Source organism: Carassius auratus, chromosome 27 (assembly GCF_003368295.1).
Source record: "Carassius auratus strain Wakin chromosome 27, ASM336829v1, whole genome shotgun sequence".
Taxonomy (NCBI): domain Eukaryota; kingdom Metazoa; phylum Chordata; class Actinopteri; order Cypriniformes; family Cyprinidae; genus Carassius; species Carassius auratus.
Genome location: NC_039269.1, coordinates 6,829,064 through 6,901,152, shown reverse-complemented (window position 1 = coordinate 6,901,152; position 72,089 = coordinate 6,829,064). Strand labels below are relative to the sequence as shown.

Genomic DNA, 72,089 nt, shown 5'->3' with positions numbered 1-72,089 from the left:
AGCGCACAAGCCTGGAGGTGATGAAGGGTCACCTAGAGAGACAGGAGGAGATGAACAGTCAAGGTGAAGGAGGACAGAAGTCATGACACAACCTCCTCCAGGCCATGTGTTCTCCTCAGACTGACCAATAGCCCGCTTGACCTTTCACCTCAGGTTCACACTGTCTATTTCACCACAAAATCATTCCATCAGAATGACGAGGGATCAACATTCTAGAGTGGATACATTCCATTTCCTGAAGGTGTGATGTTGCCGGGCAACCGGCGTTACAGTGTATAACAAACACAGACTGGATGTGAGATGATGTCACATGACTACATCACTACTGAGCGGTGAGGAGTGGGAGTGGCCAATCGGATCAGCAGTTACGTCAGACGGATTAAAACCAGTTTTGTAATAATAATAATAATAATAATAATAATAATAATGATGTATATAATCATAATTATGCAATGTTTTCATTTAAAAATATGATGTGATATCAAGAACATATATAAATAAAGCGGGATAGACAGAATATGCAATGCATTCATATTCAAATATGACAGAACGAAAATGATAGAATGATGGATGGATGGATGGATGGATGGGACGATAAAATGATGGACGGATGAACGATAGAAAGAATGATAGCTGGATGGATGGAACCATAGATAGAATGATGGATAAATGGATGGATGGATGGATGATGGATGGAAGGATAGATAGAATGATGGATAAATGGATGGATCGATGGATGGAAGGATGGAACGATAGATAGAATGATGGATGGATGATGGATGAATGGTTGATAGATGGATGGAACGATAGATAGAATGATGGATGTATGGATGGATGGATGGATGGATGAATGGAACGATAGATAGAATGATGGATGGATGATGGATGAATGGTTGATAGATGGATGGAACGATAGATAGAATGATGGATGTATGGATGGATGGATGGATGGATGAATGGAACGATAGATAGAATGATGGATGGATGATGGATGAATGGTTGATAGATGAATGGAACGATAGATAGAATGATGGATTGATGGATGGATGGATGACGGATGGATGGAACGATAGATAGAATGATGGATGGATGGATAGATAGATAGAATGATGGATGGATGGATGGATGGATGATGGATGAATGGATGATGTATGGATGGAACGATAGATAGAATGATGGATGGATGGATGGATGATGGATGGATGGATGACGGATGGATGGAACGATAGATAGAATTATGGATGGATGGATAGATAGATAGAATGATGGATGGATGGATGGATGATGGATGAATGGATGATGTATGGATGGAACGATAGATAGAATGATGGATGGATGGATGGATGGATGATGGATGGATGGATGACGGATGGATGGAACGATAGATAGAATGATGGATGGATGGATGGATGATGGATGATGTATGGATGGAACGATAGATAGAATGATGGATGGAACGATAGATAGAATGATGGATGGATGATGGATGAATGGATGATGTATGGATGGAACGATAGATAGATAGATAGATAGATAGATAGATAGATAGATAGATAGATAGATAGATAGATAGATAGATAGATAGATAGATAGATAGATAGATCAGTGTGAACTCTATTAAGTCTTGTGAGTCACAGTGGATCTATTGTAATATTTTCCTGAGTGAACCCAGCCGATCAACACAAGTCAGGTCAAGCAGGTCTAAGCCCAGAGCAGCTGCTGCTCGATCCACGTTCAGACTGAACCCACACATTAATGCACTGTGACAGAGTCGAGTCCCAAACTATGCAACTCCTGTACTGTTTCAAGATGCACTTGAAATACTAAACGTCTTAAATGACCTGCTTGTGAGCCTTTGGGTGTCTTTCAAATGCCGTCACGTCTCTCTCCTTCGGTTATGCTTAACGGCTATTATAGTCAGACTCTGAGAAAAAAAACAGTTCAGAAAATACCACGAGGCAATTATAGCATTACCCAAAAGCTCATGAAACATGTCAGAAATGTGTGTTTGGACAGGCTTTGAAGTCAGCCCATGTTTTCTTTTCTTCTGGTTCAAAATAGCTGACTGTACCTAAATCAATCTATTCCCAAACTGGAACTCTTCATAATCACAAAATGCAAAAAAAGAGAAAACACCCACGTGCCTTTAGCTGTTGTATGTTTTATTTCTTTTTTTGACAGTTGCACACGATAACCACCCAAATGCCCTCCTATGTGCTTCCCTACATGGCAAGATGATTCATAGTTTCTATCTATGAAAACAATCGCTCAGAACGGCCTTATGTTTAAAATCCTCTCACCATGAGTACCTTAAAAGGGAAAGCCGACAAGCTTAAAACATTTTAATTGGTGCAGAGGTTTGCTTTACATTATGTACACACCTTTCAGATGGTTTTGGTGAATTAAAAACAGAAAAATGCATTGCAATCTACACCAAACACCAGGTTAAGCCCACTATTAACCCTAAAAGAAGCAGCTCTTCAAATGCATTGACTCATTTATTTTGGTGAACTGATGAAGTGTTCATTGAAATGATCTGACTATGTGACTATGAGTTGCTCGCATTGTGAAAAGCAAGGCCCGAAAGCAGCTTCTCTGACGCTAATGTTGTGACTACACGCTTTTTATTTGTTTTTTTTTCTGGACTGCATGAACAGTGACTTCATCGAAATCTACATTTCCACTTTGTTCTGGGTAGTCATTGAGTTAAATCATGAGCCGCTTGCACACTGAGAAGCAAAGGCCCGAAAACAGCTTCCCCGAGACTGACGTTGCGACCGCATTCGGAAACACGTTTTCTATTTCTGACCGCATAAACAGTGATTTAATCGAATCGGCTCTGTGCTTAAACTTCAGCAGTAGTTAAGACGTTAATACAGCTCGTGTTGGATTATTCAGCACAGGGTGTGTCCTCTGAACCACAACCTGCACCAGCTTCCTGTTGTGTGAACCCAAAGCAATGCTTTCAATCGTTACTCGCACCAATCACGAAAGTGAAAATCTACATCAAGAGCAGCAATCGCAAACCACACGACCACAGCAGCTCGGCGCCTGACCATTGAAACACACAGCTTTGCTGGAAGCGCTCGCATCGGCGCGTGTCGAGAGCCGATATCGCGTGCACACACCTAAACGTGCATTTTCAGATCTCTGTTCAATTCAGCGACTTGTGGCCATCGTTACAGCCAAGCCCAAACTTTGGAATTAGTCAGTGGGGGTTACACCCTAAAATCAGGTTCACAAATTTACTCATGACTGTTGAACTGTTTAACAGCTGACCTGACAAGCGCCCAAGAAGAATCTGGATGGATGAGGAGCGCTAGTACAGGCCTGTAGCTGTGAATCACACAATCATCAATGTGTGAGGGTCATTTGGCCTGACAACTCTGTGTGAACTCCCAAAGCTAGTGGATTTAACTGCATTCAGGGCGGATTGGTGCACTTTCCCATGAGTCCTGCATCTTAACTGAGTTCGGTTAATGGGAAAAGTTGAGATGAGTCACAGGACCTAAAAGTCAGATGAGGTATAGCTCATGTCATCTGCCAAATCTTCACTAACTTGTTGAAAATGTAGTTACTCTCATGTCTTTTTGAAGTATTAATCAAAACCGAGCCAAATGAGTCATTCAGTAAGAGAGTGTCAAGTTACAAGATGATAACACCGTACGAAAACGTCTCTTATCTTACATTGACTAATATTTTAAAGCATTTATTAAATCTGTGTTAATGTTTGTTAATAAAGAACAATTTGTTGTTCGGGTTAGTTCATAATGCATTAACTAACATAAAAACAAGTAAATGAATGAATAAATGCACGACTATTTTTTCATCTTTGAAATAATGTGCATCAAAGAATCATACCGAACAAACGCAGGAACATGCATAAATTAAGTAAGAAGGTTTACCTTTACTTTTACCCATTTTACTTCATTTGAGTAACTTTTCCAAGAAAATCTAAATATTAAATGTAAAAAAATATATACATGTATTTAAATTTATACTGTGAAAATTAACTGGATTTAAAATAAATAAATAAAAAATAAAAACAAGTTATTATTTTATGATGAAACACTAAAAATAAAATTTAAAATAAAATTTAAAACAAATAAATATAAAATAGATTTAAAATAAATTAATTTTAAATAAATTTAAAACAAATGAACAATAAATTACACAAATTTTAAAACAGGTGCATTTACAAGAAATGTGAAATAAATGTAAAATATAAAAAAAAAAATAGGTTTAAATAAATAAACAGGCATTTCTTCTTCAAAATAATGTGCAACAATGATTCACTACCGAAGAAGAGCACGAACGTGCATGAAAAACAAAAATAGTTTCAATGCCGATATCTCATTTAATTTAAGAGCAGTCATGATGATGAAAAGGGAAAAATGGCATTTAATTTACTTGATATTGTCCTACAGTGTCTGGACTCTGTAGTGAACGCACACTAACAAATGAGTTCAGACAGTTTGATGAGAAACGTTTGCGTTCATATAGAGATGATTGCAGAATTTGGTATCGTGAACAAATCAGTTTCATGAGAACTCATGCGATGCTCGTTTGATCAGGAGAGACATCTGAAAAGCCGCTAACTAACCAGCAAGAACCATTCAGTCTGGGATCTCGAACCGGCACGCACATTCCTGGTCATTTCCAGTATCCTGCATCCGGTATAACACACGAAACATCCTTCAAATGACACACGACTGCGCTGGAAGAGTCACATGGAACTGGCTGGAGCCGGTTCACCTCTATCAGCATTTTGATTTAGATGCAACATAGTTTTCCAGTCAGTAGCTCTTGACCAGTGTGACCTTAATGACGGCATCACCGTGTGCTCAGGAAAACAGCCCGAAGCGTAAAAGGCCCCCGAGAGGCTTTATGACGAGTGATAAGAGCGGCTCGATCCTGCTGCGCTTCCTCTGCAAACCCAGAACAAACACCACTGAGAAATCAGGCAGGGGTTTGACCTTTGACCTCTCTGTGAGCAACCACAGATCTTCTCGTGTAACTCAAACGGGTGGAAAGTACTGTAACGGACACCTGGATCATCTGAACACGTTTCTGTAGAATGTGGTCGGAAAATATTCCTGGACTGTGGTGTGTTTGAATCACGGGAACAAATGATTATGTGTCATTTCCGAAAGAAACAGAAGAAGAGTCATGGCGGGTTGCTTAAGAGCATGATATAACGTGAAGTGTGAGAGCTTCGGCAGTGCTTGCAAAGGTCAAAAGGTCATGAGAAGATTTCAACACATGAGCCCAGTGTTATTTTACTAGCATTAACATATATTATAGTGTTTATTAATACCCCCCTACCATTTTTTTTTCAATTATGTTAGGATTTTAGTAATTTTTAATGTAAAATATTACTTAATATTAAAAATAGTTCTTTTTTTGTTGTTGATAATAAATATGATCATTTTTTAAATATTTTGCTTTTTTATTTATTTTATATTTTCATTCAATTCTATACATATCAATGGTGAACAGAACACTGCGATAATAAATTAATATTATTTTAGTTTCATTAATATATATTAATTGTATCAATATTTTTGTCTCAAGTTAAAAGTTTTAGAAATTGTGTCATTTTATTAACCTTGTTTTTATACAATTATACCTTTATATGAATAAAATAAATAAAAAAAACAGTTTTTTAGCATCATTATTATGTCATTATATTTTTATTAATATTTTGAAGTATTTATTTTTATATTTTCTGTTTTAATTTCATTAATTTTAGATTAAGTTATTAGTGGGGGTTTTTTTTCCGTCTTTTTTATTAAATATTTTAATTCATTTCAGTAAATGTTTATTTTATTTGAAATAATGATCATGTTCTGAATGGTATTTTCAGTTATTATTCGTTTCAGTTAAGGATAATAACCATGCACAAACCTGGATAATATTTCTAAACAAATTAAACAAAACATTTCTTTGCATAAACAAGATAAACAGATTGTTTTTGTTATATTCCACTGCTAACTGCCTCCAGTGCCACAGTATATCAACATCAAACCTCCAACCGTAATTATAATCAATAGTAAAACTGATGCATGAATGAAACACATGATATTGTAATAAGATCCATATGTGCACGGATTGGTTAAAGCACGTGTTTACACAGTCACTGGGGTGTGTGTGTGTGTGTGTAGATCCTGATGGAGTGTGTAGATGTCTGTGCTGAAGGATGTAGTGCGAGTGTTTGAATGAAAAGACTGTCCGGGTTTGTTCTGTTTAAGTGTGTGATGTTTTCTCAGCTGCTACAGTTTTCTGCTGGAATGTCCAAATGCACTTGTTTCTGTATCTGAGGTAGAAGAGAAGAAACACAGACACAATCACATCGCACGGTCATACGGTTGCAATTAAACAATAAGACTTATTACGTTTGCGAGGCATGAACAACATGTAACTGATTTCAATGCAACAAGAAACTATTAGTTAGTTTTACTTCATTTCACCCATTTTAGTTTAGTTTTCAAGACAAACCAGATATATAAAATAATAATAATAAAAAAAAATTATATCGAAGTTTCCACCGAGATTTAATTGTATTACAGAAAATATTACTTCATGATACAAAAATTAAAATAAAAAATTTAATAATTAATTAAATAAATGTATTCAATGATAAATAATGTTTAAATTAATTAAAAACATTATTAAAAAAAAAAAAAACTGTCAGTGCAAGTTGTTAAAGCATAAAAAATAAAATAAAAAATAATTTTTAAAAAATACATTTATAATAAATTTTTAATTAACTAAAATAAAAATACAAAACAGAAAAAGAGTCACAGAGGAAGTTCATAAATCACAAAAATAAATATATAATAAATTCATAATAAATAAATGTAAAATTAATTGAAAATTAATACATTAAAAATAATGAATACATTAAAAAATAAAACACTTAAAATATATTTAAAATTATTGAAAAAAAGAGTGGCAGAGAAAATAATTACTTCAGGATTAAACATTAAAAATATACACATAAAATCAATTAAAATATTTTTAACCAGGGACGTGCATTAAGAAAGTAAAAGGGTTCAATAATGTTATCTTAATAGCAATTATTATAATGCAATAAATTAATTGGACACTCTTCGATCTGGAATCTGCATGTTAGGTTTAAAAATATCATAAAATATGATTAAAATTTTTGTTATTAATCAAATATGTAATAAAGCAACATAAAAGGATTGAACTCTATGGACGCATACTCAATGCTAGCCTGCGAATCAGCTGCGATTTTAATCGTTATACACTAAATTTCCCATTTTGTTGCCTGTGAACCATTAGCACTCATAAAAACTAACATCTGGCAGAAAGAATGAGCGAGCGATGAAAAGACCAGCATCGAGTTACGAGGACTGAACCGATGTCTCTCTGCGTTACTGTTGACACAAGCCACAGTCACAACGCTAACTGTCCCACAACTACAGCGTTTGCTTCCGCTAATCAAACAGAAAACACTTTCACGATGAAAACACTGGAGGAGGCTCGGACACAGCCGTGATTAGGTGCTAACAGCTAATAAATGAGAACCACACACACTGCTCCTGGTCCTACGAGATCCTTATGGACTCAACACGACGAGCCGAGGCATAACAGAGTTCACAATCACTCGTGGAAAGGTGTTAGTGCAATGCAATCTGGGTAATGTGATGCTCTGCTTGGAACAAATGCCTTACAGTTGTGTGTGCCATTGCTTTCGTTTGAATAGAAAGCACTGCAGGTGTTGATGCTATATGCATTATCTGAAGTCTGTAATTAATGTAACTTACTAACACATAAACTCTGAAAATAAAAGCAAACTTAAGCCTATTTTATTTCAGCTTGCTGTCAATGCAACATTTCTATTTTAATAAAATACACGAAAAAGTCAACTAACATAGAAACTATAGAGGCATTCAAAAACCAATAGAAATGACAAATGCACACAGCAAAAATAAAACTTTATCTAGAAGTAAAACTGAAATTCTAAAAATAAAACATTAGGCAAAATATTTACGGAGAACTAGCGAATGAAACAAAACCCAACAAAATTGCTAAAACATTAACTAAAATTACAATATAAAACCTAAAATATTGACAAAACCTCATAAGCCAAAAAAAAAAAAAAAAAAAAAAAAAACTTAACTACATAAAAAAATACTCAAAATATTTACAAAAAGAAAAACTAATAACAAATCATAATATAATAATATTTAAAAAATAAAATATAGAACCTATAAAATATTGGCAAAAAATTACACAACACAAAACAAAATTATTCAAAGGTAAACATTTTATTGAAAATTAGAATAAGAAAAAAATTATAAAATATTGCCAAAAAAGAAAAGCTAATTTTAAAAATGACAAAATAATAATACAATTGTAAAAATAAAATGAAAACAAAAAATCATTAAAGAATAAAAAAATACTCAAAATATTTACAAAAACTTATATAAAATGATAATATAATAATATTTAAAAATAAAAAATAGAACCTATAAAATATTTCCAAAAAATGACACAACACAAAATTATTCAAATTGAAAAATTAATTTAAAATTGGAATTGAAAAAATAATAAAATATTGCCAAAAAAGAATAAAGCTAATAACAAAGACAAAATAATAAAATTGTACAAATTTGATGCAAATGAAAACTAAAAATCATAAAAGAAGAATTAAAAAATACTGACAAAAATATTAGCACATCAATGTTGCTTGTGTAACACTGGCTCTGATCAAACAGAGGAATCTTAATCTTGTCTCACGACTATGACATCACAACACACTGATGGCTTGCTCTTCCTCGTGTTTTGTGAGGAGACACGCACTTCCTACAAACAAGTGTTATGTAATTAGTAACACGACATCAAGACCAGGTCATTTGATTCTATAAGAGTCTTATGTAACACTGAGTAAATCCAAACCGTCTTGTTTAATATTGCAATCATCAGATATGTTTGTGTTTGTGACGTTTCATCTCAATGTGTGGATGTGAATGGAGCGGCTCTCAGGTGCACCGAGTTTCTTCTTCCAGAGAAATTAGAGCTGGAGTCCTTCCAGGCTTCTGGATTCCAGTCGAGCTCGTCACACGTGCCAGACCAACTCTGGGTTTAATTTTTCACCCTTCTTGTGTTTTCCTTACAGAGGCCGCGCTTCTCAATGCAATCATTCTTTGGTTCCTGGCGAATCTGTCGGCGTGTGTGCAGGAAACGGGGCCAAAGCGGCTTCCTGAGCGGCTCAGGAGGAAACACGGAAATAAGAAAGGGGTGTGTGTTTAAAAATAACTGGGGTATAAAAGGTCCAGACAGGATCCCACTCACTCTCAGACTCGCCGTGCACACTAGACAGGATCCTTCAGGCACACAGCCCTATCAAGAGTAACACTACTGTGAGGACTTTTGCATGAGCATCACCGGAAAAAACGCAAAAAAAAAAAAGTTTCATTGCATGAAATAAAATAGAAGATAAATAAACTTATATCGTTTTATTTCACCACTCTAAAACTAAAAATTTATAAAAATTATATAAACATAAAAAATTTAAACAGTGTGAAAAGAGAAACAGAAATGTTTAAAATAAAATCTAAATCATTTAGTTTAACTTCAAGTACTAAACTATATTAAATTAATACATTTAACAAAAACTATACTGGTATATATTTTTAAAAATGATAAAAAAACATAAAATAAAAATTTGAACAACTTTAACTGAAATTATAATGAACACAGAAAATCTAAACAAGTATGAAATACTAAGAAATGTTTTAAAAATAATAAAATTACAAAAACAAAAGTCATCTTTAACTCAAATAAAGTGAAAACAGAAAAAAAAAAATATTAGTTTAACCTGAAGTAATAAGATTACTAAAACCATACAAAAATAAACAAACAAACAAATAAATAAATAAATAAAAATGACAACCATTTTCACTTGAATTATGGTAAAAAAAATAAAATAAAAAAAAAGACGGAAAATATAAAATATAAAATAAGACTCAGACTATTAGCAAAAACTAAAATATAATACTAGATTAACACTGCATCACACACATCTTAAAAGACTCACATACTTAAAAAAAAAAAAAAAAAAAGTATAAAAATATATAAACTATTTACAATGATGAACTAGGTACAATGATGGTGTCTGATTAAACTACAGTAAAAAAACATGTACTTTCATGATACATGTCTAATAAATGTAGTAATAGCATGCAAGACTAGATGCACCAGTCTATTTTAAAGGCCTCAAATGAAGAAAAGGAAAACAAAACACTTCTGGTAGAGACTGTCTACAGTTTAGACACATCGTTTAGCCCGTAAATCATTATCACAAAGCCAAAAATGTAAAAAGGGTGTTCACACACAAATCAAGGGAAACGTGACATGAGATTGACGTGAGAATGATCTGTACTGTAAGCAACGATAAAAGAAACCGCTGTTTGTAAAATTCCTGCTTGGGTGTTGTTGTGTAACGTTTATGTCGCATGCATAAAATATCTATATGCACAGTAAGTCACGTCAGGTGAACACAGCATCTGTTATAACACACAACGTTCCCTATGAAAGATCACAAATCCAGCACATTTTCACGACTGATTTCTGGATGGTCGTGTTTTGCAACTTTCACGTGTGTTACCCAATCATTTGTGCAATACATACTGTGCAAAAAAAGAATGAGAAGTTATGCATTTCAATGCTAATATAAGAACACAAGCATATGGTGACTAACTCAATGCTTCGAGGTAAAAACACAATCACTATATATATATATATATATATACCAGGAGACATAGACATACAGACATGCACTCACATGCATGCTGGGATGGAAATAGCAATTCATACAACAGGACGGCATGAACATACTTGCACACTGACACACCATTTAAAAATGATGCATGTAATGCGGGCTGGGAGCGTGCTGGATCTCTGCCATGACAGTCTGAACACACGTCAAACTCCTGTATGCACATGACGTCTGTAATTGCTTTCATTGAGTGCAATGGAAAAAATGAGCTGAAAGAATATGTAACGTTCGTTTGGCTGCATAAACACAGCGACTGTTACCACAAACATATGCCGTTATGTGTCGTCTACATGCAAGGGATGACATAAGGTGACATGAGAGAACCAGCGCTGGGTTTGGATCGACAAGGGCTGTGCACATCCACACGGCACATTAGAGGCAATTTGAGGTGACATTATGCAAATGATTGCCAGTGATGCAAGCTCAATGTAAAGCCCAAAACATACTTTAAACAAATGCATGCAACCACGCAAATGCAATTTTGTGTGTTAATGGTCTGAAATACATCAGAATGCAATTCAACATGCCACTGTCTATTAGTTTTCGGTTTTAGGCCAAAAACTGGCACACACACACACACACATATATATATATATATATATATATGCAATAATAACTTTGAAACTTTGGAATAACAAAAAAAAAAAAATGCAAGATTTTTTCCCCGCTAATGCTGCATTTATTTATAACAAAAACAGCTAAAACATAAAAAAAGTTAAATATAAAAAAAATATTATTAGGCTAGAACTAAAAATAATTGTAAACTGTTTTTCCATTTTAATATGTAATTTATACCTTTATTTATTCAAAGGTTTGTAAAAGAAAAATATTTAAAACAAATAATAATAAAAAGATTTATTCAGCAACTTGATCAAAATTTTACAAAATAATTCTGTTTCAAATAAATGCTGTTCTTTTGAACTTTCTATTAAACAAAGAATACAGAAAAACAACTGATAATAATCAGAAATGTTTTCTTGAGCAGCATATCATACGAATGAAGACTTGAGTAATGATGCTAAAAAAATAATCTTTGATCACAGCAATAAATTACATTTTAATATATATTCACATAGTAAACAGCTATTTTAAATTGTAATAATATATCACAATTCTTACTGTATTTTTGATTAAATAAATGCAGCATTGGTGAGCAGAATCGTAATTAATTCATATGGTCAGTGGATCTATATTGAATGTATTGCATCATAAAGCGTATTTTAGTTTGGGGGAAGCAGTCAACACACACACACACACACACACAAACTTAATGTGTCACACAGAATGAATTCATACAGATGTGAGTGAAGAGTCACCTAAACTCATGCGGCAGGAAGTGATTTCAGTTTTAATCAAAAGGCATTTAATCTAATGTGGCTTTCAATGGAAACTATTGACATTCATGAATGAGCAATTACATCTAGCAGATGCTTTTATCCAAAGTGTCTTACAGTGCATTCAGGCTTTTTTTGTAACCAGTATGTGTACTTAATTCTTAATTAATCGTTTTATTAACCACAAATCAAACTAGAAGCACAAGAAACTCTAGTTTGCATAATAGATTACGTGAAACCCATGAGCCGCCTCCATTTCCATTGAAGATTCATGACAAAAGATATGAGAAACATCCCAAACTCATTCTTACTCAACACAAAAGCACTGCATCAGACTCATGACTATTGTGAGCTATTTCAGGTTTCATGTTTAATCAAAAAGCTTTTTGAGCATTTTGGGAAACTTACTATGAAAATACCATGGTACTCTTTTAAGTGCTGGTATTTCATTGCCTTAGTGTAGAAATGCATATATTAGTACAAAATATCACAACACTTTTTCAACACAATATCATGGTAAAACTGTGGTTTTTAATATTGTTAACTCAGTAACATCATGCATTTTTTATATTTATCATAATAATATTATGGTGTATGGATACAGAAATCATACTATGTTTGATAATGGTTTTGGACACAGCATGTCAATATAGCAGCCTATGTTTTGTATATGACCATAGTATAATGTTATAGTTGTAAACAAGTACCATGTATCACAGGATATAAATATTCAGTCATCCAGTACCATGGTAAATATCAGTGCACTATGGTAGCACAAGGGAAACCAAAGTGCAAAGTTCATGCACCAATTGTGTATTTTTCAGACCTAAACTAATTAACCTGTCCAGTTTTTCTCTTCCCGTCAGTGTCTTTATTGATCATTAACGACACTAATGGCTGCTAAAGCAAAGCCAATAATTCCCAGCAACCATCAGCATTCCAGCCATTTAATCCCCTCCATTTACACCTGAATGAGGAGAAAGGTAAGGCGAAGATCTGAGAGCTCAGGTGAGACTGGCGCCTGCTGTCCCGCTGCGCGCGCGATCATCACGAGAGCGCGCCTCTGAGCGCGCGCGCAGTGAATCACGCTTTACGTGCGTGCATCACAGCACATGTCTCAATGCAAACCTCTTGCTACAGTAAACACGGTAAAACGCCACCTGTCATGATGAGTCAGACGCAATACCGGAGTAAAAAAACGGAGGGGGGAAATGCTAAATCAATTAATGAATGTATATATATATATTATCTACAAAATATTGTCCATGCATGTCTCTCTTTTTCACATACACACGCATATGTACATGTATATGTATGCGTGCTATTCCATTTGAACAAATGTGCATTATGATATGTAAAAAATTTACAGCCATGTTTTTTATGCTTTTCTTGTCACGTGACTAGTTGTTTGCATGTTAGGCATTGATTGACTGACAGATGTTTTCAAAGTGTTAATCTGCACTCCACCTTTGGCTTTAAAGCCCCACAACATTATCAGCCAGGCATTATCTGAGGTCAAGGCGGACTAATCTTTGCTCAGTGTGTTTTGGTGGTTTTTAGTAGAAGCATGAAGTCAAGTTCACAGAACCACAGGTGGAGAGAATCGCATTAACTGTCACCACCATCCACTAACCACAAACAAACACAATACTGGCTTCAGTCTTCAGTTTTACAACCACACACGCTTCTTTACATCAAAGGTTTTGCTTGAAACGGCTTTCTTTGCAATAAATGTGTAATCGAGTGCACCTCATTTACCTTTTATAGTGTCCCACCTAAGTCTATGTTTACGTAATGACAGGGACAAGTAGTGACTTTTGGATCACCCACTAATCTATTCTACAGAAAACTGCCAGATCAGCATGCACAAACAACTTTATTTGACTTGTCTAAATGTAACCTCATTGTGCAGTCACTTGCTTTCATTGGAAAGCGCATATATTTGGAGACTAAATTACGCATGGGTGAATGTAGGCTGTTTGGAGACTGGAATTACACTTGGATCAATTTGAGCTTTTGTTGAAACGCCTTGGTAACAGTTTTGTGTGTGTGTGTACTACACAGATGATTGTAGTGACCGCCTCCTCTCGGCCGCGCCCCCGCGAGGGCAAGGGAGGGAGCGCGCGTCATCACGCGCTTAAAAGCGCCGGAGCGCGCTGTCCGGCACAGAGAGACTGGAGACCTGTAGAGCGAGCGCACGGTGCCTTATATACAGACTGTGTTTAGGAACGCTGAGCGCAGTTTCCCCCGCACACACAATTGGTCCAGGAGAATTTATTTATTAGGTAGGAGTCGCTCCTGCCAGACACACTTTGTTCATGACTTTGGGAGTTCACTCGAGGGAAAAGCGCAGCGCAGTTTGACATCTGTCCACGAGCAAGTGCAACAGTACAGAAGATAAATACAACGCAGCACGCATCTTGGAAATGGCTTTACCGTGCCTTTTGCCTTCGATTTCGACGTTTGCAAACCAGAAGGAGAAACTCTGGGAGGATGTAAGTATTTGACATTTTTTTTAGCACTCGTAAAATGGTGAAACGAGGGTGAATTTGGGTAATGCGGGACACCAAACCTCAAAAGTGGTTACAACAGATCGCGTAAACACTGCGCGAGAGTGAGAAAAACAATCTAACTAAACGAATACATTTGTTTGCCACTTGTTTGCACTAGATAAAATACAAATTGAAGATGCACATCGGAAAGCGAGTAAGAACATCATAAATGCATTTTTTTCTATCTAGTTTCGTATATATATATATATATATATATATATATATATATATATATATACACACTACATATAACATATAACACTACAAAAAAAATTCTAAGCGAAAATTATTTTGTGTATATGAAACAAGATACAGATGTATTTATATATATATATATATATATTTCTTAAAAAGATAAAAAAAACATTTTTTTGCATGTTTTCTTGTAATTGAAACTCTCCCTTACTCTCACTTGTTGGTTTGAAGTCTTGGGGGACAGTCGCAGTAAACTTAAGATGTCAAAATCTATTGAAACTTCTTAAATGAAGTCATGAAATGCTCTGAAAATGAGTCACGCAGAAGCATCTGACAGTGTTTTAACTCTGAGCGCCTTTTGATTGTGTTGCAGAGGTGGAAGTGTGTGGAGGACAAACCTCTGAGCGCCGGCTGTCCTCCGCTCAACGTGGCACAGCACATGGACTCTTGTCGTAGCCGCAAGGATGAGGAGGATCTGAGTAATTATTTGGACCTGGAGTTTATCCTGGCCAACACAACGGGACCCCTAGAGGTGGGAGCCGAGTTCGTCTCGCACGCGGAGCCCTGCGGCATGTACTCGACGGGAGCGTATGTTCCTCCGGAGCAATGCAGCGCTCCTCCTCCGCCGTACTCCAACAGCCTCATGGCCGAGCTTCTGAGATCCGACATGGACAGCTCCTACGACGGCGCCATTCAGGGAAGATTCATCGTCAACTCGTTCCCTCGACAGGACTTTATTGATATCAAAGTGGAGCCACCAATGGACGGTTACGGGCCGGTGATGGGCATGGTGCCGCAGAGCTGCCAAAAAATCAAACAAGAAGGCAACGTTTCATGCATGATGTCTTTCGAGCAACCCCGACTGGCAGTTTCTCCGCAGGCCATGGGGAATATGACGCCTCCGTTGAGTCCGGATGACTCCCATCTGCACCCATCTGCATTTCCGCAGGCTTTCCATCACTCGCCTGCAGCTTACGCTCAAATGCAGATCCCGTACACGACACGGCACCAGTTCGGCATGTTCGAGGACACCATGGGCATGCAACCCAACATGCAAAGAGCTCTTCTGACTCCTCCGTCCTCTCCGCTGGATCTAATGGAGTCCAAACCCAAGCGGGGACGACGCACCTGGCCGAGGAAGCGCACGGCGACACACACCTGCACCTACGCCGGCTGCGGCAAGACGTACACCAAGAGCTCGCATTTGAAGGCGCATCACCGAACCCACACCGGTAAGAACACGTTTGAATTCGTCTGTACCATGCATTCATGTTTTGCAACCAATAAAACTAATCCCATGGCTTTGCATCATCAGGTGAGAAGCCGTACCACTGCAACTGGGAGGGATGCGGATGGAAATTCGCCCGCTCCGACGAGCTGACGCGTCATTTCCGCAAACACACGGGGATCCGGCCGTTCCAGTGCCACCTGTGTGAACGTGCATTCTCCCGCTCCGACCACCTGGCACTGCACATGAAGAGACACCTGTGAAGCCTGGATCCACAACCACACAACTGCCTTATTTAAAGACTTATATCATCATGCACTCTTAAAAATAAAGCTTCAGAAATAACCATTTTAGTTCACAAAGAAGCATTCGGTGAAATAACTTTTCGAAGAACGTATAAAGGTTCGACTGATGTTGAAAGTTCTTTATTTTTAAGAGTGTAGATTTGTAACAAGTAGCTGGTACTACATAGATCGAGCTCTTTTTAAAAGCCTTTTATGGGTGATTTGTGTCCTGAAGGGCTGGTCCTACGAATCTGTGTTTGATCGGTTTAACGGTGCCTTTTTGAAGCCACGAAGAGTGCGAAGCCTGACGACTAGCAAACCTCCAGTTTTCTGATGTAAAAGTGTAAAATGACAATGTTTTGCTCTTGAAACTGCCTTGCTACTATGCAACAAAAACTATGTGTTTGCAGTTCTTTCCAAACGTCTTGATGCACATTGAGTGGTCAGTCTCGCCGTATGCACTAGGGCTTGAGGTCCTGGGTTTTTATATGCATTTTATATTGTAAGTACTGTATTTATTGTAAATATTAAACTAAATTTGAATATATATATATATATATGCATCGGGTCTCTTGTCATTGCCTGTCATGCTGGGTTTGAACTATTGGATGTGGGTTGCTAGTCTCTTATTACGGGCTCTTCTGAAGTTACTGGAAAATGCAGAGGTTTATGGCGAGCGAGGGACGTTGCACGAGTGCTATTCTTGAACCCCCACTCACGCTCATAGAGTCAGGTATTATAGTTTAGACCAAGATGCTTTCCAGCTGCGTCAGGTCGAGGCCAGCAGCCTGTGGCTTCTGCCTATAAATACAAACACTACATTTACATAATTACAGAGAGAGAATTTAGATCCGTCTGGACGGAGGGGCGCTCGGCTCTCAGCTGAAGATCCCAGACTCCAGAGACGCAGAGAAGACACGGACATCAAAGAGACTCCAGCGGCGCTTTGATGTGCAACATGAAAGATAAAAGGCAACATTTGCATATTTTATTAAAATATTTCTTAAGCATCTGCTCATTTTGCCTTGGGCCAGAAGGACTAGAAAAACATTCTGAGATTAAAATAAAAATACAAATTAAAACATAAAGCACTATTTCGACACCTAAAAATGGTTTTCTTTGTATATTTAATAATTTTATAAATACGGAAATTTTTATAAATGTTTTAGATATGCCCCGGTGCATCATTCTAAAAATAATAAACAAATAAAAAATTTCAAACATTGAAAAATTCTCTATATAAAAATATGATTTATATGCATGCAATTATATGTGCATGCAAACTATATTGAATTCCTATTGAGTGTCAAAACGTCTCTAAATAAAGCATTCTTTACTGCTTTTGTTTTCCAAGAGTTGAACTTGTTCTGCATTGGTGAATAATGTGTGAAAACAGCACTAGAGTTCCCTTTCATGCAAATTCGAGACAAAAAGAAGAAATGTGATCCTGACTATTATTAGCGACTCAGTGAAGTGAAGCAGAGATCTCATTTCACTTTTGTGTGCTGATGATAGTAACTTTACTACCAATCTGACATAAACAGAAAAAAACAAGCTTCTCTTGTTCCTCTTCAAAGCAAAGCAAATATAAAGAACTGTTTACTGTAATTAATGCAATTCAACAGCTTCCAAAGAAGAAATAAAGATCCCCGTCTATACAGTCAAGAACTTGTCTATTAGAGAGGAGAAATACTGACAATTGCTCTTAAAACAACTATATTATAAAGTAATAAATGCAAATTTAAATAAAAGGTCAATTGTGAGATATAAACTCAGAATTCATATATATAATTGAGATAATCATTAAAAAGAAGATAAAAAGTGTCAATTATTCCATGGTGGAAATGGCTTCCATACGAAAGATATATAAAGATGGAAATGAAAGGTCAAGTATTCATACTCCACATGGCTCTAGGAGTAAATATATTATAATTTAGAGCCTGTGCTGGTCAGTAATTCCTGACCCCATGATTTAAGCACTCAGCACTAAAACCACAACTAAATCCAAAGACTAGACAAGAATGTCTGGCAAGGCCTCTAAACGAAGCGCACGTGTGGACGGTTAAGTAGGTGAGCGATCGAGTGCAAGAAAAACACAAACGAGGAAAGAGCCAGAGCCTCGTGTTTCTGTCACCTGAGCCCGTCTCATTTGTCCATCTCAAAATCAGCTCTTTCAGCGAACTCCTGGAGGAATTTCCTGTTATTCCAAATGGGGGTAATTAACATACCGAAGCTAAAATTCATGCAGCTGTTAAATTATTTTCACACTTAGATCTCAATCTTTCAGCAATTTGCTGAAGCCCTTCACAGAGCATTTGCAGAAGACAAATGTCTGATAGAAGCTCGTCCATCATTAACATTAACAACACATGCTAGGTATTGCATGCACAGAAAGGGTTAAGCTCCGAGTAGATATGCTAGATATTGCATGCACAGAAAGGGTTAAGCTCCGAGTAGATATGCTAGATATTGCATGCATAGAAAGGGTTAAGCTCCGAGTAGATATGCTAGATATTGCATGCACAGAAAGGGTTAAGCTCCGAGTAGATATGCTAGATATTGCATGCATAGAAAGGGTTAAGCTCCGAGTAGATATGCTAGATATTGCATGCATAGAAAGAGTTAAGCTACGAGTAGATATGCTAGATATTGCATGCATAGAAAGGGTTAAGCTCCGAGTAGATATGCTAGATATTGCATGCACAGAAAGGGTTAAGCTCCGAGTAGATATGCTAGATATTGCATGCACAGAAAGGGTTAAGCTCCGAGTAGATATGCTAGATATTGCATGCACAGAAAGGGTTAAGCTCCGAGTAGATATGCTAGATATTGCATGCATAGAAAGGGTTAAGCTCTGAGTAGATATGCTAGATATTGCATGCATAGAAAGGGTTAAGCTCCGAGTAGATATGCTAGATATTGCATGCATAGAAAGGGTTAATTTCAAAGTAGATATGCTAGATATTGCATGCATAGAAAGGGTTAAGCTCCGAGTACAGATGCTGCTAACAATAACACAAGCAGATATGAAGTTGTGATCTGAATGCAGCTCAAACCCTGATTGTTTTGGCAACTGATTTTGAAAACTGCAGCTTCTTTTTTTCATATTTGTCTTTCAATTGAAAGTTGCATGAATGCATTTCATATCATGTAGATCTTGCAACATCAAGGTCATGGGTTCAATTTCCAGTTGATGCATAAACTGATAAACGGTAAACTGTCAATGCAATACTTTTTTTTTTTTTCCTCTTTGACAAATCTGCTGAATGCATATCTAATGTTTATTTAAATATGAATGAATAAATATAATTATTTGAAATATTGTAGCTTTTAAATATAATTAATAAAAAAATAAATACACAATTTCCTTTGACTTTGGGAGGAAATGGCTGCAATATGTTCTTCATTTAAAGAAAAAAAGAACAATTTATAGTGGATTCAGATAAATATGTTTGACATTTATTAAAAAGTGGAAAAGCAGCACATTGTAAAATCATTTTTCCACCAAAACACATAAAAGAGAAACCCATACACACTCACCAGAGTTTACTTCTCTAGCATAAAAACAACCCATAACCTGCGGATTTTAGTGTTAATTATCACAGATGCAATATATATATCGATACATAATAAGAACAAGTTCAATATAAAGTATAAGGCTTCACGTCAAGGCAAAATGTGCTTCAAGAAAGGGTTAAAAACAGATGAAATGGGCAGAGCTGGTTGGTGTGATCTGGGTTCATCTAAAGGATCTGATCAAGTTTTAAAGGGTTAAACACAAAATACAGAGTCATTGCTACATCATCTCACTCTCAAACGAACAGTGCAAAACTCAGGCTCCTACAGAAACTAAAGAATATGCTTCATTTGATCTTCATGCATCTAATGAAAGCGTATCAGGAGGGAAAATGAGATTCAGGATTTGTTCATCACTATCACGTAATGCATTGATAATGCAGGTTTATATATATATATAAAAACAGACATCATATATAATCATAAAGTGGACCAACGGTGGAAAATGACATGCATTTAGTTACTCAGCCCTCTTATTAAACCAAACGTCTGGTTGAGATTTGAAGTTGATCGTAGTCAAACTAAGACACTTTGCAAAACCGACACTGGCCATAGAAATGGGTTGATATTTATTATGAGACTTCTGTGCATTAAAAATGATTTAAGATCTCACTTAAGATCTTCAGCTACAGTATTTGGTGAAGCTGTATATAACGTTTTAAAGCATAATAGTGTGGTTGAGCGTTTCGTGCAGTGACTCTGTAACTTTGACCTTTGGTTTTGTTGTACTTCATTGGTTCAGTGATCGCGACAGCAAACCTGAGAGAGAGAGAGATCTTCAGGGAGAGCGTGTGATTGGGGGAAAAGCTTAGGTGAGTCTCGCTGATGGATTGAAGCATCACGTTCTTGGCTTTTCAGCTCGACTGAGAGTCAGAGCCAGTTCCTGCTGCTCTTGTAGGCGGAGCCTCTGGATTAGCTCCGCCTCCTCTCTCTGACTCTCATGCTTCGTCCACTCCAGCTGCTGCGTCTCACTTCTGAGCGGAAGCAGAAAACAATCATTAGATCATTACAGAAGCTACTGTTCATCACACACAGCAGAATGCATCACTGTAGGCCTGCCTGATTGCTTATATATCAAAAAATATACATTGGCATCTCTCTGCCTTATTGATCTCGATGTGTATGCATTTGCTCTGAAATGTTTTAAAAACAGACATAACCTTGTATTTTTAATATGTTTAATTAAACTAATATATATATATTGCTGTCAAATTATTAATTGCATCCAAAATAAAAGTTTTTGTTTACATAGTATATGTGTGTGTACTGTATATGTTGATTATGTATATATAAATACAAACACATGCATGTATATAAGAAAAATAATCTGTTTATATATTAAATATATGTATAATTTAACATAATATAAATATGCACATTTATATATTATTTTAAAATAAATACTGTACGTGTGTATTTATATATACATAACAAATAAACAGTGCACATACATACAGTATGTAAACAAAAATTTATTTTGGATGCAATTAATCATTTGAAAATTTGTTACAAATATATATATAATATAATATAATATATATATATATATATATATATATATATATATATATATATATATATATATATATATATATTAGTAAAAACATAGGTAGAATAATCAAGAGATGTTTTCACAAACTTAATACTGTATGTATTGATAATGTCAATAATAATGATGATGATAATAATAGTTATTATTATTACTATTGTATTAGAGAAAATATTGCTAAATAAAAATATGAAATCCTTAAAAAAAATTAATTTAAAACCATAAAAAATAAAATGACTAAAAAAAAAAGTTACTATTGTAACATTTCACTGCAAGATAATGCAAAAAATTATATTAACAAACAACAATATAAAAAGTTACAAATATTACAAATGTCTTAATTTACTTTTCAAAATGTCAAACCCTCAAACTTTTATTTATTATGGAAATAATGCATTTCATTTCAATGAATCCTGCAGCCCTACTTAACATCCAAATAAAAAGCACATTTAAAACACCACAATATTCTTGATGCTTCTTAAATTTATACTACCAATACACCTAGAAGTAGTTGAACACTTAAATCACAAATAATGTATCTGAATGTGTTTGCATTAAATAATAGAGTATCATTTAAAGTAGGAGGAGGATGCAAAAACATGCTTTGTAACTAAACGTTACCAAATCATGACAAAAATTATACAAAATTATATATCACATTTGTGCTATTTTATTTTTACGTGCAATTTCAGTGTCCAATTACATACGCAATTTATTGACCGCTTCAAAGCCCTATGTGAACTGTATGTTGTATGTCTGCGGTTGGTCGGCTGGTCTTACATTAGTTTGAAAGCGCTTCAATACAGCGTCTGGTTTCTCTGAGTGATTTGTGTAGGGATTTGTGTGCATGCAGGGTGGAGTAGGTGTTTTATGGTTGAAACAAACACATGCATCTGCTCAGATGTGGTTGGCAGACCCGCATTTCACCCTACCTTCATTTCTTCTGCGCCTTGGGAGAAAGACAAATTATGCACAGCTCTGATGACACAAGAAGCACGACATACGCAACACAAAACCTCAAGCAACATGCAAACTGCATCTGCACAGCATGGCAAAGCACTGACGCCATGCATCAGCGGGTGCATTCAGGTCAGAGGAGCCACCTGTAGCCAAACAGACCTGGATTTGACCCAAATGACAGATGTTGAAGTTCATTTCTCACCGTTTGCTCCTGATATGATCTAATACAATCAATTAAGCATTGAAACTTGCACAGTTAATACAACTCTGTATCTAAAAACTCCATTGAGAGTGATTTCATATGTTGATTCAAAAAGCGTATTATTTTAAATAAACATAAATTGTAAAAACAGTGTAAAGTAACTGAAACTGTGGTGAAACCAGTTGCCACTTAGTGTCAGAAAACAGGAAGTACTTTGGTAAAAGCTTCGCACTTATCGAGACCATAGTGTCATTCTGAGTTCATAATGTCAAGATGAGTTTGTAAGGTCACTTTAGTGTACTCCAGTAAGGTGAAAAGCCATTTAAAACAATCCTAAAATATTATTCTTAGCATGAGAGTCATGATTATTCCAGCCGTTTTGCTGTTTTCTGAATTATGGAATCATTGAGACTCAAAGAAAATAATATTGCACAGGAAAGATGGTGTTAAACTTGTTGCAGAATGTTTTTTTGGTTTAACTCGTCCTTAAAACCGAATGCAACCCGTCCGGTTTTCAGAGAATGCATCTGGAATTGAACTTATTTTTGTGCATTATTTGCATATTGTAATATCTTGTTTAAAGCATAAATGTATTAATGGTTACAATAATAAACAGCTATAGGCGTAAGACATATAAATAAACAGATTTTTATCTTCAACCCTGTTATGGATGGAACCAGAAGTTATGATTATGAAGAAGGATGCTTGTTAAAACATCAAACAGCTTCCTATTGATTCTAATCAGATTACTGACTACTAAATATCAACTGTATGTGAATTATCAGAATCTGTGCATCATCATCATTTTTAATGAAACGTTTTCTCAACCATTTTGTTCCATAGACTTAAAAAGCTTAAGGCATTTGATAGCAAACACATTATAGTGCTCAAGTTGTATTGACTATTGCCTTGTACAATTTAGAACAACAAGAGCGTGAATCAATGATTAAATATCTCTTTAAAGGAGTAGTTTTACATTTGCTTAAAATGTGCTCGTCCTCGGGTTATCCAAGATGTGGATGAGTTTGTTTCTTCATCAGGTTTGGAGAAATGTGTCATTGCATCAGTGTCTCATCAATGGATGCTCTGCAGTGAATGGGTGCCGTCAGAATGCATCACAATAATCCACAGCACTCCAGTCCATCAGTTAATGCCTTGTGAAGACAAGGGGTATGTGTTTCTAAGAAACGAATATCCATCATTAAGACGTTTTTAACTTCAAACTTCACTTCTGTTCAAAAAACAGTCAAAAATTAAATTAAATTAATTTTGGACTGTTTTAGCTTGTAAACTGAGCAGATCTTTCTCCTGATTCAGACCACTTTTTCACAGAGGACTCATTTCTTACCAGGAAACAACAGAGTTAAAATGTCTTGATGATGGATTTGTTTCTTTTGTCTTCACAAGGCATTAACTGACGGACTGGAGTGCTTTTGGATGTTTTTATCAGCTCTCATTCTGACGGCACCCATTCACTGCAGAGCATCCGTTGATGAGACACTGATGCAATGCTACATTTCTCCAAACCTGATGAAGACACAAACTCATCCTGATCTTGGATGGCCGGAGGTTGAGCTCATTTTTAGCACATTTTCTTTTCGGGTGTAAAGCGGGGTACGATTCTTACATTAGCAAGAATAATAATAATATTTAGAATAGCATTTATTTTTTATTTAGCTCACTACAATGCATTCTGGGATTGTTTTCTTCACAAAGTATCCATGCGATGCTGCCTTACAATTTGGACTAAACGAGGCATCTTAGAAGTCACTATAATGTGGAGCAGACGTCTAATTAACTTGGATTAAACGAGTGCTTTAGATAGTCTAATGTAATAGATGCCATCCACTGCAGAACGAGGATGTAAAAAAAGGCCAATATTAACCAGCGGTGCAATAACACCACTGAAAAAGTTTAATTTCTTCAAACTATGAGCAGAATTGACAAACCTTCAAAGCCTGGCAACACCAACCACAACCCACTATAACAACCAGCAAGATCGACACGAGGTGCATCTCACTAAACCTGTCAAGAACAGGCAGAAAAAACATGCAATTAAATGCATTAGTGCAATGAAATATGTTTTAATATTAAAATTGAATCCTAATTGCACAATACACTTAAATGCAAAAATTAAATTGTGAATTGTGTTGTATAATTGTTAAATTGTAAAAATATCTATTGTAGATTTTTTTTAAAAATAGAAACATATTGTATTACTGTGATGATCTAATGATAATGACAATTAGGAAATATGCATTTAAACTGATTATTGTAATATTTTTCATTAAATTATTTTATTTGTAAAATTATATTTGTGAAATGAATTTAAATATAAAAAATAAATTTTGAATGCAAAATACCTGTTGTAATGTTTTTAAACTATTTCTTATTAAAACAATTACTGTGATGATCTAAAGTGTGTGTGTGTTCATATACACACACACACACACACACACACACACACACATATATATATATATATATATATAATATGTAGATAGAGAGAGAGTATAGATACTGTAGATATACATAGACATAAATATGATTATGTGTCAATTAAACTCATTAATGCAATTAAAACATTTAATTTTGTACTTAATTTAAAATAAAGTAGTATTGTGTTTTAAACACTTTACTAATTATTGTAATACAGTATAGTAAATGCTGAATTACATAAATGATGACTACTTTTGTGAATAATTGGCAAAAACAAAAAAAACAAAACACACACAAAAAATAAAATGTCAATAGTAAAAAAAAAAAAAAAAAAAAAAAAATTATATATGTAGGGGTAAAATGTGTTAAGTACTGTAGCTTAAATATCACAATGCAAATATCTTCCTAAATTTAGGAAGAATTAAAATGAACTTTAATATGACCTATTAATTTCTCCTGATACACCAGAAAAAGAAATGCATTAAAGCATTAAAGTGGCTTAATAAAGTAAGGACAGTAACATTCATACGTGAAATCTGCACCATCAGTATTCAGCAGAAGTGCTCAGCAATGCAAACACATAATAGAAGCCACAAAGGGTCACAGAGATCAGAAACGTACAGCGTTTACACCCGGCGAGTGTGAGAACCTGGCACAAACATATTTAGCCATCCGTGGGAACAGTGGTGCTCAGTTTAAGGGTGTGAACCACGAACTTTAAAGGAACTTACTTCTCTATATCTCTCTCACCACTACACAGGCCTCGTGTGCCATGAGAGGAAGAGCTGTTTTCTGTCTTAACTCAGAGATAGTAGTGAAACTACCAGCGCCCCACCCTTGCCCTTTCTGTGCCTGTTATAGGAATAAACACACCGCAAACAACTCTAAACAATCCCCTGCAGCAAACACAAGAGAGAATTAGTAGTGTAAACACCTCGCTGTGAAGGTTAGACGCCGGAAGAGTCCTAACGTAAAGCACACATCCGGGTCGAACAGGTGACTTCAGTGCATTCATGAGAAAAACTGATGGAGCTCGGTGTGCAAAACAAACCCTTGAGAGGATCTCACAATCCAGATATTAATCTGAAAGTGCATTGAGCCTGAAACATAATATGCACACAGACACTTCTCATAATTAACAAACACTAGAAGTACAGCGACTCTCGTAAAGTGCATGCTATATAGCAAAACACTTTATAGTTATAAACTATATTAATATATATATATATATATATATATATATATATATATATATATATATATATATATATATATATATATAGTCAGAAAATGTAAGCTGTTTAAAAATGAATATATGTATATGAACAGACAAATTCTAATAATTACCAAATTAATTATTAATAATGCATATTCACTCACATTACAAGATATATACATATATACATAGCAAATCTATTTATAATTGATAATTATATTTATTTTATTTACAATTCATCCATTTTAATTATATATACATATGATTAGCGTACTTATATATTATTATTATTATTTAATAAACAATTAATTATTTTTAAACAGATTTTTTAAATGTAAAAAAATGTTTTTATAACTATGATGATGTAATTATGGTGACGTTTAAGAAATATGCAATTTTCCTAATTACTCATTATTGTAATTACATTTTTCACTTTGCAGTATATGCATTTTAATAGTAAAATTAATTTAAATGTAAAAATGTAATTTCATTATACACATTCTTCATGCTCTTTGTTGATTTTTAATTAAATATTATGGATATAGCTATTGTAATGCAATTTTTTATTATGTATTAATTTATATATACACTTATTGTTAATATAAAATTATTAATACAATTTTATTATGTATACACACACACAATTTTTATAATTTTGCAATATATATATATATATATATATATATATATATATATATATATATATATATATATATATAAATCAAAAAACTCTATAAATAAACTACAATGTATAGTTAACAAAAATTTTAATAAAATTAGAAAATAGATGTTTACAACTAATGTTAACAGATGCAATGTTAAAACAGAACTAATGTTCACAAATGCAACCTTATTGTAAAGCATTTTACCCAAAAATCCCTATATTTTCCCGATCTGAAAAGTTGCAGAACTTGTAGGACGCATCACTTGAATTCGTCGTGTCTGAATAAAAGCATCAGCTACATGTAGAACTGGTCACAGAGTCATGGGAGAGGCTGGGTAACCTCTACAGCGCTGATAACGCCGCAGGAAACACTGATTCACAGCGTCGACCAAAACAGAGGATGACAACACTCTCTGATGATGTGATTCCGGATTCATTGTTCTATATGTGGATGCAGGTCATCAGGACCTCACACACACACACACACACACACACACACACAGTCATGTTGTGTACACACTTGCACATGTGAAAACACAAACAGACTTTCTCACGAATGCAAGTCTTGCAAATACACAAACAAAGCAATCTCTTCTAGGAAGAATACACCCTTATTTACTCTATTTTTACCCCAAAATTACATTTTGTCATTAATGTCATTCACAACCTGAATTTGTTTGGAAGTGTCACTCAATGCTGCATTTATGTGCTCAAAAATACAGTAAAATTTTACAATTTTGAAGCATTATTACAACTGATCCTTCAGAAATCAAGAACATCTCTGATTATTATCAATGTTGAAAATGCAGAAATCATGACCATTTAAATGTTTGGTGTGTGTGTGTGTGTGTGTGTGTGTGTAAAATAAAGCTTTTATTCAGCAAATATGCATTGAATTGATCAAAAGGGACAGTAAAGACATTTATAATCTTGCAAAACAATTATATTTCAAATGAATGCTGTTCTTTTGATGTTTCTGTTCATCATACAACCTTAAAAAAAAATTTTTAATTGATAATAATAAGAACCATTATTATTAACGCGCTAATATTAATTTATCAGCATATTTTCATGATTTCTGAAGATCATGTGACACTGGAGACTGGAGGAATGATGCTGAAAATGCAGCTGTGCATCACAGAAATAAATTACACTTTAACATATATTTAAATTGGAAATAGTTATTTTACATTTTAATAATATTTCACTATTTTTACTGTATTTTTTATCAAACAAATGAAGCCTTGGTGACCAGAAGAGACTTAATTTGAACTCAAATTTAGTGAAGTATGGAAAACACAGAGGAAGGCAAGTCACACATGTTCGAAACAACATGAGAATTAATTTTTGGGTGAACTATGGACAAATGAACCTGCAGTGGTCTGTTTTCTCTCTGAATATCTCTTATCTTTCCTGTCACAGCTGTCCTGCGATGAGCTCACAGCGCACTGATGCACTTCGATATCGTTAAAATGGGGAAGTGTTTGTCTTTCCATTATCAGACACACTCTGCATGATCTGTCATTTTATTGAGTTTGTTTGCATGTGGTGAAGTGTCTGATGTGTTTATACTTAAAACTTGATTACTTATACGAATGTTCATGTTAAAGATAAATCAGAGGATTACCACGTAAAATAATTCATCAGAACTTACAATAATGCACTTACAATGGAAGTCTATGGTGCAATGCACTAAACTAATAAGATTAAAAAATATTGCCGCTTATGGACTTATGTGACATAACTATTCAAAATAACAACCAGTGTTGTTGTTATTATATTATATATATTTTCTAACTAGTTATTGTAATTCTTTCATATAGTTTTTTATAATATTATATTATTATGTTTTATGGCTAAAACTATTAAACAACAATTTCAGTAAGTAAAATGAAATAAAATGCAATTATTAGATGAAAAAGTAATGAACAGAAAATTCTAAAGTGCTAAAATTATATAAAAATCTGATTGACATTGGAAAAATTGTATTATATATTTAAAAACTAATAAAAAAAGATAAAAGCCCGAAACAGAATTACTGTAAATCGCATTCAAAAAGAAGTTACTGTTTGCATAATATATATGTGTTTGTGTATATTTATATTACATAAAGTTTGTTTATATCCACAAAAATGTATATTATAAATAAATATATTTAATATATAAACAACATATTTTTCTGAAATATATACATGCATGTGTGTATTTATAAATACATAAATATAAAAGCATACATACATATATTACGCAACCAGAAACTTATTTTCGGTGCGATTAATCGCGATTATTCATTTGACAGCGCTAATATATATATATATATATATATATATATATATATATATATATATATATATATATATATATATATATATATTAAATTTTCTTTAAGATCATTTCATATTTCATGCATCACACCTGAAATGGAAGGTGAGGTCGGGGTTTATTGCATTGTGGGATACGGTGATCCATGCATTGTGTTTTGGTTGTATGATAGCGGATCAATCAGAATATTAACAGTTCAGTTCATAAACAGTATTATGTGCATAATGCATACTACAAAACAGGACAAGCAGCATGCTATTCGTTTAAAACGATTTGAGTAATCTCGACTTCATATGCATGTTGATTAGTGTAAATGAGTTGAGCTTGGATTGATCTGGATGAACTATAGGAGATTTCTCTTTTGAACATACCTTTGACATTTGAGAGAAATCAGCGAAACCACTTTTCCCTCCAAAAGAGTCGCTGCCGAAATGCGTCTGACGCAGCAAACGGGTCTGTTTATGAAAGAGGGAGAGCACAAGCAAATGATTAGATGGAAATATCTAGTAACACACTTCAATCCAGTGCAAAAGCTCAGTTCTGTGCGTTTGCTGAACAGCGCGGCACAAACACAGGTGCTATTTTGAGAGAGAAGGCTTGTATGTGGCCAGTGTTTCTCATTTTCCATGACTTCCAGCTCCTCAAAAGCACACGTTTTGTTTTCCATCTGCAGCTTTTTTTTGGTTTCCATCTGTGACGTATGTTTCTGATTAACTAATGACGACGTTATGAAAGAGTCAAACAGTAGAGCTCTATCTTAAGTTTTAATATAACTAATAATAATAAATAAATAAATAAATAAATCACAAAAATATTATAGTTTCACCGGGATATTATTAGATTTTATTATTTTAAATCAGTATTTATTTTTATATTTTCCTTTAAAATTTAAATTATTAAATTATTTTATTTTATTATTATTTTAAATAAGTTAGTTTAATTTTTTGTGTTATTTATGTTAACTATAATACCTCTGGGTGCAACTTCTATGAACGAAACGAATCTAAATTAATCCAAAAATAAAATAGAAAGAAATAGGAAAATATTTCTTCATTTTTTGCTTTCATGTTTATGAACTTCAAACTAAACATTTTCAAACTAAAACCTTTTCTCTTTTTATTTCCAGCCTGTATCCTGTTAATAATTACTTTATACTTATAAATCTAATAATATTCACTATTAAATATGGTCATTCAGATTTTTTAATGATTTTGAAAGAGTCTCTTCGGCTCATCAAGGCTGCATTTATTAGATCAAAAATACAATAAAAACAGTAAAATTATGAAACTTTTTTTACAATTTAAAATAGCTCTTTTTATATAAATACCAGTTAAACTGTAATTTATTTTTGTGATCAAATCTGTATTTTAGGCATGATGATAGTGTCACATGATCTTCAGAAATCATTCTAATATGATGATTTGCTGCTCAAGAAATTCTGATCATTATCAATGTTTGAAACAGTTGTGCTGCTTCATATTTTTGTGGAAACCATGCTATATTTTACATTTATATTATATATTTATTTGATGAACAGAAAGTTCAAAAGAACAGCATTTATGTGAAACAGCAACATGATAAATGCCTTTACTGTCGAGCGAAATGCTTCTTAAAAGACAAGGTTTACATCAAGAATGACCCAATTATGAACACAGCACAGGAAAGGAGTGGGTATGTTTGCTGAGAGAAAGCTGAGCTAGTAAAACGCGTGCGAGTTTCCTTAACGCATCTGTAAGTGTGAGACCACTAACAGCTCCGAACACACTCTCTAGTGTTCCCGTCAAAAGAGTTATTTCAGGAGCACGTCAGTCTGCATGCTTCCCATAAATTAACCCCGCTTCCTCGGACGGGATGCGCAGAAAGAGTTTACCTGTTCAGCGAGAGCAGGGCACAAACACAGAGAGAGAGAAGACAGCTGTGTGGATTCCTGACGCTTTTCCGTTAGACTTAGCCACAAAGCGTTCCCTGTTCGGACGGGACTATTTTCGGAAGGCCTGTAGCTAAACGTGTACGTAAAAGCACTATTAATAGAATCAAGTCACAGGAAATTTTGAGGCAATGCCTCAAAACAAACGCTGACTTCAACTTTGTAAAAATACATACACATACATACATAAATATATATATATATATACTCTGGACTCTGGACCACCTTAAGTGTTAACATTTTGGAATTGAGATGTATACATCACCTGGAAGCTGAATAAATGAGCTTTCCATTGATGCAACTATTTGAAAATCTGGTTTTTATTATATTTTGACAATATTTGGCTGAGATGCAACTATTTGAAAATCTGGAATCTGAGGGTGCAAAAAAATATCTAAATACTGAGAAAATCACCTATAAAGTTGTCCAAATGAAGTTCTTAGCAATGCATATTACTAATCAAAAAATAAGTTTTGATTTATTTAAGGTAGGAAATTTACAAAATATCTTCATGGAACATGACCTTTACTTAATATCCTAATGATTTTTGGCATAAAAGATTAATTGTAAATTTTGACCCATACAAAGTTTTTTCGGCTATTACTAAATATATACCCCAACGACTGGGTTTGTGCTCCAGGTTCACACACACACACACACACACACACACACACATATATATATATATAAATACATTTTTTTACTAATTAATCGCAAATTTTTCTGAAATTAATTGCAGTTAAATCTCACCTAACATTAAAGTAATGCATTACTTTCCATAAAAAGTAACAAAGTACCATAAGAAGTTATTTTATTTAGGTAATAGCGCATTACTGTAATGCATTACTTTTAAAAGTTACTTTTCCCAACACTGTGTGTGTGTGTGTGTATATATATACCATATTTTTCAGACTATAAGTCGCACCTATGTATAAGTTACATCAGTCCAAAAATGCCCTCTAGCGGCTGGAGACGGTAATGTTTTCTCTTGGTTCATGTCAAATAAATTTTGATAAATAAGTCGCACCTGACTATAAGTCGCAGAACCAGCCAAACTATGAAAAAAGTGTGACTTATAGTCCGTAAAATACGGTATATATATATATATATATATATAAAATGCTGCTTGAAAGTTTGTGAACTCTTTAAAATAGTCTATTTTTCTGCATAAGTATGAACCAATTCATCATCAGATTTTCACACAAGTCCCGAAAGTAGACAAATAGAACCTAATCAAAAAATGTTGACAAAAATAATTTTCTTTGTCATTTACTCTACTTTCATTTAATTTCCAGTGTTACGTTTCTGCGATGTGCAAAAGTATGTGAATCTTTGCTTTCAGTATCTGGTGGGACCCAATTTTGCAGCAATAACTGCAAGTAACGTTTCTCATACTTTCTCTTGAGACTCAGTTCTCGGACAGATGTCCTGACATTTTCCTTCATTTCCTTCACAGATGGGAAAAGGTTCTTATGCTGGAATGCAGTGTGTTCTTTTGTCCACATGATCTTTAGCAATCTGCAGATGGTCAGCAATGGTCTTTTTGGATGCACCATGCACACACCACGGTTCCTCAGTGCTCTCCTCATGAACATTAGCCAATGTGAGAAAGGCCTTTAGTTGCTTAGAAGTTATCAAACCAAACTCTTTAGAGATTTCAGTGATCCTCTTTCTGAGATCCTCAGAGATCTCCTTTGTTCGTGCCATGACTCACAACAGCTAATCACAGAGATTCAAGTACATTTACACCGCACAGAAATGTAACACTGGGTAATCCGTCAATAAAACCTGTCAATTTTTCTAAATAAATAAGCTTTCCATTGCTGTTTCGTTTGTTAGGACGACAATATTTGAAAATCTGGAATCTGAGGATGCAAAAAAATCTAAATATTGAGAAAATCACCTTTAAAGTTGTCCAAATTAGGTTCTTAGCAATGCATTTTACTAATGATTTTTAACATAAAAGAAAAATGGATAATTTTAACCCAAATAATGTTTTTTCGGACTATTCATTAAAATATACCCCATCAACCTAAGACATACAGTACAGACCAATAGTTTGGAAACATTACTATTTTTAATGTTTTTGAAAGAAGTTTCTTCTGCTCATCAAGCCTGCATTTATTTGATCAAAATAAATTACAGAAAAAACATATAATAGTGTGATATATTATTACAATTTAAAATAACTGTTTTTAAATGTATTATACTTTAAATGATCATTTATTTCTGTGATGCAAAGCTGAATTTTTCGGATCATTGTCACATGATCCTTTAGAAATCATTCTAATATGATGATTCATTATCAAAGTTGGAAACCGTTCTGCTGCTTAATATTGTTTCAGAACATGTGATACTTTTTTAGGATACTTTGATGAATAAAAAGTTTAAAAAAAGAAGCTATGTTTTTAAAATATAAATATTTTCTAATAACAATAAACACTACTGGTCAGTAACTTAGGGTCAGTAATTTTTTTTTTCTTTATTTATTTTTAAATAAAATCAATACTTATTCAGCAAGGATGTGTTAAAATGATAAAAAGTGATAGTAAAGAAAATATATTATTAGATTTTTTTTTTTTTAATAAATGCAGTTCTTTTTAACCCTTTATTGATCAAATATATTAGACAGCAGAACTGTTTCCAACACTCATAATAAATCAGAATAATAGAATGATTTCTAAATGATCATGTGATCGACTGATGTTACATGTGACACTGAAGGCTGGAGGAATGATGCTGAAAATACAGCTTTGCATCACAGGAATAAATTACTTTTTTAAAGTATATTCAAATAGAAAACTATTATTTTAATTTGTAATAATATTTCACAATATTACAGTTTTTTCTGTATTTTTGATCAAATAAATGCAGGCTTGATGAGCAGAAGAAACTTCTTTCAAAAACATTAAAAACAGTAATGTTTCCAAACTTTTGGTCTGTACTGTATGTGTGTTTGTGTGTGAATAATTTGTGTTTTAACCCTTCGTATACCAAAATATACTTCAAAATGGGCAAGAAAATACATTTCCAATCGTTACAGTAGCCTACGTTTAGACCCAATGCAAATGTGGCAAGAATAATAGAATATTTTATATAATTTCCAATACCAAAGACTATAATATATTGGTACACATTACAAATACGTGAACATATTTTGAAACATATAACAATTTATTGCCCAGTTTTAATAAATTATATACACACACACACATATACACTAAATGTTATTATTGTGTCCAACCAAAGAAAGGATCTGTGTGTTACTGAAGACTTGTAGGCCTCAGTTGGAAGTTGCATCATGTGACTGTATGATTATAATTATTCCACTCTCTTCATTTTGTGTGAAAGCTAGTTCTCTTACGACTCTATCTTTGATCTACTCTCTGAATCATGCATCACTCTGGTACTGAGAAGACCAACTAGCTTCCTCTAACAGATGAAGAGACGAAAAGATAAGAAGATGAACAACAACAAACAACAAAAAAGAGGTGTGGCGCAACACCACTTACCGTATTTTATTTCTAAACAGATCATTTTTTGATGTGTCAAATGATTACACACCACTAGCCAAAAAAAAAAAAGTTTGATATTTTTAATGTTCTTGAAAGTCTCTTCTGCTCACCAAGGCTTTATTTATTTATTTTTTTATTTTTTAATCAAAAACAGAGTATAAAACAGTAATATTGTGTAAAATATGAATGCATTTTAAACTGTAATTTATATCTGTGTATTTTCAGCATCCAGTGTCACATGATCCTTCAGAAAGTGCTGATTTGCTGATGCTAAAAATGCAGGTTTAATCACAGAAATAAATTACATCTTAACACACATTCACACAGAAAACAGCTATAAGAAATTATAATAATATTTCACAATTTTACTGTATTTTCTATCAAACTATCAATGTAGCCTTAGCGAGCAGAACAAACATCAAAAAATCTTGAATAATCCCAAGCTTTTGGTGCTGTACTTTGAATCCTAGCCTAGTTTAATAACTCATCTGTGAGTAATCTATTGTTATTCTGGCTTCCTGAACACCGTGATCTGTTTGATGAACAGTAATGAAGACGGTTAGTGAATCAGAGGTGACCGAATGCACACCGTACCTGACTCTTTAGGTTTGGGACTCATCGATGTCTGGCTGACTCTTCTGCTGAAGGGACCGGCCTGTGACAGAGAGAGAGAAACCACAAGGCATCATGGGAATGACAGAGCACTAACCGTACATTATGACATGTTTCTCACAACATTAGCCAAAACATCAACTCACACGCTGCAACATGCAAGCTCTCCAGGAGAAGAATTCACTTGTGTTTGATTCAACGCTTTTAATGCAAAAAAATCTAAAACAAACTTTTGATCAGAAAAATTGACATCTACATCGATTTTTTTTTTTTTTTATTCACGGAGACTGACTTTTAATTGAAACGAAACGATTTCAACTTGTCCATAAACATGCTTTAATTTATTTGAGCTACTTTTCAAATGCCTTAGACTTCGCTTCTGTACCAGATGCAGACGTTTAATAATAAAACATAAAACCATGATAGAAATATGAATTACTTATTTAAGGTTGACCTCTTTTTAAAAAGCAGACATTTGGCAGAGTATTGTAGAAGTGAAAAAAGTTGTAAAGATTATATAAGTTTACGTTTATGGAAATATATAGTATAATAATTTAAATATTTATATTCTATATGTATTTTACAAAACATGTTTCACTCTGAAACTGATAGAAAATCTAAATTCCTAAAAAGTTATGTTCCAAATTTGAGGTTGATTTCTCAAAAATGAGAAATTTTGTTTGGGCGCAGTACCAAGCTTCTCCACTAGATGTCCATTTAAGTGCGCCTTCATTACCATATATGGTTTGAGTGACCTGAAATATTGTTTTTACATACTTTTCTCAATATTTATGATGTAGACATCACAATTAGACGTATTAAGGGTCAGTATGGCAGTATTCGATTTCGTTTCAACATCAAAAAACACATAAGAGAACCCTGGACTTGCGTTATAGTTCACAAAGCATAAAAAAAGGATAATCTATTGTGTTTTCTATTCACTTTTAGACCTTTTTGTTATCGTTTGAATATTCTCCATGAAAATGAATAAAGATTTTTCATGCATATTAATAAATTACAGTTGCTCTGTAAAATATTTAAAAAATCAGTCAGCAAATATCAAAACTAAAGTCTTTGAGCTTTCCAATGATATATAGTTTGTCAAGATTACTTAAGGTTCAGACTAAGATATTACTGTTTAAAACATGTAACGGCAAGAGGACCCAGACATTTAACAGGTTAAATATGCATTGTGTGAGCATGAAAATACACTTGCATTTCACGACCTGAAGTAAAACTGGATCCTGCTCTGATTTTCCACTGATGGAATTCATTTAAAACAATCATTTGTCATGGTAGATTTGTAGAAATATGCAGAAAAAAGTAATAACGTGGCCTCAGATTCCCAGGATTTTTTTAATTTACCTTGAACTCTATTTAGATTAAAATATCAATAAAAGTTAACTCTGAAAACAAACAAGCATCTTTTTTTTCTGACTCTTGCAATTGTGAGTTTTAATTCCAAAAAATTGTTTCTGATTTTTTATCTGATATTCAGATTTTTTTTTTTAATTTAGAAGAAAAGTCAGATTAGCAAAATATAAACTCTAATATAAATATAAATTCTGACTTTTATCTCGTAATTCAGATTTTTTTTCACAATCAAGTTTTTATTTGCACCAATAAAATAAATAAAAAGGATGTGCAACATTTTCTCTCAATTATTTTTCTTGCAGCTCAGAATTTAACTCACACAATTATGGGTTCATATCAAAAAAATACATTTTGCAATCAAAAAGTATGTCTAAAATCATAAAACATTTTTTTTTAATTAAATTTAAAAAGTTGAATAAAAAAAAAAAAGAAATTTTATTTTAAAAAAGTTTTTTGTTTGTTTGTTTTTCCTTTAAATATGTTTAATTTTTATCTAATTTAGAGTTTTGCATTTACATTTTTCTGGATTCCATAGGAATGGTTTGATTTAATTAATCAAAAAGTATGCCTGATTAATTTAATCACCCTGTATTTTAGACTTTTCTTCTGATCACTGTGAGATATAAATTCTGAATTGTGCATCTAGGTCTTTCCATCCAGCATTCTTTATGCAACATCCCAAAATCTGCATGACAACAGGAGAATAGAAACCATTATTGAGTGTGAACTGAATGCGTTTGATGCATGAGCCCACCTTTATTGAAGGGGTCTTCGCTCTGGAAGGGGTCTATGTTTAGGCCTTGAGAGCCGCTACTGTTAAACACAGCCATCCTGGACTTAACCAATGAATCCTCCTGAAACACACACAGCATTCAGCTCGTGTTTGCTCTGCTCCTCAGACTGCGGGGAAAATATTATCATTGTAATGTGTATGAAGAGGGCATCGTTCAGCTCTAGAGGCCGTCTTCATTTCCTGCGCTGGATCGTCTGACGTCAGACGTCACAGAAAGAGTCGAGCGTTTGACAGTAGGCCAGTGTGAGGAGTTATTACACGAACAATAACACAAGTAAAGGCACTCAGAGGGACGCGTGTGTGTGTGTGTGTGTGTGTGTGGTTTCCCTTTAAACTTTCGATGGAAGGCCAAGCTAAAGTTGCTTTATATGAGGACAAACATAATAAGAGTAAATTTCTTCACAATTTAAGGATTATTCAAAATTCAAGGAGGTGTTTTAGTGTAAAAGTGATTTCTAAAGTTCAAATAGTGTCTGTCTTTACCCTTTGTTTTTACTAAGGCAGTAAGTTAATGACTCCTCAATTAGTAAAACAAACAGGAAACATGTTGACAGTAAATAGCCAGAGTTTCCATCATTCATTATTACGGGAGAAGGTGACAACTGGATAAAAAGCCAATTAAATAGTTTCCATGATTACATTTCCATGTTTTTTTTTTTTTGAGGACTGGAAAACACAATGTAAAAATTCCCGGTTTTTCATGACGGATGGGGATGGAAAAGTGTTGACTGTCGTTTTACTTATTATTTTATGTTATTACTTTTGACTAATGTTTCTTTTTAATTTATAAAATTAAAGACAAGTTTCCTTTAATTTATTCCAAAAATTTAAAAATATATACTTTTAGTTAATTGTAGCATTGTTATTGCTAACAAAAACTATTAAAAATAAATACTGAGTTGAACTGAAATAAAATCGAAATATTTTAAATAGAAATCTTGCTGTGGCAAATAACTCAAATAATTTGTGTTTAAGTTAAAATACTAAAATTACTAAAACTTAAATAAAAATAAAGTTAATTAATTAAATTGAATAAAGTTAAATAATGTAAATTTAAATAACATTTAAATAAATACAAAAATATATATTACAAAAATAAAAGTTGGTACAAAATATTAATAAATACTGTGTTAATGGATATTACTACAACGAGCACTTAACAAGTATTAAAACTAAATGATTGAAAATGTAAAACCAAATGTCTTAAAATAATTCAAATAATAAATAATAATAAAAAAACATTTAATAACTTAAACAAAAATGCTAATTGCTACAAATAAACAACTAAAATATGCAACTAAAAGCTTCGTCTTATGTATTTAGACTGTTTTTTTCCTGTATATTATAATCAAGATTTCATCAGTATTAATTCATTTAGATAAAAAAAATATATAAAAAATAATTTTCACTAATTTAAATAGTGCTGAAATAAAATATCATATAATTATTAGCTTACAAACTTGGTATAAAAATATATATTATGTTAATATAAAAAAATATAAATAGAAAATACATAAAAAGAAATAAGTTAAAAATTAATAAAAAAGGACAAAACTAAAATTAAAAGCATTTAGTAATTAAAAAAAAAAAATAAAAAAAACGAAAGACTACAATATACACAACTAAAAGCTGTATAAAAATTAAAAAAACTCCTGGTATTTATCGAACCACGGTGAACCATGTAGTTCTTTAATCTCATTTCACAAACAGCTAAATATGTAAATCTGGTTACTATTTGAAACTGAAACAACCTGGAAAATCTCCTTAGACTGAAGAGACATGGGACAAAGCACAGACCACAATCACCTGCACTTCGCTATTCCTCTGTCGCAGGGCTTCTTCTTTCTGCCTGATTTCGGTCTCCAATATGCATTTCTCACTATGCACCAAAAATCAGAAAAGAAAGCTAAATAAGTACCTAGAGAAATGCCAGAGGTATGGTTATAATTGTCCGTGCATGAACTCTCTGACCTCTGCAGCTGGGAGATTTCCTGGTTGATGTCATCTTGGTCCTTGATTCCCGTCAGCTCAACCAACCCAACAATACTCCTGCTGTCCTGGAAAAATCATGTTATGTAAGAGACAGTCATGGTCTGTCATCTACAGTACGTGTGTATAATTATGCAGTACACAGGATGAACGCTAGGAGGCGCCCGAGCAAACACACAGGCAACACACTGTAAGAAATTACTATTTATTCAACATCATAACACTGAATGAGAACAAAGCAATAAAAAACTTGATAGACAATATTTATAATTTCATAGATGCAGATTTCAAGATATTGTAGAAATCATACATGCAGAAACCTTTTTTTAATATATCTTTTTTTTTTAAATAATATTCTGATTTAATTTTACTTACATTTTTTGTAATTTTTTAAATTTTATTAAACATTTCTATTTAGTTTGCATTCATTTTTATTTGAATTTTGGCATTAGGTTTCATTATATTTCCAGCTAGTCAGTTTTGTGCATGAGAAGTTTGTCATGTAATATCTACGTTCTCATCACCTGAGCATAAAGACATGAACTTCAGGCAACATGAAACCAAAACAGACTATATGCATTCTTCAATTCTTATTGCAAATAATTTTTTAAGAAAATAAATATTTGCTTTCATCATCCTGGACTATGGACATCTTCCAACATAGTTTTGCTTGAGAACTGAAAAGCTGCATGAGTTAGTGTTAAAATAATTAACAGAAACATTTTAATCACTGCAATAATGATCCTAGACTAAGTATTTGCTTATTTAAATCCAGATGGCGACTTTTTGTAGCCAGGCAGTGTATTTTAAATTAATTTTACAAGTTTTAAATGAAGTCTGCCACTGTACACATTTATTTAGAGAATAGTTTATTCTTTCAGTGGTTCATGGAGGATCTCAATAGCAGCTTCCACACACAGTAACATATTTTTTGTTTAGTAATATACATTGCTAAGAATTAATCTGAACAACTTTAAAGGTGATTTTCTCAATATTTCGATTTGTTTGCTCCCTCAGATTCCAGATATTGCCCAAATATTGTCCGATCCTGTATGTTGTTGATGTATAAATCTCAATTTTGAAAAATGTACAGCAAAAGTAGTAATGTTGTGATACATTTTTACAATTTAAAACAAAACTGCTTTCTATTGGAATATATTATAAAATTTAATTTATTTCTGTGATCAAAGCTATATTTTCAGCATCATTCTGAAATGCTGATTTGTTGCTAAAGAAACCTTTTTTTTTTAAATATTATTATTACTATTATCATTATCACAAGTATATAAATTAATGCTTTTATTTTGCAAGGATTCTTTAAATTGATCAAGTGTGACAAATACATTTATAACAATTTCTATTTCACATAAATTTTGTTCTTCTGAACGGTCTATCAAAGAAACCTGAAAAAATTATACCTATCTGTTTTCAACATAATAATAATAATAAATGTTTTTTTGAACAGCAAATCTGAATATTAAAATAATTTCTAAAAAAAAATGTGACACTGAAGACTGGAGTAATGATCCTGAAAATTCAGCTGTGCATCACAGAAATAAATTACAGTTTAAAATACATTCAAGTAGAAAGCAGTTATTTTAAATTGTAAAAATATTTCACAATTTTCCTGTTTTTGCTGTACTTTGGATCAAATAAATAAAGTTTGGTGAGCAGAAGAGACTTTAAAAACATTACACATCTTACGGTTCAAAAACTTTTGTCTTGTAGTTTATATATATAATATATTTAAGACCCCATTTTTTATATTAGAATGAAGAAAAAGTTGTTTAAATCACTGATTCAACGACTCACTCATAAATCTACTTCACTTGTTTCATTCAGGGTTTTTGAACGATTCTCTTGAATTAAAAATGCATTAATTGGCAAATACATTGTAAAGTAATTTGTCGCCACCTAGTGGTGAAACAATGCAATCGACAAAAAACGCTGTTTGAAACAATGACAGAATTTTTATTTTTGGGTGAAGTGTCCTATTAAATAATGGGACCTTTAAAAGCAATCCTGCTTTTGATCATGAGAGGATGCATGTCATGCATGTGTTTGTTTAGTCCTCTCACCCGAGTGCTGACGGCTTTTCTCTCTGATGGTGGTATCATCTGAGGGCTCAGACTCCGAGGAGGATCCACTCCTTTCACCTTCTCCTGAATCAGGTGCATCGCCAGACAGAACTGCTCTTTGGTGAGTTTCCCCGTACACTGCGTGTCCGCCAGTGACTTCACACCAAAACAACAGAAACCTATGTGAACCCAAGTATGAAAGGAGGAAAATGTGTAACATAACAAATGCAATTGCTCAGAACGTTCATTTTGCAAACACACAAATTGCTTTAAAAAGGCTGTGGGTGACTTTCAGGTCATGTTGGAAAGATCATATTTATGAACATAAATGCATGTAAGCCAATAAGTTTGAGGCGGGTCAGTGAGAAAGCAAGCTGGATGCAATAGATGCATCAACTTTTATTTATTTTATTTTTTTACAATTAAACTAAATCTAGGTTGCATGTAAAAGAAAATAGCATAGTATTGTTCAATTTTATATATAAAACAATTCAATTTACAGCACCTTCATCAATCGTATTAAAACATTAGAAAACAGATGCACATAATTTATTAATTTGTAGATGTAGAGTTTAAAAATTTTATGAAAAAAAAGGTACATAGGGAAATCATTTTGTGCAGTATAATTTATATTTTAAGTTTGATTTTATTAAATTATATACTTTCAGTATTCATTTTTATTTTATTATAGATAGATAGATATATGCATATATGCATATATATATATATATATATATGTGTGTGTGTGTGTGTGTGTGTGTGTGTGTGTGTGTGTGTGTGTGTGCTTTTTCATTTTTATTATTTATTGCAGTTTTTAATTAATTATTATATAGCTTTAATTAATTTTAGCTGTAGTTCAGTTTCACTGCGTCTTTCAGCGATGTCTGGAGTAAATGACGCCTGCTTATGCTCATTAATACATCCAACAACAAAACACTTCAATCTCTTAGGAGTCATTCGTTTTCATCTGCTCCTGCGGTGAAACTATGGAGCACTGATGACAGTCACTCAGTGGGCGGGGCTAAGGTAAAGCGCTCATGTCAATCAAACAATCGTGGGAGGAGCCTGGCTCTGTGCGACATCACTCAGCCAAGAAGCTGAGAACGGCTTGATTTGAAAAAAGGATATTATTTATGAGGCTTAAAGAAAATAAAAACACAGTGGATTTTGATTTTGTGGATGTGTACAAATGTGTGCATTATGTTTGAACAACATGTAAAAGTGAATTTTGCATCAAATCTAATGAGGACTAGAGCTCCAGGAGCTGATAACAATGCAGCTGGACCGGTCTTATGAGTGCTAGGTCAAGATCGACAGGTTTACACACAGCACGAACGCTCTGGTGTTCACCTGTGTGTGTGTTTGAGGCTGACGTGATGGAGACAGATTTGTGCTGCTACCCAGAGGACTCTTGGAAAGGACCGGCGTGGGCCTCAGGTTCTTATTTAGCAGGAACGGGGTTGAGGGAAGAATGGGAACGGATGCCGGAAGAGCGCCTGCGATCTTCTTGTGCTTGGATGGAGGGATGAGAGCGGATGGGAGGGTGGATGGCACAGACTCCTTCTCTCTCGCTGCATAAACCAGGTGCATGGCCTGAAAAAAGCAAATGAAGTGAGCATTGGGATTTCGCTTTCTGGTTTTTAAGCAACTGGCCTGTTTCCTCCTGTCACTGATGATAACACTAAAAATTAAAATGATTGAACCTGGAGCACAAACGCTTCAGAACGAGGTCTGATCACATTCACTGCTAATAAACAACATGGCATTTTGTTTGATGCATTAATTGACTTACCACTGAAAACTCTTCTTTATCCAAGTGTCAATCTTTGTCAATGTCACTGAGATCCCTAATCTACAAAACAGAGATAGAGAAGTCGATAAAAAATATTTATGAAACCATGAAGTTAATTTATGAATATACTAAAGATCTAAAGCAATATGCAATTAGCAATATGTTTAATATTCAGCATCAGTTTGAATTGGTCATTTTTTTAATACTGTACTTTTTATTATATTATATTAGATAATTATTTTTTAAAACTTGGTGTTTGATTTGATTTAAAATTACATTTTGATTTAAAAAAAAGTTTTTGAAAGAAGTGTCTTCCACTCACCAAGAGTACCAACAAACACAATAATTTAGAAAATTATTATTATAACCATTTAAAATAAGTGTTTTCTATTATATAGTAAAATGTAATTTATTTCTGTGATGTGCAGCTGTATTTTCAGCATCATTCCTCCAGTCTTCAGTGTCACATGATCTTCAGAAATCATGAAAATATGCTGATTTACTGCTCGAGAGACATTTCTGATTATTATCAATGTTGAAAACAGTCGTGCTATCCCAATATTTTGATACATTTTATCTTTCAGGTTTTTTGATGTATAGAAATTTTTATTTTTTTTTACCTATTTACCGCTGCATCTCAAAGCTTTCGTGATTATTAATCCTCACCTGACACAAACTGCTGTCTGAAAGCCCGGATTTCTTCAAGAACAGAGCGGCTTCTGCAGCGCCAACTTTCCCAGTGTTTCCCGGATCCACCTGCAACAAACACGCCAGGAGCCAAAGATGAACAACACGTCATCAGTGTAAATATTCATATTACACTTCACTGGGAGCTCATAATATCAGGGCTTTATTTATTCCATTTTATATACAACAGCTAATTTCCCAGACATTTCTATACAGTTGCGTCCCATATAAGTCAAGTTTAATGAATTTACCTGTCTGTAGAAGCTCTCATACGCAGGGTTTCCACTTGATAACTGCATAAATAGCAATAAAGAGAGAAAAAAATACAAATATAAATGGGAAAATCATTACAATTAGGAAATACTGTATATACTTACTGTTTATTTAATGGATAACTACCTAATAGAAGCTTACTCTAAAGAGTTACCAATATAATTAAAAACAAATAGCAAAAAATAAATTATATTATATATATATATATATATATATATATATATATATATATATATATATATATATATATATATATATATATAATAAATATATATAATAATATAATGAAAATTGCAAACGAAATAAATATTAACATTTGTATGGAAAGGAGTGGAAAATACGTAATTCTTGTTAAATCTTACAATAAATACCACCATGATGTATAAAGTATGTATGATTATTGTTAATAATAATAATAATAATAGTTAATAATATTATTATAGTAATCTGAAGGACAGGGGCGTCTGTGGGCATCGATGACGTCACAGGATGATAAAAACAGTTTTTTTCTCGTTAAAGACAAAGTACACAAACAAAATGCTGGCATAACACAAATTACAAAATAATAATAATGCTCCTGAACAAAATTCAGAATAATTCACTGACAGGAATCATATAAAACACACATCGGTTTCGTAAAGGTGCTTCACAAACAGCTGTCACGAGTCAAAAAAGTTGCAAAACAGCGACCTTGAAAGCGCAAATCAGTCAGCAATCAATTATCGGAAACTTTTAAAAAACATAACGAGGCAAAACGGAAACATAACTAAGAAATATTCGCTAACAACAATTGATAACTTCGCCTGTTTCACAAGAGAGGCAAACTCCCGCGCTTTTACGCCTAAACATGACGTAACAGCATTTCTCACAACCAGAGAACACGATCTGTATAAATCCTCTGAAAATGTATTTTACAGAATATAATATCTGTAATTAAACTTTTAAACTCATTACCTGACTGAGAGGCGTGAGCGCCGCCATATTTCCTGATCCACGAGCACGCGCTCGCGCGCAGGACTCGGTCTCGTGAACGCGCAAAGCCAATGTCAAACGTGTGATCATTAAAGACTCATTTAAGATCGTGCCCTTGCTATGACAGAGGTGGTTTGTTTCGCTAAATTTATTATTTTAAATTGTTCACCTGTTCTTAAGTCTGGCCTACTAAATTAAGCTATTCTGGGACGATTGTGCACAAACATGTCCATATCCTATTGATTATGATTATCTATGTTATTAATCTAAAATGTAAAACCTGGTAAAAAGCATGCAAAACATAATTCAGAACATAAAATATCTAGAAAATCATTCGTTTTAAATGATATACGTGAAACAATGCTATGGGAGAATGTGTGATAGGCCTAAATTCAAGAAAAGAACAACAGAAAAGAAAGGAAAATCAATAGGCCTACATGTATCTGAAGCTCCTCTTAAGAGAAAGTCTTGAGAAATAGTTATTGTGCCGTAAAATGTCTCCATCTTGTGTGCCAGATTCGTAAATGCCTGACATATAGTAAAACTGATGCGATAGGAATTAAGAATGAGACTCAAAGGACTACCTTAGTCAGATTTTTCATTAAAAAATTGTGAAAATAATGCAAGCGGCAACCAGAAATAACCTAAACATGTCTTAGTCTCTAACTGCTTACTTGACCACTTTTATGCAATTCAAATTATGAAGAAAAAAAAAGATTGAATAAAGTCTGTGGAATATCTTTAGTGAGATTTACACAAATCAACGTCTTTATACAGCTGTGCACCACCTGCACTGTTTTAAATCTTCTTAAAGATGGTTTCAGATGAGAAAACTTCTTCAGTTTCAGATTTTCAAGTGCAATTCGTTTAGGGAGCGGCTTTAGTGTTGCATATACAAAGTAAACATATTCACTAAACCACACAAGAATGATTATTACTCAAAACATTGACAGAAAAAGATGATTAACATGCATTCTAGAGAAATGATGCATCCTTGGGAAATGTGTAATGTGTAAATATATGATTGTAAATAAATAAATAACAGCATGAAATTCTGAGTATAAAACCATGATGTGCTCAAAAACTCACAGAATATTGCAACTGCATGTACAATAAAGTTATTTATTAAAACTTTGGCATTAATTACAACTCTCGACATGTAAAAAGGTGGTTTAATGTCACTAAACAGGATTTTCAGTACCAATCCAATTTGAACATTTGGGATTTAGTTCACAGTGTGTAGACAACTAGTTTGTGTTTTAACGAGGCCTTAAAAACTTTGCAAATATTACCACATCCCTTATTGTAGCTAGTTATTTTCAAGTAAGAAAACACCACAGATGTTACTGCCACTGATGATCTGAAACTCAAACTGAAAGACTTTTGTAATAAATAGAGCTAGAAAAAGAAAGGGCTTTTCCTGAATGTCTTCTTTAGGAGATTGATAACAACCACAGCACACATACCGCGGTAACAGAACAAAACTAAATCATCAGTGCCAAAGGAACATTATGCCAATTGTGTCTTTTGCACTACAGTACAAACAATCATCGGTCCTCGTTGCAAGTTTTCCTGCAACTGTTTACAGAAAAAAATGGGACTATAGTTTGAAAGCCAGCCTGTGATCTGATTAATCGCTCATTAATAACAATCACATCCTCTACTATTCAGTTTGAGTGTGGAGAAACACGTATGCAAGCTGGGAACCGTGTAACATGTCATTCCATACTTTTGATGGAAGTCCGTTTCCACTATGAAGAAAAAACTCAAATGTAATTGTAACTTTTGTCACAAGACTTTGAGGAAAAACATCAGAATTGTGAGATATAAACCCAGTATGCTGACTTTTTCCTTTGCAATTCTGAGGCTTTTTGTTTCTGCTACAAAATAAAAAAATTAAAAAAATTAAATGAATTTTTAATGACTTTTTATCTCTCAACATTTTGAGTACAAGTTTCACAATTCAATTTTTACTTCGGTCTAAAAAAATTCAAAATGAATTTCACAATTCTGATTTTTCTTTCAGTATTTTGAGTTTATACCTAGCACTTTTAACTTTAAATCTCACAATTCAGACTTTATTTTTCAGTATCATGAGTTTAAATCTCATCATTTTTATTTTATATCCTGCCACTTTGAGTTTAAAGCTCCCAATTCACTTTTTTCCCAGTATCATGAGTTTATATCTTGCAATTTTGACTTAATATCTTACAACTCTTACTTTTTTCTCGGATTTGCCAAACAAAAAATCCAAATTGTAAGATATAAACTCAGAACTGCGAGAAAAAAAGTCAGAATTGTGAGATAAATGTTCTTTTTATTTTTGTATTCAGCGGTGCAAACAGGCTTTCATAACTATAATTCTAGTAAACTTCATGAATTGTGTCTAGTTCCTAACATAACTGACACCAACAGCATGGACTAACATGGGCGTCGATTTTACAAACAAGGAAAGGCACAATAAACCGATCATAGATCAGCATTAATCAGATCCCTGGTACTGTACACAAAACTCTTCAATAACAAAAAAAACTGGCTCGTTAAAGGTCAATGGTCACAAATTAAACGTATGGGTTGAGAACTTTCATTCGCCTGTTTGCCCCTGTATGACATCATCATGACATCATCATTGTTGTCTGTTTAGAATGAATGCACTGTGGTCGTTTCCCTGGCAACCACGGAATGCGGACGGAACTCTACTTCCTGTGTTACAGTTCGTCTTTAGGAAGCGCATCATCATCGTCATCTCCCTCCTCTGGAGTCTCTTCTGTCTCTTCCTCCTCTTCCTCTTCCTCACCTTCATCTTCCTCCCCCTCATCGTCTGCTTCTGTGCTCTGCTCCTTGTTCTTCTCCTCCTCCTCTTTGCGTTTCTTCTCATCCTGTTCCTCCTTCATTTTCTTCTCAGGACCCTGCGACAACACAGACAATTTAAAATGTATCTTTAATGCTTATTAAATTATTCACCGTGCTAAAATCAAACTCTTTCACTGTCATTCTGTGTTTGGTACCTTTGTAGCACCCCATGTTTCATTTCCGAAATCCTCGGCTTCCTTCACGTCATCTGTGATTAGGAAGTTGTCAAAAATTGTGCCGGATTTTACCTGGAGGGACAAAACACAAAGATGAAGTGAATTTGTTAAGAGAGAAAAGTACCTCTTAGTGGTTTAATGTGCAAACACGGTGTAAAGAGCGATGAGACATGTGCTGACAAATAGTCATATCAGAAGTTCTAAAATAAATTTCCTCTTTCTAAACTCACTACTGCGTTTGCAACCACAAACCAGGGTTTTTATTATAATTAACTAAAACTGAACTAAAACCAATGAATTAAATACAATGTTAAAAATAGTTTAATTTTAATTTAGCTTCACTTGATGTACTAAAATAAACTAAAACAAAAAAAAGTTAATAAAACATTTTTAAATGATTCATAAAAATAGACTGTATTGTATACTGTATTTAAAAAACAAAAACTAATAAAAATTCTAAAAATACACAACAAAATTACTAAAATAATAAAGTATTCAAAATATTATTGAAAAACAAATTGCTTAAAAATACTAAAATAACTCTAATTAGGGCTTAATACAGATTTATAATTATAAATATTGATAATTTTTTCTTTTTGCATTTAAATTATCGTTTATTTAAAGTTTCAGTAATTTAGTAATTATTTGATTAATATTTAATAACTCCTCTGAAATGGCTTAAAAGAGAGAAACCATAATTTAAATCAAACCATTGCAGAAAAATAGACTGATGTTTAAAGCAAGAATTAAAATTCAGTATAAATAAACCGGCCTGACAGAGCGAATGCATGCCGTGAATACTACCACATGTGTTGCTGAATTTAATTTCTTTTTACATTTTTATATTGCTTTCTACACTGAAAAAAAAATTGAAATGATACGCAATTTTAAGGTAAGTGGTTGCAAGCATTTATAAGTTAGTCAACTAATTTAGTTTATTTAAATGTAGCTAAAATAAATGATTTGCAAGCACTTACCTTATTTTTATTTTATGTAAATTCAATGCATATTTTTTTTCAGTGTGGGGTGCACTTATATTGTTCATTTTCATGATTAAAAAATGAAAGGATACTTTATGGCAAGACTAAGGCATCTTACCTGCCAGAGATCCAGCCCAAGGACTCCAACGTTGTCAAATTTGTAGATCTCAGCATCAGGAGAGTATTCAGGGTTGTCGATTTCAGGATGCACCCAGACACCTTTGTAGTTGGGGTTGTCGATCTGTTTTGGCTTCCACTCACCCTGCACCAAAACACAACAATAAATGAAGATCAGGGATCCGGACCCCTGAGGAAGCATCCTGCTGAAGCATCTTAAAGCGTGTAAGTCTGTACCTTGTACTCTGGGTTTGGGATCATGGCAGGTTCCCACTCGCCATCCATATCTTCATCCCAGTCGTCTGGCTTCTTGGCATCAGGATCGGGAATGTTCTCTGGCTTATCCCAGTCCTGACAACATTATACAGTCAGAGTTAAAAGCTGAAAGTAACCCAGCTTAGCTGATGTGAGACCGAATCGAACCTCAGGTTTGGTGTCCGACTCGTCGTCGATCTTGGCGCGGTCGTCCCAGTCCTCAGGCTTCTTGGCTTCGGGGTCCTTGATCTTCTTTGGGGGCAGGAAGTCCCAGTCCTCCTCCAGAGAGCCAGACTCCACCTTCTCGTTGTCAATCTTCACCTCGTACGTCTGATCCGGATTCAGGATCAGTGTGTACAAGTGAGTCAATTCATCATCCTGGAGAGAAGAAAGAGATTTCGTTTAGACAGCTTGCTTTAAAATGTCAATTTCATTCTATGACAATTATTTTACAGATTTTCTAATTTTATAGATTTTCTGGCTAAAATATATTTTAAATTTAATGCTCAATTTATGTTGTAAACAGATTTCAGTGGCAAGAAATTACATTTCCAATCTCACAGTAGCCTACATTTTTGGCTTTATTTATTGCTTAATTTTATTCAAACACGTATCTTCACATATAGACAAAATATGACATAAAAGTGACATATGTGAATGAATTTTTTAATTATATTTATTCAGATCAGTTTAGTCTAATAATGTCAATGATTTATCATCATCACCTCAATTCAGTTCACATTTTGTTCTCGTCCGACAGTGTCAGTGCATTAAATCGATAATATTACTGAATACTGTCTTCTAAAACCCTGGATTTGATCTCACCTTGCATTTGATCTCTTTCTTGATGAGGTGGTTCTTGCCTTTGTAGTTGAAGATGACGTGGACCTTCTTAGTGCTGTAGCCGCAGATATCAGGCCCTGTTGAGATGATTCAGACACCGAAATATAAATCAATTATCGTTTTCTATAGTAAATCAAGGGGTTGCGGTCGACGTACCGAACATGACGTAATACTGGGAGTCTCCGTGCATGTCCGCCTGGTTGAGATCAGCCGGGAAGACTTTAACGTATCCGCCTCCGCAGTCGATCTTCTGCTCGTGTTTGACGGTGAACTGGATCACCAGAGGTTTGCCCTCGTTGCTGAAGGGCTCGAAGCGGGCGGAGGTGGCGTAAAAACGTGCATCCTGGCTCGTCTGGAGACCTGTCGGCGAAGAAAAGTCGAGCAAACTCTTCATCTGCTTCTTTCCTGAACCAAAGGTAAAGTTCCTAGGGATGTAAAAGCCTACCCTTGTCTTTCTCAGCGTCTCCGTAGAAGTTTCCGGCGGTTAGTTTAAACTGGCCATAGTCAGATTTGTGCTCAGAGTTCACCCATCGACTCTTCCAGGCATCTGCGAATTCAGAAAATAGAGTTAAAAAAGGAAGAAATAAGGCTAAAACAATATCAGAGATAGTGACTGCGAACAAGGATGAGATGGAAACTGGATTAGTATCCTAGAAAGGGACGAATCATGCAAATACACAAGTTGCTTTGGGTGTTTATTTAATTTTATTTAAATTATTATGAAGCTTATTCATTTCCAGCTCTAAAGCAGCTCTATAGAAGACTATAATGTCATTAATCAGATCAATTTAGATTCAGTCCAGTTCAATAACAGTGTCAACGTTGCAAAGTAAATCAGTTATAAGGCAAATCAGGGTTATTCCAGTTAACTAAACTAAAAATACATAATAATAAAAAAAACTATAAATATTTATTTCATCTTCAGCCAACTCAATTTGTACAAGATTTGTGCAATCATATAGCTCTTTATCTATGAACTTGAAGAGGAAAGGAGAAGAGTTTATGAGCGTTGCAGGTTCGATCACATTCCACACATGTTTAATGATTGATATTTAAGGAAGTTTGTGGAATATCTTAAGAAACTTCCTGTTCTTTCAAACCCGTTTGATAGACACGTGAAGTTTACATGTGCTAATTTAAGTTTTGCTTTCGGTTGCATTATTAAAATGTATTTACTGATGTTTGAACAAAAATGTAGTTTATACATCTTGTGCAACTAATAAATCATTTAGACAAGGCCTTAAATGACTTGAAACTGTCTTTTGCGTCATGGATCTCAAGGGGCGTGTTTTTCTCACTCAACACAGCATTTTATTGGACAAATATTTGGACACGCCCCTAAGTGCAAGATGACTCATCAGAACCTTTGGTCCCAGAATAGAAGTTTTAACTTGTTAAATTATGTATTTTGTCAACTTTTAGGAGTACACAAGCATACATAGTCTAAAATTTAACCTATTTTTTATTTTTATTTTAATGTTTTTTAAAACTTAATCCATGTCAACAACCCATGTGCCATAATGCACTTTTTCAGTACTGTACATTCATTGTGCAATGCAAAGAAAGAAAGAAAGAAAGAAAGAAAGAAAGAAAGAAAGAAAGAAAGAAAGACATTTTTATTGGTTTCGTTTTTGTTGTCAAACTAATATGCGTAAAAAAAATACTGCTAAGAGATCAAATTAACTTTGCAAACATAACAAAAGTATAATTAAGCATCACAGCTTATTAATTATTCAGTCAATAACCGATTTTAATGTCACTTTTTATATTGTGACCTACAAATCAACCATGACATGCAAGTTCAGTGATCCACTCACCTCCATCCAGAAACTGTTCTTTAAAGAATACCTCTGCATTGGCAGCCAGTGCCAATAATGAGGCAGAAACAAGCTGGAATAATGTAATAATTTGCATTTTTGTTAATAATTTGAGGAATTAACCCGCACACTCTCCGCTCCTCACGCGCTCTGCTGCCCTCAGTTTATCCGTGCCTTGGGAGTAGTGCATGGCTGCACAGATGTCTGCCGCTGATTGGTCCGCGGCTGACGCTCTCGACCAATCACAAGAGACCACGAAGTGCCTGACTCTTCCCTACAGCGGAGACTGTATCAGCCTCTTCTGCTGTTCTCAGACCAGCCGTTACTGCACGCAATGACCCGCGGTCGCGTCACATGTCAAGACAAAACTGACTCAGGATCAGTTTCCAGGATAACATCAGAGGGAAGCCGGTTGAGTGGGATTTTCACAGCGAGACGTGTACGCGGAAAACGGTGCCTACACAAATACGGGGTTTTATTTTCCTCTAAATACAGCTTGCTCTGCTTTATCTGTTGACTTTGCTACGATACTGTAACTGTAAAATACAATGAATTGCGTTTTGTGTTTGAGACAACTTGTGGAAAACGCGTCAGAAACGACAATAACAAATCCAAACTTTTACAATAAACAACGTGTTGAATATATAATATTCCTCAAGGCTTAAGATGAATCGAAATGCAGTTTCCAATAAATCCTAAAATAAAACTTGTTGCAGGAATGTCATGCATTTGATTTGTTTTCAATGCAGATATTGCTAGGCAGGGGTGGTTCTAGGGTGAGTGGAGATCATGGCTTAGCCCATAAAAATCCATGTATGTGACTTTTTATTTTAATAAATCAGAAAGATTTAACTTGTTTAAAATATACAAAAACAAATGTAAAACATTTTATCTAAAGTATTGAGGAAAATACATTTGCTTTTGCAACCAAAAATTCAGAATTGGGAAACAAATGAAACAGCGCGAAAGCAATGATTTTGCAATAAATATTTTCCATGGTCATATCTATTTATTTATTTGCAACGCTGCTTTTATTTTGCGTGTCAGTCTAGTTTGAGCTTGCCATACCATTTTTCCTTTGCGCTTCACTTTTCTGCACGTCACGCTTTGTGGCACTGTATTGACGTGGGGGCGGAGTCAAGGGAGTGATCCAGGTCCCGTCATGATGAGCAGTGACTTTCTAGTGGATCGTTTATTTTTATTCAGTAGCATTAAAACATTCATGTTTTCGTTTTATTTACTTAATTAACAAATGTATATGTATTAGCAGCGTTTGCTCAAGTTAAAGAATTTGTTAACATGAACATCTGCTGTTTATTTCTCTAGATGTGCACACTTTTATAGCATTATGTGGGATCGCAAATCATTTGAGTCAGTTCGGGAGTTCTTAGCGGGTTCGCCAATCATTTGAGTTGGTTCGGGAGTTCGTAGCCGGATCGCGAATCATTTGAGTCAGTTCGGGAGTTCGGAGCGGAATCGCGAATCATTTGAGTCAGTTTGGGGATCGCGAATCATTTGAATCAGTTCGGGAGTTCGTAGCGGGATCGCGAAACATTTGAGTCAATTTGGGGATCGCGAATCATTTGAATAAGTTCGGGAGTTCGTAGCGGGATCGCGAATCATTTTAGTCAATTTGGGGATCGCGAATCATTTGAATAAGTTCGGGAGTTCGTAGCGGGATCGCGAATCATTTTAGTCAATTTGGGGATCGCGAATCATTTGAATAAGTTCGGGAGTTCGTAGCGGGATCGCGAAACATTTGAGTCAATTTGGGGGTCGCGAATCATTTGAATAAGTTCGGGAGTTCGTAGCGGGATCGCGAATCATTTTAGTCAATTTGGGGATCGCGAATCATTTGAATAAGTTCGGGAGTTCGTAGCGGGATCGCGAATCATTTGAGTCTGTTTAGGGATCGCGAATCATTTGAAGCAATTCAGGAGTTGGTAGCGGGTTCGCGAATCATTTGAATCGGTTCGGGAGTTCGTAGCGGGATCGCGAATCATTTGAGTCAGTTCGGGAGTTCGTAGTTGGATCGCGAATCATTTTAGTCAGTTTGGGGATGGCTAATCATTTGAATCAGTTCGGGAGTTCAAAGCGGGTTCGCGAATCATTTGAGTCAGTTCGGGAGTTCGTAGCGGGATCACGAATCATTTGAGTCAATTTGGGGATCGCGAATCAATAGTTCGGGAGTTCTTAGCGAGATCGCGAATCATTTGAGTCATCTGACTCCAGTTTGGGAGTTGGAGCGGGATAGCGAATCATTTGAGTAAATTTTTAACAGTATCAAGTATATTAAAAAACTAAACAAATCGTACCCTTAAAAGTGCACGCATCTAGGCTAATGTAAAGTTAAATGATGAAGTCATAGTAGTGAAGGTGTGCATTTTGAGTGCGTTCTTTCACTGCATTATTCGGTGTATTCAAATGCATTGATGAATGCATGTGAATGATCACAAAATTCAAGACATGAACCGTTTGTACCAAAAGGGTTCTTTCTTGTCATTATAGAACCTTTTTAGCATAAAAGGTTCTTTGGAGTTGAGTAAAGAACCCTATGGTTCTATATAGAACCTCAATGATCCCCTTTTTCTAAGAGTTTGTTGTCTAGAAAACAAACTTCATTAATGATCTTAGAAACTTGATAAGGAAGGAATATGTGGAAGTATATTTAAGCTGCAATTTATAAGACGATTCTTTTACATTTACACCCTTTTAGGAACACAATACAAATTTAAATATTTACAAGTAGTTTATTACATTTTCGTTGCTTAACATCCCTAGGTCAAAAATGCAGTGTGGACATTCTGCTAATCTCCTCATTTTGTGGTGCACTGAAAAAGAAAATCATAGGCCTACATGTGAGATGAAAACATTTTTTTTTTTTTTTTTTTTTTTAATCTAAGCCTTTAAAAGTAATGATTACCTGTCGAATCTTGGCCTACTTGGGGCAGCACCATTCACATGCATCAGAAAAAATTATTATTTGAATTATGAATCATGTCTTGAATAGCAATGATTAGCCCATAAAGCATGTGCATGCACAGATGCACACTGCAAAAAAATATTGTATATGCAATTTAGACTTGCATTAAATTCCCAGTGGTAAAATCAACTCCCAGTCCCTAAATGTTCTCACACTGAATTTCCTGTTTCACTCTAAAATACTGTCACATTACAAAAGAAAAATGGTTTGCAAATGCTGTAAGAGTGGATTTACTGGGGATTCATGCATATTGGACAATTGAGTTGTTAGTGCAGTTCAACTGAGCAGCTGAAGATGGCGCTGTGACCCTGTATTCAGGTATTTGAAGGTTTTTGTTCATGCTTGTACATTCATGATTTAGTAAATATATGTAAACCAAGCAGTAGTAATGCAGTCTAATGTTGAACTGCATCCTATTTTTCTAGATAGATTAATTAAAATTTTTTTTGTGCCAAAACTAAATTAAGGCTAATTTAATGACATATGCTATTTTTCTTGAGAGTTGCATATTAAATATGATTATTTTGCATTTTAAATCCAATTTGAAGTCTGAATTTATTTGAGCTTAAAGTTCACATTGGAAATAGGAGGTCAAGTTCACTGCAATGCATCATTTCACTCTGTGTTTGTTGTGAATGCATTAAATTCTTAGGCAGATGTTGTAGTTTGGGTTTTCCATGCATCTAAAAGTTTGCATGCATTAATTTAATGCATACACACTACAGACTGCAAAAATAGTGCTAGTAATATGGCAACATTTCAAACATACCGCATGTCCTCACAAGCCACAAAAAAAAGGGAAGGCACCGGTCAAGCACGTTCTCGTTCTTGCCAAACTGTCTCATTATGGCATGCGATGAAGACATAAAAAAGCTGTAGAAATCAAACCTGATTAATTCCGCTTGCTTCTCTTATTATTTGCACCGTAGAGCATGTTCCACTAATCAGAGAGTTAACTACATCCCAAGTTCCAGATCCCTGCACAGCGTGAGGACCGAAAAACACACACAATCAATTCATTATTATCAGACCCTCACTAGAGCCAGGAATTTAGCAGTGAATCACAGTCAGTGTTGCAGTGTTTGTGGTCTGTGCAAAGAGATCTCAACAGTTTTCAGACCTGAGGAAAATAGATGTTTTTTTTTCACATTAGCCAATGCAAATATTTAGAGAATAGGGTGGCCGATATTCACTGCAAGAAAATTATTTTCTTACTCATTTTTTTTTCAGATATCTAAACATTGTTAAATCAAGATAAATTAACAGGAAAAGCAAAATGATTCAAATTGTATTTTGTTCTGAAATTAAAATTAAGTGAGTTTAAACTTAATACAAAAAAATATCTGTCAATCTGTACAGTTCAAAGGGAAACAATATTTATTTTATACCCTTTGACAGATATTTTTCTTGTTTTAAGAATAAATCTACTTAATAAAAAAAAAATAAACAGCTGGAAAATGTTTGTATAATTTTTTCAACCCATTCTAATTGAATTATAAATGCACTTAATTTTGAAAAAGTAAAAAAAAAAAAAAAATTCGTCAATTTGTATAACTCGAGAAAAAAAAAGTAAAAAAAAAAAAGTTTTTCTGACCGCATTTGACATTTTTTTGTGTTGTTCTGTTTTAAGCATAAACTCACTTTATTTAGATTTTATTTATTTACTTTAAAAAAAGCAGGTTTATTTAAAAGTAATGGAAAGCAAAAGAAAAGTAAGAAAAGCAAAAAAACAGTGTTTGCACTGTACTGCTAAAATTGTGAAACACTGGTCTTTTGATTTCTGTGACACAGATCATTTGATAAATGGGTGGAAAACTACTGTACTACAACTACTACATGCTTGAGCACCACACATTTTCTTGTCAAAGTCACTCTTATTCTGTTTATTTTAGCATTTTGGTTCTTGCATGTCAGATAAATAAGTTGAGTTTCATTTAAGTCACCTGTCACTTATTTTTAACGTAAGCTAAATTTCTTTAATTAAACTAGTCAGCATCCATGTAGAATCCCTGGACTGACGTCATCTGTCAAAACTGAGCACCGGTCAGCCTCTTGACCTCTGACCTTTAGTGCACATTCGTCAGTCGACGCTCGTAACAGGTCATGTAATAGGGCGCATTGACAGCCAGTTTAACCACATCACAAAAAGATTCATTTTAGATTATAACTAAAGCAAAACTGACATTGGCATGTGTTCACTACATAATTCCAGTACTTTCATTTTATTGCAAAATATGATGCATGAGAGGAAATAGATGATGTAATGGCATTAATGTATTAAACTCTGTCATGTTATGTAATTTGATTTAGGTGGACCGTATGTTTGTGTGTGTGTGTGTTGTGTCACTGAAGCATGGAAAGCAGCAGCTGAACATGGGGCAATTAGGCCGGATCGTAGGGGTTAAGAGCCGCCCCCTCGCTCTGTCCCCTGTGGAGGGATGATGGACAGCCGGCTCATCTTCTTAACAGGCTGGCTCGGTGCCGTTAACCTGCAAGGGCAGGCGAGGACAGGCCACTACACACACAGCCTAGTTAGGGCCACTGAACACGCTCTCTAATGAGGGGAAACTCTTTCAGTCACTAGCTGAGCTCAGTGCTTGGTTTCTTGGGTGATATTTAAACAAGTGGTTCATCTAAAAATCTAAATTTGCTGAAAATGTGCTCACCATACAGCAATCCATACTGTATAAGAGTTGGTTTCTTCATCAGGTTTGGAGAAATGTAGCATTCCGTCACTTGCTCACCAATGGATCCTCTTGTAGTGAATGGGTGCCGTCAGAATGGGAGCAATAATTATCACTTCTGGAAAAAAAAAAGAGCCAATAATCCAGTGATAAGTCCATCTCTTGTTGTCTCTCACATCAAAATCCTTCCACATAATTGTTTATAGTTGTTTTGGACTGTTTAAGCTCGTTAAAAAAAAGTGCAATAAATAAATAAATAAACACTTGTCCTTTTTACATCTGCACTCTATTCATTTACAAACTGCTTGTTTTTCTTTAAAAAATGCACAAATAAAATAAATAAATCTAGCTTTTCTAATCTTTTTGTATTCTGTTCGTTTTCTTTTTATTTATTATAAAATTAACAAAAGCAAAAAAGGGCTCTAACACTAGCTTGCTCTATTCTTTATCTACATGTGTTTTCATTATTATTATATAATTAAAAAGAAAATGCTACATGTACTGCGCCTTGTCATAGCACTTGCATATCATTGCTCTTTTGTTGATTTTGATTGCTTCCATTGTCCTCATTTGCAGGTCACTTTGGATAAAAGGTAAACTAAATTACTAAACGTAATTTTAATGATGCTTGACCTGTGCAGATTTCTCTCCTGATTCAGACTAAATAACTTTTCAGCAATATTATGGATAGCAGACTTATATTTTAGCCAAAGCAAGTTAAAAAAGTCTTTATTTATATTTATTTGTGGATTATTGTGATGCTTTTATCAGCTGTTTTGACTCTCATTCTGACGGCACCCATTCACTGCAGAGCATCCATTGATGAGACACTGATGAAATGCTATATTTCTCCAAACCTGATGAAGAAACTAACTCATCCTAATCTTGGATGACCTGAGGGTGATGTTTTAGTTATAATTTTCCTGAAAATAACTAAATTGTTGCATTTGAGCATGTGATTTACAATATTATGAGCAATGAGATAATATTTGACTTATCATTTGAATCTTGTTAGTAATATTACATTATATTTTTTGTTTATATTATTATATAGTTTATTTGCACATGTAGTACTTTTGTCAAGTAGCATTTAGATATAAACATGCATTTAATTACATTAAATTAACATTTTGAATGAGCTCCCTGCCATATCTTTATGTTAACTATAAAAACATACACACACACACACACACACACACACACACACATAGCTATATATATATGTGTATATATCATGCATTTTAATCATTCATCTTTATTCCAATTGTTAGTGCAAAAAATTCAACAAATGTATCTAAAAGGAAAATTCTAAAGACATTTAATAACATTCAAATGTCCCGCCCCCAAAACACTGTAACAAACATAAAGACAATTTATATGCATGCACTGATAAAGCTGCAACGACTGTGACAGAAACCAGCTCTAGGTCTAAGTGTACACGTCTTTAAAAAAAAATACTATCTTCTTTGGCTTCATCGCTGTTCACAGAAATCCATAAACCGTGCTTTAATAAGAACTCTATTTTATTAATAACACTCTTGAATACACACCTACAAAATAAACAAAACGTCACACATACTGTAGAAACAATTTAGTTTTGTACCATTTGCATCATCACAGTGCATAAAAAATGTGTATAATATTTTTTTCCCCTCTTTGCATAGTTACAGAGCCCACAGAGTCTTCAGAATATCATGATACCACCGGCTAGAACTGAGAAGGATAATGATAAGACACAGTTTGTTTGGAGGGACAGTGTTGCACATTTAAATGACATGCAGCAGTTCTGACACCTGGCTGGGACGCCCGTTAATTCAGAGCAGAGGGGCGATCGATAATCTTAAACAATGAAGAGTCCCGGCGGGGAGCCGCTCGTTCTGCGTCCTCACACACACACACACACACACCGGCTACGACAGCATGCGCTAATGACCTCACAAAGCTTCTGTGCTGATGACAAGTCCTTAGACAGTATTTGTGAATGTCATTCAATAGATCAATTGTCTGCTTTTTAGTCTACATTTTTTCTAGATCTCTCATTTTATCACTTGTTTCTGTCAAATTGTTTGCTGGAAAAGTGTACTCAACTATCTTTATTTAACATAAATGTCATTTGCTTTGATATTTTTTTATCTAATGCAAGGACAAATCAATTTTTAGTGTGACGTCTGTCCAAAATACTTTTCAAGTGCATTGCAAACGCTTCTGCTAAGCAGATGTGGATATCATACATGCCCTGTTTTTCTTTTCTTTTTGTTTGCACTTACTTCGTTTCAGGATCTCTTAGCATTGCTTAAAGTGGACAAGTGGCAAATAAACTCGAATTGAATTGAAGTGAATTGAACTCCTGGACCGAATCACTATTCAGTGTTTGTTTGTTGGCTGTGGATGTGTGATTTGGGGTAAGCTGTGACACTTTGATTTAAACACTGAAGATATTTTCAATTCCAAAAATCCTCTTGTTTTTGGGGTGAAATATAACAAACTTTCTTCATAAACATTCACCATTTTTGAATTTGCCCATCAGTGTTTGAAACAGCCCCCACAGACACTGAAACGTTAAACCTCAGACTCATTTTATATGACTATATGATCATGATGAATGGCAAACAGGAATGTGGCACGGGTGAAACATGTGCTATTGAATTAGAAACATGATAATGCAAATACTCATTTAAAGTTACAATTCTAAAATCATTCTGTATCTCGGTTTAAGTTTGTTTGATCGAAGTCATTTCCTTTAAACAAAGTCAAGTGATTTCTTAAATCATTTCTCATGTCTAGATGGTAGAACATGAATGTAACCTCTGAACGTGGCATTGAGGTATCAGTTGTCCTGAGCTGCGTTCTCCTGTTAAATGACCCAAACTTGTTATTGTGACTCTTCGACCCGGAGGAGCAGAGAAGCATGCCACCGACTGGAAACCAGAGGAGCTCGACATTTGTAGAAGTAAGAAACGCCTTGCTTCAGATGCCACGATCCCAAACAGTCTGTGCTTTGTCTGAGTCTGCACATAAACACAGCCCAATTTATTGTCTAATTCCATTCCGGGGTGGACGAGATCGCTTTAAACTGTGGACTAAAAAACAACCCAGAGCAGAAATAGCCCCATTCCGTGCAGATTTGGCAACCTTGTTCGTTGCCAAAATGAAAGCAATGCACCAAGCAGGTTTGACCATCGGCGTAAATCCAAGTATGTTGTGTTAAGAGAATATTCTCAAAGGTCCTTCAAATCAAACTCGGGTGAACCCTAATGATGCTAGTCATTTTTTTTTAAATGCATCCAAATGTCTATGAGATCCCCCAACACTGGCTCCCCATTACATGGGTTGCCAGGTTTTGTCCATGGACTGAATGTGCTCCTTGGCCTTCATCCTCAAAGCTGCGATGCTAGAGCCGTGGTCCACATCTGGGTATTTGTCATTAAATGGACACTGGTAAGGAGGTGGTGGCATGGGTTGCATTCCCTGCACCATGCCTGGAGAAGTGTTCAGGAAGCCAGGGTGGCCCGTGTAGGACGGCTGGAGGCTTTGGCCGGGTCCCATGAAGCCTGGGATGCTGTGCATGGGAGTGGCACTGGACAACCAGGGGTCCAGAGGAAGAGAGTTAGACATCGGCCCAACGTTGGGCGCCATGGCCGCTCGGTTGAAGGACAGCATTGGCGAGTCATGGAGCTTCATGCTTCCCGAGTCCATTTTTTCCTGTCGCCGCCATTTTGCACGTCGATTCTGGAACCAAACCTGTAGAACGGGACAGAGTTGAGAACTGTTTAGACTCAACCTTTTAACATTGACTGAAACTACAGTCAAGAGTCGGCTCCCTTCCTGGTAACCTTGCTTGGACGTTATGCAAAAGTTACAGGGTTGCACGGTTTTGACTTTGCACAAACAACATGTTATGCATTATGAGTTTTTACAATCCTCTACGTTTTCATCATTAACCTCCATTGTAACGAAAATACGGTATGTGTTTCCCTGCTTCCCACAGCACAAGATACTAAAAGGGAGCAGAAATGAAGAACCAGGAGAGACATGTGCCAAAATTCATGGGATATTCTAGACTAAAATAAAAAAGAAATATCCCTCAGCAAAGTAATAAGCTCTTATTATATCAGTGTCACATTAGAAATATCAAGTGGTACTGTATTTTACTGATGGAAGATGTCTAACCAAGCCTGTCAAAGTGATGGATAATTCATTGTAGTGCATTTTCTAGTCATGAGAAGGCATTCACAACCTATAATGTGGCATATTTCAGAGCAAAAAAATGTAGGTTTAATTGATCTGTTTTTAGTTTTTGGCATTGCATATCAGAACATTCCTAACCCTCGATCCGTGTTGGGAAGGTTACTTTGGAAAGTCACCCTATTTCTTGGAAACTATGCCTCGTATTCTCCAAACAGCAAACACAAATCCATAACTTCTAACTCAGTTCCACAAAGTCAAAATGAACTCAATCTCACTGAAAAAAAAAAAAAAAGTTTTCTCTCAAATATGATACACAAACACACACACACACTTCAACACAGTATTACACACTGATGAGATCAATTCTAAACAACACTACAAAATAAATGGTAAGTGTGGTGCTCCACAAATGTTTTACTCCTAATTTAATTTCCTGTAGAGTACAGTACAATACAGCAAACAACAATATTCTGCACCAGTATCCCATTTTTGGTTTGGAACAGGCCAAGGAATCTCTTCAACATCACAGGCTTTGCTTTACTGTGGGTAAAATCCTTTGTGGGTAAAAACAAGACTGGCAAAATGCTTAGTAATGTTGTCAGTATAACACTGCACTTTTAGTATTACCTGATGTAAACTATGAACACAGTTTGGATGACAGTTACTTTATTGAAATGCAGAAGGCTGCACTTCTTATGTATGAAACACACACTCACACACACACACACACACACACACACAAACAGACACTGTCATTGTCAATTAGAAAAGAAAAAAAATATGTGCACAAAGGAAAGGAAACCACAGACAAATGTACAAAATCAGTTGCATGAAACTTTTTATGATGTGCACAAAGGAAAATGGGGAGGTTGTAAAAATTAATTTTAGCATTTACTTTCTGATTCGAGAAATGTGTGTGCGCGTGTGTCTGAGTGTGTGTGTCTGTGTGTGTGTGTGTGTGTGCATGTATGAAAATATTCAGAAGCAACCCCCTTTTGTAATCATTAAGATTAAGTTATTTCTTAGTAACTGTTAAAGACTGTAGTTACATTTGTTTTGTAATTAAATAAGATAATTCTGTTTCATGCAACTCCTCAACACTGTCCTCAGTCTCAGTAACGTTGGACTGAATCCACCCATCATTCCCTTCTTTACAGGTTTAACAGATAGAGCTTTATCAGTTTAACAAAGCCGTTTCTTGTATTAAACCAGATTCTCTTCACCCTTGTTACACAGTATCACCTTGTAATGCCCTATCAATACAGTTTCATAACAAATGATAATAGCGTTAAGTGACCCAGCATGCATCACCCAAAGCTCACCTGAACACGAACTTCTGGGAGGTTGACTTTCATCGCCAGCTCTTCTCGGCTGTACACATCCGGGTAGTGGGACTTCTCAAAGGCGCGCTCCAGCTCGTGTAACTGATAGGTGGTGAAGGTGGTTCTGTTGCGTCTGTGTTTCTTTTTAGGTTGATCCTCATCAGGAGCGTCTGGTGAGCGACTGTCGCTCTCCACATTGCTCCGTGGATCTCCCAAATCTGCGTCGCACTTCTCTGTGGAGTAAAGTCCAGTATCTACAGCACAGGATGAACGCATTGCTCTTTATTGCCAGGTACTCTTATAAAGATTTAATGGGTTTTAGCCTAGCTGTACAGCTGAACAGTAGTTGCTATTATGACCAAAATCTCACAAAATGAGAAATTTTATTTTACAAATTTACGATATGCATTTTAAAGCATTAAAAATAAGAACAAAGAAGCAAATTACAAACACAATAGAATAAACATACTAATTAAATAAATGTTAGTTTTTCAGCTCCACCACATTTGTTTATTTCCACACACGATTATTTAACATGCACTCTTTTACAAAAAACTGCAGAAATTAAATAATAAAATGTAGCTAAAATACTGCATATGTGTGAATCACATATGAATTGATTCTTATAGATCCAAAAGTAATGAAATCAAGAGCAGTGAGTTATATTCTTTTTGTCTTTTGTTGTTTGATTAACATTAATGACAGACACTGTAAATAAGACAGCTGGCCCTTTAAGACTTTCTCCAATATATTGAAACACATCAATTTTTTACATAATTGACAGTATTTTGATATAATGATTTGTTTTATCATTCAACAGCTAAACAAAAATGGTGCATCTGATCACTCATAAAGTAACAGCAGAGTTCTCCTCAACAAGACACATTATTTTTCCAATCATTCTTGTCTGAAATGCAAACATTGTGGGATGAGGTACATAATAGAGCACCCAAAAATGTATGTATGTATTTATCTGTTCTGTTGATCACCAAAAAACATGCATTTTGATGAGTGTTGAGAAATAAAAATAGTCGACGGTACCCATTGACTTACATAGCATGGAAAAAACAGTATGGAAGTCAATGGGTACCGTCAATTGTGTCATAGCCAACATTCTTTAAAATATAATCTTTTGTGTTCAACAGAAGAAAGAAACTCATGCTAGTTTGAAACAACTTGACAGTGATTGAATACATTTTTGGATGAACTATCCCTTTAAAAGCACCATTAATAAAACTACTTATGTTATTTTGCCTGGTGCAGTGATGGAGTCAGATGTTCACCTTTCGATTTTATGAATTCCTAGAAAACTAAAGATTTGGGAGTTCCATCACTTCTGTCACGGTGCGTGAATCCTCCCAGTAATCCAGCACGCAGATGTCACCGGTTAAACCTGCAGACCTCATGCGGCCAAGACGGCTAATCCAGCCGTTAAGAGGTTCACTCAATACTACAGCGTTTCGCCAGAGAGTGGCCCTCCAGCCTGACAACAGCAGAGATTTTCATTTCGCAGAAACGGCTAAGAGCAAACAGCACCACATGTTGAGGTGGAACACATCCAGGTTGAATCTAATTGAGTTAGGCAGGATTAGAGTAAGACCGCTAGTTCAGTGTTAGCAAGTGTTAAACGTGCTTGAGAAAGTAGATACACCAGAAAATAAGTCAGAATTCGAGGTTGCACTCACAACTGTGATAAAAAAATCTGAATTGTTCCATAGAAATCTGACCAAATCTATCCTAAGCTTTACGTTTTGGTGTGTATTTCATCTCTAACAGTATGAGAGAGTCTTCAAATCAAGTGTCTTGTTTGGGGAAATCTGTGCTGTTAGATTAAAGGCCTCATGTAGAAAAGATTAAAGGAGATTCAGGAGAAGCTCATGCAGGACGGTAGAACCATGCATGTGCAAATTCATCATTAATAATTGTAAACGGTGCATTAAGAACTTTTTGCATCGAGCCACTCAGAATTTAGTATTTTTTTTGCACAAGTAGTGTCTTTACGTGTGACATTCTTTGTACTTTTCATAAAACGTGATGTGATTTAGTAAACTCTCACCGTGATACACAGCTGACTGCTGGGAATTATCCGGAAGACTTTGCAGGTGGCCGTAGGGGTCAGAGGTCACTTGTTTCTCCAGATCTGCTCCATCCACTTTGAGTGTCCCGACAGGTTCGACCGGGTTGAGAAGAGGATCCTGGTCCTTATTGAAGCCCAGAATCACGTCGATGCTGTGCACGCGGCCTCCCATCCCCGGAGCGCCGCCTTTACCCAGATCATGGTAGTTGTCCGTTGAGAGGCAGCCATCATCCACCATGTTCATCGTATCTGGTGATAAATGCATCCAATCTGTCCTCAATGTAAGTCTCCTGGAAGAAATGTGTGCAAGTTATGTCTGTAAGAGAATCTGGTTCCAGTTTGTGGCAGAGATTCCAGTTTTAAAGCTTTGTTCATGAGTTAATACGACTTTGAAGACTGACAAAAAGAGATTCATATTTGTAACTTTTTGGTATGGTCAGTGCAACAGTATTTGACAAAATCAGGTAAAGCATTTACGGTCAAAAGTCATTGCATGTGATACTGGTCGTACTTTATTTATTTTTTTGAGTTTTATAATTCAAAAATAATTGGATATTGTTTGTGTGTTTGTTATGGTTCAACATATTAGGGGTTCATGTTTTGCAAATGCAATAAAAAAAATCATAATATAATATAATATAATATAATATAATATAATATAATATAATATAATATAATATAATATAATATAATATAATATAATATAATATAATATAATATAATATAATATAATATAATATGACATATTGTATTGCTATATATTGGATGGCAACTATTTTTGTTTCTATAAAGTCTCCATTTAGATCAGAATCTGTTCCTTTTTATGTATTTTTTGATTATTTGATCATGTAATTTTTTTATTAATTATAATAATAAAAAAAAGCTTTTAAAATAATTTTTTTAGTAAGAATGAAAAAATATTATATGTTAAATCTATAAGGTAAGGTTAAGGTTATATTATTTTCCCACTAAATCTAATTTAAATTCTGAGTTTATGAATTAAAATTAATTTAATTAGGCTCAAAAAAGAGGCAAAAATTCAGTTTTTCCACATTTAAAAATATATTTATTTTAAAATAATAATATAATATGTTATATAATAAACCCATAGGAATCAAATCTATCTATCTGTCTAGCATGGTGAATTTCACTTATATTTATCATATTTCATATGTTAATCCTGAGCAAAAATGCATAGTATTATAGTATTATAACATAACTCTCTTTTAGATTCAGAAATGATGCTCAAATCTACTGTAGCTCTAGTTTACAAATTAAAAGTCACTCAATCAAATAGAAGAAAAAACTTTGCATTTTTTTCCATCAATGTCTTGTTTTATCAGAATCTCACAGGCCTGGTCGTAAACCTATGGTGGCACAATTTTAGAATTTTAATAGAAATTACATTTTTTTAAGTTTGTGAGCAGTTATGCTGTATAATATGTCATATTTAATTTTTCTTCAATTTCATACCTGTTGAATGTGCATTTAGACATCTATTCAACCAATAATGAACTATTGTGCAAACAACGAAAAAGTACTGTGTGTTGCATTTTAAAAAGTATATGCTTTAAATACACAAACAGAAATAAGTCTTATTCAGCAATTTTAAAGGTAACTTAAATGCAAAGTAAATCTAAATTAATCATGGAACCTTTAAATCAGAAAAACTAAACTTCACGCACCTTTTCTACAAATTTCCGGCTCATCAGAATCACTCAGGGTTGTCTTCGCATAAAAGCATCGCCGAAAATGACACACCGCAACTTTTTACCCACAGTGCACCTGGTTCAGACTGTAAAACGACCGTTAACGGCTATTTCTCGCATCCCAAAGCGAGGTAAATTCGGAAGCACTCAGATACGTCCCATTCCCACACCATATAGGTCTTGATCTTTAGGATGAAGCCATGCAAACTGGCCTGACGTGCAGAGAGCCGGTGGCAAGAGGGAAAGACTTAAGAGGTTTAATAATTGGAATCCTTCCCTTTAAGGATGATTGACAGTTGTTCTCTGCCGGGGTAATTGCACTAAACGCTGGCCGTGGTTTGGCCACAGAGGGAGGCCTGCGCTAATGAAGCACCGACAGAATGTCCTTTCAACACTCTTTTGTCTAAATGATAACGGCGACCTACTGAAAGTGTCCTTTAATCCACAGCTTCACAAAGACAGCACACCGTGTGTTAAGATGTGTTTTTCTTCTGCAGTCAAATGCCTTCAGTGCTTCACAAAGACGATCGGGTTAAGCAGACGTACAGAGAGATAGAGTGTTGTATTGCTGATAACACAAACAGCTCATTCTTTAAACTCAGTATGAAGTTTTAAAGTTTGTCATGTGCATAAATGAATGACCTGCTACATCGCTGACGAATAGCATCGAATTCAATGCAGCAACAGGTGTCTTTTTTAATATGTAATTAAAAAAGATTTTTTTATATGTAATTTATTCCTGTTTCATATTTTTGTTAGTATTGTTAATATTTAGAATCAGATTTTTTAATTTTTATAATTAAAATTTTTATTTTACAAATTAAAATTTTTAGAAATTTGTGTTTTTTTTTCTAATTTTTTGTGAGTGTGTGTATTTACATATTGCATTATTGCATACATATATATATGTGTGTGTGTGTGTGTATGAACACACACTCACTTAAAATAAGAAAAAAAAAATAGGATTGCTAAAAATGTCAATTTCTTAAATAAAAATGTAAAATATAAAAATAAAAGCTGATTCTAAATATTAACAATACTAACAAAAATGTGAAGTCTTCTACTTGAGCAATTCATTTACTTTTAATTTGTAAACTCTGAATTTAAATTATGGATTTAAATTAGATTTAATGAGAAAATAAGTAACGTCACTACTTCACAGAAACTAAACCAATAAGATGTTAAGATGTAATTGTATTAATAAAGCATATAAATTTTAACATGATACATGCATTTGGTTTATTGCAAATATATATATATATATATATATATATATATATATATATATATATATATATATATATATATATATATATATATATATATTAGCATATTGAATTCTATGAGACCATATGCAAACTTAAAAAAATAAATAATCCAAAGCTCTAAATATGAAAAGCTTCATCAGTGATGAATCGGCCGCTGGTGTTTATTAACTGACTGTATAATAGATTGGCTTTACCTGCTCATAATTACTCTAAATTGACCCCCATGTAGCTCATTAGACTCAGATCTGACCTCATCAAACGATGCCACACTTGACCTCAAACTGGCCACAAACTTCTCAGACTCTTTATTAATTGTTTTAAACGTGGCTTGCTCATGTTAGCGTGGTTGGGTCTGTGATGGTTTCCTTTAAGCCAGTTGGCCAGGTTAATGCTCCTGAGACTGACTGACACAGAGATCAACCCCAGATTTTCCCCAGCCTTAAAGAAATCTAAAGCACAGTTTAAGAAGCCTCAGATGACCAGTTTGGATGTCTGGAATAAAGGAAGGGATAAGATGTGCAATTCCCCTTCATTTATTAATATCTTCCCTTCGATAATTTAGAATATTTAAAACAAGACTCAAAGATATATATATATATATATTTATTATACAGAGAATCACTGTTATTTTACTATTGCGATACCATTATAGGTTTTATAAATTACCATTTTTCTGTTTCATGATTTGCTTTGACTCTTTACAGTTTAAATTAGGCTGAAATTATCAGACTTTTCAATTGTGACAACTTGCCCCACTATTGTGCAACAATGGTTTATTACAAATTTTCAAAAGCTGATTTTTTTTTAGACAAGACTTTTTTTTTTTATTGCATTGCAAATACATTTAGATTGCAAATGCTGATTATTTTTTTTATTTTTTTTGGATACATTCAGTACGGTCGGTGATAACGCACACTGACAGCAGCCATGTTTACTGACCCTCAGTCTGCTGTTAGTTTGACCTCTGCTTAAAACACAGGAGACACAAGACAAGAGCGATTTCTTTCCGTTCCAGTGCTCGAGTCCAAACACAAGACCGTCTGACTTCAGCTGATTGTGCTGAGTGTCAGTAGAAATGGACAGATTCGAGGGCCAGGTCATTTTCTAGACGAGCCAATTACAGACTTTACACTTATAAACTCTGGGACAAACCCCAAGGAGTCTCTTGGAGTGGGATTTTTCTGATAAAAGAGGCTTTTGGGCCATCTGGGCATCAGTGAAAGGCCCTTGATGCCAATCCTGAACAGGAATCAGAGCAGTTTTGCTAATAAGTAAAGGAGTTATTCATTATTGTATTGTGTTGCATGTATTTCAGGTTGCTTTGATGTTAACCAGAGGAAGATGTTACTTTATTAGTTGAATTTGAGTAAGTTACAGTACAAACACTGGTTGTACCATCCATTTTCACTCAGAAATTTCTAGTAAATTGCACAATGCATTAAACAGGAAATTGTGAAATTGCATTCATTATTTCTTTTGCATTTATGTATTTACACTGTTAAAACTGATCAAAAATGGAAACAGTGTTCACTCAGAAATTGCTAGTAAATTTCACGATTAATTAGAATGAATAGCAAGTCATAGATTATAAATGTTTAAATATTTTCTTGTAAAACCTAGATTAGTAATAATCTTTGAAAATTAATTTTACAGTGTTCTTGCATGATTGCCTTTTTATTCCATCCTTTTTACTTTTTTGCTTTTTTACAAAATTGCTGTTTCTTTTAGAAAATAGTCAACCATGGTAAATATGCATGTCTGTTTTTTTTAGGTTTTGCATGTTAATTTACACTAATTGCACTGCATTCTAAATCAATTAGCTGACCTGAGTTAATGAGGAACTTCTGTACAGGAGTGTGTATGTGACGCACAAGACTGGTCTATTAAATTTTGGCAGATAATCCAATGACCTGGATGTATCCTAAAAAAAAAATCAAAAATGATACCAGTTGAATCAGCTGAATGCATGTTACTCATATTACTTACATTTATGCATTTGGTAGACCCTTTCATCCAGAGCGACATTGGTTTACATATTATAAATTCATGCATTCCCTGGGATTTTAACCCTTGACCTGTTGTAAGCATCATGCTTTTACTGTGACAAACATGATGGATACTTGGCTACTCTAACTGAGAGAAGAGGCTAATAATCATTTTATCACGTTAAAATATTAAGGCTGCACTTCTTTGCTTGTTTCCTCATTATCCTAATTGAGAGCAAATTAGCTAAGAGGTGCAGTGCAGCTATCAAGCTCCTTAGATTTAGCAGAAGACAATTTAAGCCTCGCAGATCCTATTAGTGACAAAACAGATAACGCTTGAAGGAGCTGCGTCAGCTTACCACCACAGGACGGAGAGAGAGAGAGGGAGAGAGAGAGAGAGAGAGAGAGAGAGAGGGAAGAGAGAGAGAGAGAGGGAAGAGAGAGAGGGAGGCTTCACCCTTGGTATGACCAAAATTTAAAGTGCAACAAATTACACATACTGTACCTCGGGCTGAAGATAAATGCAATTGGTAAACTACATTTGGCTGTGAATGAACTGAAAAAGAAAGCAAGAAGGGCCTTTTATGCCATCAAAAAATCTATCCAAATAGAAATACCAATTCGAATCTGGCTCAAAATATTCCAATCAGTCACTGACTGAGAAGTGTGGGGTCCTCTCCTCAATCACTAATTTGAAAAAATGGGACAAAAATCTGATGGAGCCCTGCATGTGGAGTTCTGTAAGAGTCTCCTCAGAGTCCAGAGGAACACTACGAACAACACATGCAGGACAGAATTAGGCCAATACCCTCTACTAATGCACAGTGAGAAAAGAGCCATCAAATTTTGGAGACACCTAAAAATGAGCGACCCCAACTCTTACCATTTTAAAGCCCTTAAAAACCATAAAGTGAACCCTAAAAAAGCCCCCTGATTCAGACGATCCTGAAGCTGCAGAAGCAAACTAACACGACTAACAACAGCCAGCATCAGGACTCTGAAATATATACAAGATACATCGATGCCTGTCACAAAAAGAGGGAGGAGTCAACAAATCAGTGATGCACCCATACACACACACACACCACATTGAATTATAAATTGTTTGTAGAATTTTTAAATGTTATTTGTTCTACTTTTGAAACGTATATACATGCATGTTTTTACTGCATATATATCTGTCCTAGATTCAGTGTAAACACTCTGCTTTGGCAATACATTGTAACAATTGTCATGCCAATAAAGCACATATTGATTTGAATTGAGAGAGATAGATAGATAGATAGATAGATAGATAGATAGATAGATAGATAGATAGATAGATAGATAGATAGATAGATAGATCACTGTACCCTTACGAAAGGAAAATATATTTACCAATATATTTCTTAAAATATATTGTGATATATTGTAATATATTATTTTCCCTTTTTATTTTCTAGTATTTTATATATTTTAATACATTTAATAATATATTGATGATACATAT

At 34.3% G+C, this 72,089-nt stretch overlaps 4 protein-coding genes across 5 annotated transcripts; 1 reads left to right on the top strand and 3 right to left on the bottom strand.

The window, feature by feature from the left end:
- The first annotated feature begins 14,302 nt into the window (after positions 1 to 14,302).
- On the top strand, positions 14,303 to 16,425 carry klf2b (Kruppel like factor 2b). The gene is made up of 3 exons (XM_026205508.1): positions 14,303 to 14,639; positions 15,265 to 16,123; positions 16,207 to 16,425. Exons 1-3 carry the CDS (start codon positions 14,571 to 14,573, stop codon positions 16,380 to 16,382), a joined length of 1,104 nt encoding a protein of 367 aa, XP_026061293.1. The 5' UTR covers positions 14,303 to 14,570; the 3' UTR covers positions 16,383 to 16,425.
- Positions 16,426 to 19,845: 3,420 nt separating this feature from the next.
- On the bottom strand, positions 19,846 to 45,403 carry LOC113045259 (epidermal growth factor receptor substrate 15-like 1). Of its 2 annotated transcripts, XR_003275966.1 has the most exons (12): positions 45,326 to 45,403; positions 44,350 to 44,391; positions 44,078 to 44,167; positions 43,412 to 43,471; positions 42,970 to 43,212; positions 41,620 to 41,775; positions 39,524 to 39,609; positions 39,359 to 39,431; positions 37,514 to 37,613; positions 35,368 to 35,428; positions 29,703 to 29,786; positions 19,846 to 20,953 (listed from the first exon to the last, which is right to left on the bottom strand). XR_003275966.1 is itself a non-coding variant. In XM_026205507.1 (11 exons), exons 5-10 carry the CDS (start codon positions 43,207 to 43,209, stop codon positions 35,376 to 35,378), a joined length of 708 nt encoding a protein of 235 aa, XP_026061292.1. In that variant the 5' UTR covers positions 43,210 to 43,212; positions 43,412 to 43,471; positions 44,078 to 44,167; positions 44,350 to 44,391; positions 45,326 to 45,403; the 3' UTR covers positions 19,846 to 20,953; positions 35,368 to 35,375. The 2 variants fall into 2 exon arrangements, 1 of the variants encoding a protein (XP_026061292.1); XM_026205507.1 differs by lacking the exon at positions 29,703 to 29,786.
- A 1,042-nt stretch (positions 45,404 to 46,445) lies between these two features.
- Positions 46,446 to 52,577, bottom strand: calr3b (calreticulin 3b). The gene is made up of 9 exons (XM_026205506.1): positions 52,385 to 52,577; positions 51,013 to 51,114; positions 50,724 to 50,927; positions 50,550 to 50,644; positions 49,893 to 50,102; positions 49,707 to 49,820; positions 49,471 to 49,614; positions 48,352 to 48,444; positions 46,446 to 48,252 (listed from the first exon to the last, which is right to left on the bottom strand). Exons 1-9 carry the CDS (start codon positions 52,479 to 52,481, stop codon positions 48,052 to 48,054), a joined length of 1,260 nt encoding a protein of 419 aa, XP_026061291.1. The 5' UTR covers positions 52,482 to 52,577; the 3' UTR covers positions 46,446 to 48,051.
- A 6,769-nt stretch (positions 52,578 to 59,346) lies between these two features.
- Positions 59,347 to 67,572, bottom strand: LOC113045257 (retinal homeobox protein Rx2-like). The gene is made up of 4 exons (XM_026205505.1): positions 67,324 to 67,572; positions 65,618 to 65,928; positions 63,562 to 63,815; positions 59,347 to 61,792 (listed from the first exon to the last, which is right to left on the bottom strand). The coding sequence occupies exons 2-4, from the start codon at positions 65,901 to 65,903 to the stop codon at positions 61,373 to 61,375; spliced, it is 960 nt and encodes a 319-aa protein (XP_026061290.1). The 5' UTR covers positions 65,904 to 65,928; positions 67,324 to 67,572; the 3' UTR covers positions 59,347 to 61,372.
- Positions 67,573 to 72,089: the final 4,517 nt, after the last annotated feature.

Coding starts and splice junctions, on each gene's coding strand:
- klf2b (XM_026205508.1), top strand. CDS start 14,571: ATGGCTTTACCGTGCCTTTTGCCTTCGATTTCGACGTTTGCAAACCAG. Junction 14,640..15,264: donor AGGAGAAACTCTGGGAGGAT/GTAAGTATTTGA, acceptor ATTGTGTTGCAG/AGGTGGAAGTGTGTGGAGGA. Junction 16,124..16,206: donor GCATCACCGAACCCACACCG/GTAAGAACACGT, acceptor TTGCATCATCAG/GTGAGAAGCCGTACCACTGC.
- LOC113045259 (XM_026205507.1), bottom strand. CDS start 43,209: ATGCACCTGGTTTATGCAGCGAGAGAGAAGGAGTCTGTGCCATCCACC. Junction 39,610..41,619: donor GAAAAGCCGTCAGCACTCGG/GTGAGAGGACTA, acceptor TGATTTTTCCAG/GACAGCAGGAGTATTGTTGG. Junction 39,432..39,523: donor GAAATCTCCCAGCTGCAGAG/GTCAGAGAGTTC, acceptor TTTGGTGCATAG/TGAGAAATGCATATTGGAGA.
- calr3b (XM_026205506.1), bottom strand. CDS start 52,481: ATGCAAATTATTACATTATTCCAGCTTGTTTCTGCCTCATTATTGGCA. Junction 50,645..50,723: donor CCAGTATTACGTCATGTTCG/GTACGTCGACCG, acceptor TCATCTCAACAG/GGCCTGATATCTGCGGCTAC. Junction 48,445..49,470: donor TTGGGCTGGATCTCTGGCAG/GTAAGATGCCTT, acceptor TTGTCCCTCCAG/GTAAAATCCGGCACAATTTT.
- LOC113045257 (XM_026205505.1), bottom strand. CDS start 65,903: ATGCATTTATCACCAGATACGATGAACATGGTGGATGATGGCTGCCTC. Junction 63,816..65,617: donor GCAGTCAGCTGTGTATCACG/GTGAGAGTTTAC, acceptor CCTGTGCTGTAG/ATACTGGACTTTACTCCACA. Junction 61,793..63,561: donor TCCCAGAAGTTCGTGTTCAG/GTGAGCTTTGGG, acceptor CCCGTTCTACAG/GTTTGGTTCCAGAATCGACG.